We start from the raw sequence: 52,874 nt of genomic DNA, 5'->3' as shown, positions 1-52,874 counted from the left end.
TTTAATAATTGTGTGAAGTCTATTTAAGAAAATCTCTCTTTTTACAATAGTTTGAAATCAAAACAAAAATTACTAGTTGAAGAAATTTTTGAATTAATTTTTTTATTTTATTCTATGGCTTAAATCAATTATTGTAATATTCAATAATAATTAAAGATAATCCAAAAAATTATAGCGCGACTTTAATTATTAAGTGTAGGTTTTTATGAGACAATTTCATGTATCTATATCTGTGATAAGGGTTAACTCAATCCATAGGTCATACTTGGAGTGAAAATAATACTTTTGGCATAAAAAATAAGAATTTTTTATTATTCGAATCGAATAAAATATTCATCTCACAAAGTTGACCCGTAAAACGGTCTCATTGAAGTTTCTTTGAATTCTTAAATACTTGAACAATCGCTCATCAAACATGAGAAAAAAAAATAAAAATTAAAATTTTACTCTACATTTTCTAAAGAAATTTTATGATACAATTGATAAAATAATTAACTTCTTTTTTGTTTTAAAAATTAAATTTTATTATATTTATTCATACTTTTAAACGCTTATAATTAGGCCAAAAATTATGTGTGTTAGCCAAGAAGCGACTTTATTTTCTTATATTTGTATATTGATTCGAATTTAAATATTTTGTTTTATTTTTCTCTACGTGGAAGTTCGTAACACGTGAGTCTTGATTTGCAATCCAAATAATAATTACTCAACTGTTAATAATATGTCAATAAGAATTTTATCTTTGAGCATATTTTCAATTGTTGTGGAATCATTATATAAACGTTGTGTTCTAAAAAAAAACAACATTACTTTTTACCGTTGTGAAATCGTTGTCATTCGTGTTAAAAGACAACGGTTTAAATCTTTGAGCATATTCTTAACAATGTTATCCCTCACAACAATTTTTTTCCTGATAGACAACGAATTTTATTAAAATTCATTATCTATAATCTTTTTTTCTATGACTAACGACTCAATATATTTTAAATAAATAAATTTTTTAAAGAGATTATTATTATTAAAAAAATAATTAGTTCTTAAATATCTCATAACAAAATATATTAATTACTTTTTTCATTTATTTTTTATTACGAGTAATATATTTATCTAATTTTGTTTAAATATATATAAAGATAGAGAAAATTATGTTTATCTAATTTTTACATGAAGATAGGTATATATATATCTTTAAATTTTAAAAAATTATTTCAAACTGAAGATTATTTATGTCAATTAATTATTAGTTTAAAAAAATAATAAAAGGTAATATGTTATAGTTATGTACAAAATTTATAAAATTTTATAATAAAAAATATATATAGAAATATCTATAAAAACTTTGTAAAAAAATCTTCAAGAATCCATGTAAATCTTTTTATAAATATGTGAATATCAAATCCACGTAGAAATTTAGGGGGGTGTATTCATTCTATACTTTCAAAGATTTTTAATGAATTTTTTAAATGATGGACTTTTGTGGAGTTCATAGATTTTTATTGACTTTTATTGAATCTCATAGAATTGTAAAACAAATTTCATAAACTCTTATGGACTTTTTTTCAAGATTTTTGTAGACTTTTGTAAACTTTTTCATAGAATTATGTGAATTTTGTAGTTTATAATTGTGATTTATTTTTTATTAATTTTTTTAAAATAATTATTGGACATAGATAACCTCTTCAATTTTAAATTATTTTTTTTATTTATGAACGTAAATGAATTTTACTTACTTAAAAGTTAAATCAATTTAATTTGTGAAAACGACAAATGAACTATCCAATTTATTGAAATCAAAATTTCAATTCTTTATGTCAATTCAACATATTAATGAATAATATTTTTATAAGTTCATAATAAAATTTTATTAAAATAACACTCAAAATAATGAGTAGTCTTTTATAAAAAAAATCTAATCATTACTGACAATTTGATCAACATCGTTCTACATTCCATTGGCTATGATATCCCTCCGTGCATTAGCATTTGCTCGTTGTTGTTTTTGAGTATTAAATAACTGATCAAAGTCGTCATCCTTCATAAACTTGTGCTGATGAAGACAATTGAACTTCATTATCTAGTTCAATTTGAAAAATTCATCAAATTGACACTTCTTTCAAAGAAAATTGTGTAATATAGCACATGCCAATACAAACCCTGTTAGGGGTGGGAAAAAATACCGAATTTTCGGTATACCGAGATTACCATAACAAAAAAATATTGAATTTACCGAATTTTAAGTATACTGAAGATTTCGATACGGTACGGTAACAATACCGAATTTTTCGGTACGGTAACGATATCCAATTTGAAAATTTTAGTATATACTGATAATACCGGAAAAATGTACAAAAATTTTAAAATATATAATATTTTAAAACAATAAATTATAAAATTTTTTAAAATGTAAGGTTTTTTTGGTTCGTTATACCGAAAATTTTGGTATAGTATCGGTATGAATTTGCTTATACAATAAATTAATATATAGATTAACTAAAATTAAAGAAAGTAATTAAAAATAAAATGTTATATAATAATTAATAAAAAATTAAATTTTAATTATGTTTTTAAAAAGTACAAATAAAAGAAAAATAAATAGATGAGAAAAGAATGAAAGTTTGTATTGAATTTGGGAGATTTATCAATTAAATGTACATCCAAATCTTTAGGTTGAATCAAAGACTTTTGTAGAAATTTTATTGTTGTACCTTATACTATAATTCTTGTACTTAATTGAATTCCATAGAGTCATTAAAAGTCTATTGACATTTTGAATAAATATAGACATTTGTAGAGTTTTTAAAAGTCAAGTTTGAATACCACATGACTTTTTAAAATTTTACAAAAGTTTACATTGAATATCACTAAACTTTTATGGAGTATATAAAAGTCTAGTTTGAATATCTCTAGATTTTTAAACTCCATAAAAATCATTAAAAATCTATAACCAATACACCCCGTATCACCACTCTGATTGGAATACAATAGCACTAAAACGTCGACTGCAAAAAAATCCAATTTCTCCCCCATTGGAGAGAAGAAGAAAACGATGGCTTCTGAATTCGAAAACCTTTTCGATCGTCTTCCAACAGAGTTGATCATCTCTATTATTGAAAAAATCTCAGATGTCAAGTATCTATGCGTTTGCTATTCGGTCTCCAAGCTTTTCGCCTCACTTGTTCCTCAAACACGCTTTGTCTCTGTGCAAATTCCATCCGCAATTGACCGCTCATCTGCTGATGAAGGAGAACAGGTTTGGCCACCGGAAATTATAAACTTTCTGAAAAAACTTTGTTGCGTGGAATATGTAACTATTCAGCTCTCTCTCTGCGATCCTAAGATACCCCAAGAATATTCGGGGCCTTTGGTTAGGTGGAAATCTGATTCTTCTCGATTCATCCTAGTTGTCGCCGAGAATTGTACAGACGATTCCATAGTCGAATCCAAGAGTGGATTGATGACACATGAGTGGTTTTTTGCCATCTGTTATTCGATTAGAATCCACCTGTATCATTTCACAATGAGGCGTCTTCATATAAAAGAGCTTCTTCCTGTTCTTCCTAATCTAAAGAAGGTTTCAGTAGTTGAATCTTTGGAGCAGGGGAGTTTTGTCTGGGAAGAAGACATCGATAGTATGAAAACCGACGTAAGATCGTCGGGGGATAAGGATGTTCTCTGTCTGAAACTGTGGAGTGCCCCGTCGGTAAAACTGCCGATCACTGGATGTACCATGAAGAACGTGACCCTTATTTCGATCAGAGAAATAGGTCTCCATGGTTTCATGGACGAGAGTTCATTCGAAGAGACAGAGTGCCGCGAACTTGCCATGATCATGATGAAGGAATATCCCCGTTATCAAACTAGTTTTCCACTTCTCTTGGAATCCCCGATTGCCTGCAGGAATGAAAATTTTGGCATCGTGTATTTTAGATGAGATACAATAGAAGTTCATCGTAAGTCTCTTGGATACATCAATTTTTTTCAAATTTTTCTTGGATATATTGTTTTATTCTGCATCTCAATTTATTTTTCTAGAATTAATTTACTTCATTATAGATATTACTCGATCTTATATTACATTGAAAAAATATTATATGAAGATGTTTATCGAGAATGATAGCTTGGTTTAAGCAAAAAGTGGAGGAAACAGTTTAATTAATAAATTGATTTTGAATAATAAAAAAATAAATTAACTAATTATTACAGATTGGTAAATTGATAAAAATAGTTTATATATATATATATATATATTAATGAATTTTACCGTGTTTAAGGAACTGAATGGAATAGAGAAAATAATTTAAATATTACGTTGATAAATTAATGAATTTAAGTGTTGGAACTTTTCAAATTCGCAATCTTGATTTTGATGTTAACAAAACTTGTTATTTTGTGTTACTAATAATCTACCTTAGTGTGCAGAAGCTAGGATCAGTCACGAGCTGTTTACATTGCAAACTGAAGACTCAAGTAATTGCACAAACTGAATCAGTATAATTGTTACGACAATTGAGCAGTCCAGCTGATTATCCAGTTGATAGGTGGTTCAACAGGAGAATCTCATAAGCCTGGCCAGCGAAAGGAGTGTTCAACTGATGAAGAAACTCAGCTGATCAGTTCAACTGAACGAGAGTGAAATTAATTCAACTGACGAGTCAACTGATTTCACCAGTCCAACTGAAGATCAGTTCAGCTGACCAGTTCGGAGCATCAGTCAGAATCTTTCAGTTGTAGATGAAGACAAACTCTTTCAGTGGATCTCAGTTGCACGTGAAGGTACAAAGCCATTGTCCAGTTAAAGGACAACAATGGACGTTGCATCAGAGCATTAAAAACAAAACGTTTCAGAAGGGCAGTCGGAAAGTCGAGACACAAAGTCCAAGAAACGAATTCAAGATGCAACGGATACAATAAATGAGTCTCACTGTACGTTCAGCTTTGCCGCATATATAAAGAGAAGATCAGTGAAGACTCAACAATAACAATAAAAAGAAGAACGATATACAGAAAAAGAGGTTCAACGTAACAAGAGAGAAAAGAAAGGGCATGCACATTGCACATCAGCTTTCAGAAGCAATCAGCCCAGAGGGACACTTTAACGTGTTATCTGCTTAGTTTAAAAGCTTATTTCTCTCAGTGTGTTAGAACATCATTGTTCAGTTCTCACACACAAACACTCTCAACCAATCAAATACAGTCTTGCACGAAGACGTTAAACTTGTGTATGTAGTCTTTGACACATAGACGTTAAAGAAGTGTTGGCTAGAAGGTGTTGTCTTCAGTCGTAGCTGGGAGTTCAGTTTAGGCAGTAGTGTAAGTCCTAGCTGAGTGGGTATGTACAAAGTGTTGTATAAATCAAAGTCTTCTAGTGCATCCTACCCGTGGAGGTAGTAGGGGTGACATAGGAGCAGTTGAAGTCTCCGAATATCCATAAACATATATTGTGTATTTAACTGATTAACTAATATTTTCAAACTGTGTGGATCAGTTAAAGTATCCGTCAGTTCAGTTGTCACCATGACTGAACTGATGAATGTAAAAACTAATATACCCTTTTTCGATTATTCAGTTTACATGAGATAAACTGTTTTCTAATATAACAGTCTTCTTCACGAAGAATTACTTCGAGTTTCTTCCGCTTGGTTTTAAACCAAACTCGATTTAATTCATCGGTGTTAACATTCTTAGAACACGAGTTTTTGCAGCTCATTGGAGAATATAGTGTTTGAAATGCCTTCAAAGGCACTAGCACACTCGTTCCTTCAATTGGTATCAGAGCATGTTGTTCTAAGAAGAACATTTGAAGAAAATTGTGTTTTTAAAATTTACTACTTTAAAATAGTGTTAAAAGCTATTTAAAAGTATTTCATACTATTTTCAAAACTATTTGAAAATATTTATATGTCGCTCTTTAGCAAAGAGTTGAGAGGATTGGTTCCGCAACTAACGTTGTAGCCACTTCTCTAGATTCTTAGCTTTGAGGTTTTAATCACCTGCAGGGAACTGAGAATCATCTGCAAAGATGCACAGCTAAATTTCTCGTTGAACAAGTTTTTAGTGCAAACCTACCAGGTCAGCTGTTCTTCAGACGAAACTCATCCATGCTGGGACGTTTGGTTGATTAAATCACCAGCTGTATTCTAGTTGAGCCTAGTCAGAGTCTGCTCGACCAGTTAGTCTGCAAAGAAGTCAAGTTCAAACAGTTTAACTCGTTTCTCTAGCAAATTGAACTCACAACCGATGCAGCATTTCAAGCAGAAAAGCAACCAGTTGATGGTATATATAGTTCTGTCGCATAACAACTGACATATGATGTTGTTTAAAATATGCTACTGTTGTAGCATTTTTTCTTGTTCAGCTGATGTATATACTCAGATGTAAATACAAGGAAATTTATTTAAATAAACATCATGTGTTGTTCAGTTGTGTTTCGTTGTGACTGAATGTATATTTCTAGATTTTTTGTCTACATTACTTGAATGATTATAACCTCTGAATGAATGATTAAATAAGTATTTTTCAAATACGGGTTTTTATTCAGTCTCTGAGGGAGAGTTTTTCTTTTATCCTCAGACTGAAAAATAAAATCATTTTTAAGCAGTTTTTAAAATTCAGTTGTTAAGAAGAATTTCTTTCTTTTCGACAACTGAAAAGTGCTTTATTTAATTTTGTTTAAATTCAGTTTTGGAGGGGGAGTTTTTTTTCTCTAAATGGTTTTCAAAACTTCTTTTATTCAGTTTTTGAGGGGTAGATTTTAACAATGCTTAAATGTACTAACCCTTGAAGTGAATATATTGTGTTTAAATGCTCAAGTTTTGTGATCATCAAAAATGGGGAGATTTTTGGAACTTTCCAAGTTCGCAATCTTGATTTTGATGTTAACAAAACTTGTTATTTTGTGTTACTAATAATCTACCTTAGTATGCAGAAGTTAGGATCAGTCACGAGCTGTTTACATCGCAAACTGAATACTCAACTGATTGCACAAACTGAATCAGTCTAACTGTTACAACAATTGAGCAGTTCAGCTGATTGTCCAGTTGATAGGTGGTTCAGCAGAAGAATCTCAGAAGCCTGGCCAGCCGAAGGAGTGTTCAACTGATGAAGAAACCCAGCTAATCAGTTCAACTGAACGAAAGTGAAATTAGTTCAATTGACGAGTCAACTGATTTCACCAGCCCAACTGAAGATCAGTTCCGCTGACCAGTTCGGAGCATCAATCAGAATCTTTCAGTTGTAGATGAAGACAAACTCTTTCAGTAGATTCCAGCTGTACGTGAAGGTACAAAGCCATTGTCCAGTCAAAGGACAATAATGGACGTTGCATCAGAGCATTAAAGACAAAACGTTTCAGAAAGGCAGTCGGAAAGTCGAGACACAAACTCCAAGAAACGAATTCAAGGTGCAACGGATACAATAAATGAGTCTTACTGTACGTTCAGTTTTAGGAATATGCGATTCTTCGTAATATCAAACTTATCAATAATGAAAAACTCTATATCAACACCAAGAGCAATTTTTCTCTCAATAAATTTAACCATAGCATCGGTTAGAAATTCATTTACCATTCTTTCTGAAAAATCCATCCTTATAGAAGCACCGACCCGTTAGTATTAATTAAAATAAATCATGTGATAAGTATTTTTATCTCAAGATTATATATTTTTAAAACTAATATTTAAGAAAATTGAATTATTGAATATGACTGAGTTGGAAATTATTATAAGAAAATTTAGGCACTTAAAAATGTTTTTCTAGAAGCTAGAATTTAGGCACTTAAGAAAATTGAATTATTGAATACGACTGGGTTAGTAATTATTATAAGAAAATTTAGGCACTTAAAAACAAGAACTTATACTTTTTAAAAAAATAAAAAATTTCCTTAAAATGTGTATTCTTTGGTTATTAAAGCTATTAGAAAAAAGCACTTAAAAAATGTTTTTCTAGAAGCTAGAATTTCTGATTTACGAGCTTCTATTTAAAAATTAAAACAAAAATATTTTTTAATATTTATCCAAACGCCAAAACCAATTCTACTCTTTTTTAAGTAAAAATATTTAAAAAAATTGAAGTTATTTAAGTGTTTTTTTAAGCTACCCAAACTTGGCCTTAGTAAGTTAAAAAAATTAAAACCCGCAATTAGCAAGTCTGGCAACCCCTACAAATATCAATCCAAACGAAATTTGATCTCGAGGGGCAATTATTATTTTCCAACAAAAAGAATTCTAGAATTTATTTGCTAAAAATTATATATTGAAAACTGAAACCTACGTCAACTAGTTGGCGATATTTAATTTATTAAAGATTAAAAAAAAAGTCTTTAATAGGTTAATTAAGTAGTAATTTGTTTAAAAAGAAGGAAAATTATGTAAATTTGTTTAAAAGGGATAGAGGATTAATAAATTGAAAAGAGTGAAGAAGAAATCGTACGGGGTGATTAAAATCACGGCATGCCTTCGCCTCACACCAGATAAAAGCAGTTGCGCGAGCTTCTGTTTCCACCAAAGAAAACCATTCTCATTTCCAAAAAATCTGTCACGCTCTCAAGAACCCTTTTCTCGATCCTCTTATGGCCTCAAGATTCACAAATCTCCCCAACGATGTCATCATCAACATATTCAAGAAAGTCTTGGACGCCAAATCCCTATGCCGTTGTTTTTGCGTTTCCAAAACTTTTGCCAGCCTCGTCACTAAAACCCGCAACTGCTTCCATGAACGTGAGTATTCTGAAGTGGCATACATAATGATACAGAAACAAGAATTGCTGCAGGATGAGGGTCTACGACTGAAACATCGTTTGATGGATTAGTCTAATGTGTTCCACTATGTTTTAGCTAGCTTTTTTTAGGAAGTATTTGAGATTTTTTTTTGCATGAAACTAGTTCCTTTTGATTGGACACTTTGATTTTTTTTTTTTGTGAAATAAAGATTTTCTAGGGACTTTGTGCTAGCTAGATTAATCATGACTTGAATTAAGTAGTCATTGGCGTCTCGTCGGGGATTAAAAATTCCAAGAAAATCACTTCAATAATTACTCATTTCTATTACAATTAATGGAAATTGTACCTAATTAATCAGTCGACTGAAAACAGCCACAAACCAGCAATTATATATATATATATATAACTTTATGTGCTACGAGATTTAGATCATATATATATCATGGTTCGGTCGACCATACCCCTGCGGGCACTGCCTGCAGGGGTCGATCCAACGGCTCGGATACAATAAATTAAGTTGTATAATATTCATGTATGTGTGTCATGTGTTTAATATATATATATATATATATATATATATATATAAACTCCTATAAAACAATCTCAAAAACAATTTTGTGAGACGATATATTCATAAGTTTCGATATTATTAATATTATTCTACAAAATGAAAATGCATTATGTCTCTGTCGAATTATATTTGCTTCCCTAGCTCAGGAAAGAGTTGAGAAGTATGAATCTTTCAAATTTTTTGTCGAAGTAATTGGTTCATTGTTGTGTGTGGCACTAGTCTTGTCATTAGAGTTCAAACTCTAGGAATCAAGTGTTTTAAAATTTCAAAATTTTCATGGGATCCATATAAACTAACATGATGACAGGTCAAAGAAAGCCTATGTAAGAATACAAAAAAAATGCTTCATATTATGTAATTGGAGTAGCAATAAGTTCTCACGGATCTATATCTATGAGATGTATCAATTTGGTCTATATTTAAAGTCAAAATTAGCATTTTTTCATGATTCTTGTCATGTAGAAGATCCGTCTTACAAAATACTAGTAAGACAGTCTAATAAGAGTTTTTGTACACATAATTTTTAGTGATTGTAATGGTCATAATTCGAGAAATATAGCCAATTATTATTATGATGCATAATTTTATCTTTGCCGCATCACTTTTTTGTTTTTGATACTCACGAAAATTTTGGGGTCCGCTTCCACCAAGTGTCACTAGTCCAGACGCAAGTTTTGAAATTACCCTGAGCCTGAAATCACAAATATGATCGTTAGAAGGTGGACAAGAGGGTGTCCTGGCGTAGCCCCTCCGACGCTCAAGTCAGAGATTGGGGATATATGTGGGGAGCAGCTAAGGGTACTGCTGAAAATAATATAGTGAATGAATGAACTGAACACTCAAACTTGGTATTTATTGGAGAATACATGGACCTTTGATGAGCCTGTCTTCCATTTGGGCTAGGAATGAGACAGGGGTAGTGGGTCAATTATTATTATGGAGTAGGTCACTTGTGAGACGATCTCACGAATCTTTATCTGTGAGACGGGTCAACCCTATTGATATTCACAATAAAAAGTAATATTCTAAGCATAAAAAGTAATATTTTTTCATGGATGACTCAAATAAGAGATCTGTCTCACAAAATACGACCCGTGAGACCGTCTCATATAAGTTTTTGATATTATTATGATGCATAATTCTATCCATGACGCATTACTTTTTTGTTTTCAAACGAAGTCTAAGATTGAGTAATTGTATGAAAAAAAAAAAAAAAGAAGAAATAAAGAATAATTGTAATGCTTTTAAACAAACCTATTCCCTTGGTGTCTTCGGCAAGTTTTTATTCTCAACACATTCTTATCCATTTGTCGTTGGTATACCAATGTCACGTCGGAATAAGATTAAAATTATTGAATTTTAAAAACAAAGATATCATATTAAAATTGAAATTTGATAACATAACATGACCAAAATCTTAAAAAGTTAAACATACAGGACCAAAAATACAATCTAGTTAAATTCAACCTCGATTTTTTAACAAACCAAATATTGATAAACAAGATGACCCTTTTAATTTTTATTTTTTAAAAAAAAAAACTCTCAAGTTTTATGACCTTAAAACAAATGATTGCTCTCGTGGTAACTTGGATGAATTTTTCATCGGTAGGACTTTTTGAGATCACAAGTGCTTTATTTTGGCTCTCCATGACTTCACTGGAAGCAAATCAAATATTCGAGCAGTGTTACTCGACGGGTTAACGTGAGTTTATCCATGTGGTAATTTAGTCTTTCGAATAGGAATCCGCTATTTTTTGTAGCCTCGAGGGGAGCCCACAACCATTATTTGTTGGGTATACGCTAGATAAACTATAGAAAGTTAGCGTAATAGTCAAAAACCACGTCAATATGATAAATCAAACTAGGCGACATGCTAAAGCAAAAAAAAAATGTTTGTAGTTGATGTTCTGTCGTTGAACCAGCAAACTTAAATTTTTACTCTCTAAACAAAATGAGTATAATGGTGAGCAGCGTCAAATCCACGAAGAACGAGGGATGACTTCTTTCGAGAACAAACAAATAATAAAGGAGTTTTGATGGATAAGAACAAAACAAAATATTAAAACTAAAATTAGAAAGCAACAAAAAATAATAAATCTAAACGAAAATTAAATAATAGTGAAGAATGTTTAACGAATGAGAAAATTCAATTATACCGAGTTTTGATTCAAGGGGGTTATATTATTCAATTGTAGCACTAATTATTGACTAACAAATTATTTATTAATGTAGTTCCAAGCAATTAACCTTGAAATTATAGAGATAATAAAATCCTTGTGTTTTTATAATCTAATTGACCAAACTCAACATCTAGTAAAAAAATTATCAATGATCAACTGGGCATGATAGCGTTCCAAATTAATTAAATGTAATATTTTCGTTTTGTGAGTACAGTTAATCCTAAAATCTAACAACCGAGATAGCTGCAATTGATATATCAAATTTCGTTGATTTATTTAGATTAAATATGTTATGATAGCACGACACATCTAATCTATTGTTATGCAAGTACCAATCGTTCATGACGATTATGGATCATCGAATTCATGTATAATAATAGAAAATCATATATCAAATTAAATTATCAGATTAATCGAGATATAATTCTCAAATAATAAAATCATAAATCAACAAATACTTAAACAAACAATAATATTAAATTAAGCACAAAAAACGTCACAGTGAAAGTTAAAATAGTATAAATATTCCTTGAATCAGAAATAAAACTTAGTCTAGAGCTTTTTTGAGAAAGAATGTAAAACTCCATACAATCTCATTTTGTTTCACGTTGAAGAGAGAAGAGGAAGAAAAGAAAATCTCCAGGATAAAACCAAAAAACTCGAATAAAACCGAGTTCTAATAGTTAAAATAAGATCTAATATTAAATCTTTTCTTGTGAAAAACCTTATGCAACTATAATTTTAGGATAATTATTATTAAATTTTGGGTGTACATATTTTGATGGAAAAAAAATATTGTGATACTTTTTGAAATACAATACAAAGTTAATAATTTATGCATAAGCCTGCATATTTTCGAAATTGGGGAAAAGATTTGCAAGATTGGAATATCACACAAGATGTAAGGAAATAAGATAAATTAATTCGTGGATATTCCTAAAATTTAATGAGCAAGTTATAATTGCATAATGAGATCAAGAATCAAGGAAGGAAATGAGGGTAAGATTACATATAATAGTAGACTTATGTGATTCGATTTTCTACTAAATTATATGCCTAAATATTGTGATGCATAAATACTAGGATACCTACAAGGTTAATTGGAACCAAATCATCAAAGTTTGCTCAAAATCCTTGGACATATCCACCCCATATTTTCGAACCAATTAAAGGCAATGGATTAAGGAATAAATCCCACACTTTGGTAGCTAAATAACTCAATTATGGGATGGGGTTTTGAAGCCAAAAACGTGAGATTTAAGGGCCAATTTGGACATGATTTAGCCACCATATTTAGCTCTCTTTCCCTCACCTATGAATACCTCATCACTCCTAGCATTCTTCAGACCCTAATTTTGAATTCCTAGCTTTAAAATTTCGAGATCCAGCAGCATAGTTGAGGCGAAGTTCTGCTTGCATTCGTCCAAGAGTTAGGCTAGAATGTGAGCCGAAGTGCTGCCCGAGCAAGAAGCAAGGAGCGATCCAATTCACAAAGATGTGCACCAACGTTTTTTTAGCATTCAAGAATACTGTAAATGAGCTTGTTTGAAAGAATAAATTTCGTTTATGCATATTTATTTCATTTTTTTGAAAATGCGGTAGAGTATACGTTGTTCTTCTACTCCGTTCTTGAGTTGGTTGTCATATGATTTTTGGGCACTGTGAGGATTCAACTCGATATGGGAGGAAATCTCAACCATGATATGACCCTTACGCAGTGAGGATGTAACCACTATATGGCATCGTCCCCTTAGAGGAATAAAAATTAGGGACTGATATCAGTAAATCATTGAAAGTAGAGGAATCTCAGTGTCTGATCAATGTTATGCATGTGTGATGAATGATGTTATGCAAGTCATGTGATTTTTGAAATTATGCATGTTGTTATATTGTGCTCGAACGGCCCCCACTTGCTGAGAATTTCCCAAAATACTCATCCCCTTACAACACTTTCCCAGATAAACCCGAGGAAAAACTCGAGGAAGAGGAGTCGAACCAGTTTTGGGGCTGGTGAAATTCGAGATTCAAGATTTTAGTTTAAGTTAATATTATTCAGTTGTAAAGTTTCCGCATTTGATTCTGTCGTTTTTTTTTTATTTTGGGATTGTAAAAGACAATGTTATTTCTATTTGAAATGATGGTATAAACTGGTTTTGATTTATATTATGTTACGAGACTGATTGTTTTTCGATTGTTTGATTGTTAAACAACGCCGGTGTCAACCCTGAGTCTCGGAGCGTGACATTTCTTATATCAATGATAAAAAAAAATTCCTCTCTGTAGAATATTTAATGAATCAAATACAAAATTAAGATCCTTAAAATATGATACTTTTATCATAAATTTCGAACTCCATTCCTTTATATACTTGCTAGCTTCAGTCGTCATAGGCAACGCCTTGTGGAAAATTCGCTTATGATTTTTTCTGTTTCAAATTGTCCACAAAGTTCATATCAACAACTTCAAATAAGATATAAAAGTCACATTTTTAGTTCAAATTTATCCTCAACGGCATAAAACTTCCTCATACAATAAAATAATACAAAAATGTATCAATTAAGCATGTCTGAAGTAAGAAAAATGAAAAATATGATAACAAAAATATGAACTATTACAAGCCTATCAGTAAAAATGAATCGAACTCATGGGCATTCAGCTACGTGCTCACGGGGTGGACGATTGTTTGGGCTAAGCCCAGGCTGATTCATCTCTTTATATATATGGTGGTCGGTGTGTAGATGTGTATATTTAGTAAAGAATTACTTTGTGTTTATATATATATATTTAAACTTGGAACGAGTTTTTTTAACATTTCTTATCGTCTCTTGAGTTGATAAGAAAGAAACAGTTGCATGGTTCCAAAATTCAAACCTTCATAATATTTAATCAGAAGATTAAAGCAAGTTTTAACCATTTAATCAAAATATAATTTCACAAGTTTGTGTACTTTTGAAGATTTTATTTTGATGATATTTTGTAGTTCTTTATTTTAGATTGAGTAGGTCTCTTGTGAGACGGTCTCACGAATCTTTATCTGTGAGACGAGTCAACCCTGGATTACCCAAATAAGATATCCGTCTCACAAAATACGACATGTGAGACCGTCTCACACAAGTTTTTACCTTTTAGATTAGTATTTTTTCGATCTAAAAATTTGAGTTTCCTTATATATAGGTTTTGTGATATATGTAACTATTTTATTAAAATTTGTATTTTTTATATGATCAATTGAAATTTGAACCTTTGTTGATGTATTTTAATTTTACAAAAAATTTTGTGAGATCGTCTCACGAATTAATTTTGTGAGATAGATATCATCTCCTACATGACCCATGAAAATGTATTATATTTTTAAATCAAAAATATTATTTTTAACTAAATAAATGAATCTGGTCAACCTGTTTCACGAATATAAATATGTGAGATCGTCTCATAAAAATCATACCTTATTTATTTTAATTTGTTCTTTTTGTTTCTTTTATCATTATGTGATGAATTATTTGTTAATGTTATTACAAAGATATATTTTGTCATATAAATTAAAATTTTCTATTTACATAAGATTTTTTCCATTATATTTTTTTGCTGACATGTATGTTAGGCTACTAGTGCTTGAATTTTTCTTTTGTTTTTGATGACATACGAACCCACAGCCGCTACGCTTCGATGTGTACTTGGTAAACTTCGCAACTAACGCAATAGCCTGCAAACAACACTATCTAGATAAACCGCATTGTTCAAGCCCGGTGCGACAGGCTCTTCCGAGAAGGTATTGGTAGGAAGAATCGAACGGCTAACCACTGGTCAAACGCTCGCCAACTCCATAAACTCGGACACTCCTTTGATGCTACTAGTGATTAAATTTTGGTTATCACATTTAGGAATTTTTTTGTTATGCATCTTTGGGATTGATTGACGCATTGCTTGTCATTAAATAATTTTTAAAATAAAATTAAATGTAGGTTATCGATTATATATTATTTTATCAATTAATGAAAATGAGTAATTATATATTTTATTATTAAATATATTTATTTCAATTTTTAAATATTATAAAATAGAATTATAAAGTTATGAATAAAATATTTATTATTAAATATAAGAAAAATTATAATTATATTAATAATATATATATATATATATATGTGTGTGTATGTGGCGACTGGCGGGTCTGGCTAAACTCGAGACCTGCTTGGAACGTTTTAGGTCTAAACCCACCTTGCCGGGGTGGTTTTAATACGGGGTCGAGTTTTCGATCCGGTTCATTTTCATCCATATACCTCATTGAGACTCGCCTACATGTTTTTATGAATGGAAGAAGTTGTCGATGCATCGAGGTTCACAACTTTTGAACATTGAGGGTGTTATTAGCATAGTAGATGGATTTTTGAGAATCGAGGATATCAATCTTTAGTTTTTTGAAAATTCATTTCTTTCGATTCCATCATACGGTAATTTTTAATTACACAAGCGCGAACGTTTTTGCGACCACCACCTGGACCCAGTCAAACTCCGCCGGCATCGGATCTCTATCGCGGCCTCCGCCTGTTTGGAGGAGAATATTCCGGTATCTCCACAGTCGGACCACCGTATCCAATCATGACCCCTGAATAGTAAATATCTCTTTTCTTTTTGTATTTCAGATAAAATCTGAGGACCTAAAATCTTCCTAGGGCTTCAATTTTTATTTAAAATTCTATTTTGATTGGTTTCATGTGAGTCTTATTTGTAAACAGTGTGAATTTCATTTTGCGTTTCCCCCTGATGTCATGATATTAGTAGATCCATGGTTATGGTTTTGGGTACAAATCACTCAAATAGATTCCGGACAGCGCTTAATTATGGCATCTAACTTCTGTTTCCAGAAATTAAAATGAGTGAAATACTTGTAGCGTAGAATTGTCAAAATAGTTAAGGTAAATTAAATTTTAAAAAAAAAAAATAGTTAAGGTAAAATCGACCCGCTGCTTGCGGTAATTTTTGGAGATAATTCTTGTCTGTTTTTCGAAACATTATCCAGACCGGTGCTTTTTTCAATGACTCTCATAATATTTTAAATAAATGATCATTTTGATTTTAGGCTAAGTAGGCTAAATATTCACTATAAGATGTATTCAGTTTAGACACAAAATGAATATTAATGAAGGATTAAACACTACCTCCCTTGACACAGTAAGAGTGTTTATATCAACAAAAATAACAAATAACAATGGACACAAAACCATCTAAACCGAAATCGAGTTTAATGAACAGCACTCTTGCAACAATTTGGTTAAGTGTTGTATTTGAAAGTCTTCAACACTTCACGACAACACCGTAAGATTCAACCATCTGATTTCTCAAGAGCAACAAGCAATTTTTTTGTTTTTCCTTTCTTGCTTCTTCGCCTTCACTCTGCAACATATATTCTTCGATATATATAATCTTTTAAGATAAAAAACAAAACTCTGCTATTTAAATATTTTGAAGCGTACTATTATTAAGAAAGAAAATATAAATTAAAAATAAATTATGCCTTGCATACCAATATATGTTTCCTTTCCGTTGTTATGGATTTGAAATCATTTAAATCATTCAGTTGAAATACAACTTAAGAATTTATTGATGAAAATGTTAAATCTTCGGACAATTTGATCGTGGAGTAAAAATCAATCGATTTCATGAGAATTTTTTTTAACAAAAAAATTTATTTTTTCGGTAATGCGATTCCATAGTGGTCGGATCCTACCAAGTGCTCGTCCCCATTTTGGGCCACACTTTGTAGAAACTTAATTAATGGGTTGAATTCCGATCCCATACTTCTTACATTCTTTGAGTCATCTATTTGTGTAATGAGTAGCTAGAACACGGATATTTATAAAATGATCTGAAACTAGTGTTAATAAAAACACAAATCTTATCCTTTCATCTCACGATTTAATTCTATGAGACGTATCTCTGACTCGACAATCGACCCATACAAAACTAAATTACTTTTTATATCAAAAACATTACTTTCCACTATAAGGCTGCGTTTGGTTTGGAGGATAAAATAATGAAATGATTAAGAGAAAAATGATAAAAAGAATGATTGAAGTAGAAATATAATATATAATGATAAAATAATATTATGTTTGGTATGATGGATAAGAATGTGATAATTAATAATTTTTTGATGAATTGACAAAATTGCCCTTCCATTTGTGCGTCGGCGGTGGGCGGCCGGTCGGTCGGAAGCGTCGGCGATCGGCCGGAAGCGCAGCGGCGGTCGGCCGGTGGTGGCCGGCAGCGGTTGTCGGCGGCGATCGGCCGGCGGCAGGGGTTGGCGGTCGGTGGAAGGAAGTGGTGGTGAGTTTGGATTTAGGAGAAGGGTAAAATTGGAAAATTAGGATAGATTAAGAGTGGAATAAATAATCCTAGGGGTGAGGAGGTATTATTTTAACCTACCTAATATAACCTAATCATTCATAGGAGGGATTGACTTAATTAAATGAAAAACCTGCCAAACGAGTGATTAGGTGGGTTAAAAAAAATAAACTCACCTAATCAAGGCAACCAAACACTGCCTAAGTATAGATCTTGTCAACACGAGACCTACTCAAATAAAAAATAAATAAAAATTATAAACAGTCGAGTAAAAAATGCATAACTTTAATATTTGATTTCCTCTTGGATTTTACGAATGTAAACATATAATATTGTATTTAATATTATATATATTCCAATATGTCAATTTCGTATTTTTTTTAGAATATCCATATTTTATTCAAATTTTGGAATCTTGATCCCCAAGATTCGAGCTTTATGAAAAATATAAATAAAATTGAGTATTATTGTTATTATATTGCCAATTGTCCTGTGACGAATTTTAGTGCATTAAGAAACGTTGTTGGTTTAATAAATTTTGATGCAGAGTCTCTTGGAGATATTTTTGTAAGGGAGACATTGACGTATAAAATATATACATATATATGTATGTATATGTATATGTATGTATTCCTAGTATCTACGTGCCAGTTGCCACACAAGTCATTTGAATGGCAACTTCAAGTCCACGTACCATACACATCGATATTTAATTGACAATGTATATCTTCAAAGTTAGGAGTTTAAAATGGGAATAAAAAGAAATTTGTGTTTTTGATTGTACATGTTTGTTTATTTGTTATTTTGATGATTTATATAAAAAAATTTCAGCTTTATTAATTTAACATATTTTGATAATTTTAGTTATTTTTTCATCCTATATATTAATATGAAACTATATAAATCAGCATTGTATTGATGTTACATCAGTATGTCAGAGAAAACAAAGACTACAATTTGACAATATATCAAAATCACAAAAAGATTAAAAAAAATATTGACAAAAAATGCAATTTTACTCTTTATAGAAGCAGTACAAAATCTGATGGAAGATCACTTTTTTTTTCCTTGAATAAATTAATTAATTGATGTCGCCTAAATCTAAATTAAACAAAAGCAAATTACAGGAATTTGTCAATTGTTGCGTACGAAAGGCCCTTTCAAAATTTTATCAACAAGTGCTTATCCGTACACAAACATTTATCTCACCAACTCAACATGCATCGTTGTTATCATCCATTTTACTTGCGGCCGTAGTCGAGATATATATATATATATATATATATATATATATGTTAACTCTGCTCATATTTATAATAATAAATAATATTTTAACATAAAAAATAATTTTTTTTATTGATAATTCAAATAAGATATCTGTATCACGAAATTGACATGCGAGACTCCTATGAAAGTTTTTGTGCTTTTTAATCGTTTAATATCAGGTAGTATAAAGTAATGTAAGATGAATTCCCTACATTTCACCGTTCATCCGATCATATGTGGGCGTATCGATCAGGTAAATACGTGGATTTTTTTAAAATTCTACATTACGCTGCTTATGTGAAATATCATTAATATTAATGTAAACACATATTCCTTCTTCAAACAATTTAAAATATTTTTCTATGGGATATATATGTTAATTTGCTCATATTTACAATAATTAATAATATTTTGACATAAAAAATAATTCTTTTTCATTGATGATCCAAATAAGATATCTGTATCACGAAATTGACATGTGAGACCAGGGGCAGAACCAGGATTCAAAATTACCTGGGGCTGGCTCCGTCCCATATGGTATTTAATAAAATAAATAATTAAATAAAAAATTTAAAATAAAAAAAAATGTAAACATTGACTTCATGAAAACATAGAACAAAAGTATTTAATATTTAATACCTTCAAAAATATGGAGCTAAAACACTACTGAAGTTGTGCTCTTCGATTCTTTTTAGAATAAAACTCATTAATTATTAAATCGTTATCAATTTTTTCAACCAAATCTCGTTCGATGTAGATTACCATTGAATCTCCGAAAAACTCTGCTTCCATTTTGTTACGAAGAGCTGTTTTAATAAGTTTCATTGCTGAAAATGCTCGTTCTGTTGTTAATCCAATAAATCTCGAACAATTATAATTATTCCAAAACAATTGCGAAGTTAACATTTGACAATCTTAAGGCATAATATATTTAAATATAAAATTTTTACAACCTTATAAGTTCGAAAATCCTATTTACATAATTCTGAATTTTTCAAAAATTACTACAAAATTCCATAAATTCGCATTGATATTTTCTATAGCATCTAAACATCCAAATAATAAATAATCAACATAAAAAATCGACAATCTCCAATATAAAATCTGGAAATTCAAAATAATGCTCAAATAAATTCCAAAAAATTATAAATATAATCAATCGGCTCAAATATAGTACTTACAATCAACAATTTAATATATATCAATTATCGGAATTCAAAAAAAACCAAAATACCCAAATTTCGAAACACTAAAATATGAAATTACCTTTAAAATTCGAAATATAACTAAGAACAACAAGAACGAACTGTAGAAAGTCTAATAGTAAGATTTCCTCATGATTTTCGGTGAAAACGGCGACTAATTGGTGACGACTGATTTCAAGACGACAAAGAAACTTCGAAATTTTGGTATTAAAAGAAAGCTTATACCGTGGGTTTTCCGAATCTACAATCGATTTTGAAAAATGGCGATCGATGATGAAGTTATGATCATTTGAAGTAATGAAAATTGTGATAGTTTGAAAGAAAATAATATAGATGAGGTATGATACAAGTGAAAAAAAGAGAAAAAATAGATTAAATTTTGGGGCTAATTAATAAAATTTTTTAAAATAAACCATATTTAATTTTATTTTTTTAAAATTAGGTGGGGCTGGAGCCCAACCCAGCCCCTAATATACCTCCGCCCTGTGTGAGACTCTTATGAAAGTTTTTGTGTTTTTTAATCGTTTAATATCGGGTAGTATAAAGTAATGTATGCTGAATTCCCTACATTTCACCGTTCATCCGACCATAGGTAACTATGTCGATTTTTTTAAAATTCTACAATACGCAACTTATGTGAAATATCATTAATATTAATGTAAACACATATTCCTTCTTCAAACAATTTAAAATATTTTAATATGTGGAGCTTCCTTTCATTATCTCTAAAGATTGATTTGTAAAAAAAGGACATGTGAAAGGAATCATAGAAGAGTTTAAAGAATGATTAGTTAACCAAATAGAATATGAGTTTAATAATTGATTGGCTCTTTATGAAATAAAAAGAACGATAATAATTATTATTCCATTTCTCCATTCAAATTAAATTATTACATCACTTTTCATTTTCTTAGACACACACACATATTTTTGATTCACGGTATCATGAGTAATTCCATGTTTTGCTTGGATTAGGTATGATAATTTGTGATATATATATTTTTGATATGATGCACAATCATTGTGCATATTTTACAACGTTTTTTCTAATCGGGAGATTCCTTATTTAATCTTCGTGGGGATTAAGTTCCCATCGGGTCGGGCTGTATATCTGATTTTATCTAATTGACTTGAAAATTCTCATTCCGACTTCGCGGACTTTAAATTTCATCATGATATTCATCCTCGTTTCAAATAATCTAAAAATAGTAACAAAATAAGTCGGATTTGTCATCAACATCTCCGGTATGAAGTGAATTAAATCATTATCTAATCACCAATTCAAATATAGGTTGAATTAACCAAATTTTTTTTTAAAATTCACCTAAAAAATATTGATATAATAATCCAATTACATATATAAATATTAATATTATTTAAATAATTCAAACTTTTGTAATTCATTATTTTAATAAACAAAAAAGATGAAACTACCTTGAATCATGAACAAAATTTGAATATTATCAATTTGACTTTTTCAATTATTAAGAAAAATAATTAGTATTATTAATAATAATGATATTCATTATCGGAGTCTCGGACGAGATGGGAGATAGAGATTAAATGGTATATATATATACATATGTGCTCACGTTATAACATAACTACCTCCGACACGCCAACTCCTGCAAAAATGCTTCTAAAAACCTCCTCCATTGTCTCTCTTACCCTCTTCTCCTCCATCTTCAAACATCCTTTTTCCCTTCCCAAACTGCCTCTGCTCAAAACCTTTAGATCCCCCTGTGCCCCCATCCCCAGGCCATCCACTCTCTTCGCCGCCCCGAGGATGAGCTGGCTCAACAAGTTCGGATTCGGTCTGCGCTCTGCCTCCGATTCCGCCGTCGACTCCTCGTCTTCCATTGCGCAAGGCCCCGATGACGACATATCGGCTCCGGGTCAGGAGTTCGCCCAATTCGGGTCTGGTTGCTTCTGGGGTCCCGAATTGGCTTACCAGAGGGTGCCGGGTGTGACCAAGACGGAGGTTGGGTACACGCGCGGGTATTTGCATGCTCCCACTTACGAGGATGTATGTAAGGGTACAACGAATCATTCGGAAGTGGTTCGGGTTCAGTATGATCTGAAACAGTGCAGCTATGACACTTTGCTCGATGTTTTCTGGGCCAGGCATGACCCAACGACGCCCAATCGCCAAGTGGGTACTCCGTTTTCTTTTGTTGAATTTATTGATTTTTGGGTTCTTGAGGATTTCATGGTTTTGTAATTGGAATCGTTTCTAATTTCTGTTTGATGCCTTTCTTGTTGAATTTTGGTACTTGTTCTAACCAATGGGCTACCGAAGCTGAAAATAAGTTCAGATTTCGTGTATTTTTTTATTTATTTTTGACTTCCCAGTTTTTCAATTGTTGCGGGTCATATCGATATCAGTTTTATTCAGGTAGCTGACCAAATTGTAATTTCAGCTTGCAAATAGTTAATATTTTAGTTTGGTTGATTCCTTAAGAGCTGAGACTGAACTATAAATAATTGATTCCAGGTATTAATGAGTAACTCCATGTTTGCTTGGATTTAGGTTAGATAACTTGTGATTTATTGGGTGTGACTAGTGAGTTTTGGGTCGGTTATGTGTGGAATTTATATGAGACATATCCTGGGTCAAGCGGAAGAAAGAAACTAACTGACAGACTTGTGGATTCACAAAAGATGCTTTCTTTGGCTTATTTCGTGTGATACATGCAACAGCTATGCTAGCAAAGGTTTGAACTTCTCGGTTTCTGCGTCTGATGATAGCCTATTTGACTGTTTAGTGGAATCGCCAACTTCGGAAATTTTTTTCTTGACCTCCGTAAGTAAAACAACAGGAATATGTGATTAATTGCCTATGATGTATTGGCACGAATTGGGATTGACGTGGTAGTCTATATGTGATAGTAAATATCAATCAGTTGATAAGAGGATAATGAATTTGCTTTTGTGCTGAAAATCCCATACACCGCAGTGGTCAAGTCTTAATTGTATTGGTTGTGTTGTGATATGTTCTTGCCTTTGCTTTTGACTTTGTCCAGGTAATTTTATTTAGAGTTATGTGATCTTAATTTATTTCCTTTCTGGTTATCATGCTCTATTTGGTGATATTAATAGACCCCATTTGTTTCCATGAGCGATGATAAATCAATTCCATATTACACAGAAACTATGGGATTTATGAGCTTTCTTTGGATAGCAGCAGAGCTAGCGCTGAGGTGTAGGAGCAGTTGTCATTTGGAAAGGAAAAAAATCTTCATACGTTGTGTCATTTTTATTTGTTAGTAACTTAATATCGTCCCTCGTCCATTGTTATAGCGCTACGCCTTTTTTGCTCGAATGCATGTTTTTTTCTGCAAGCAAATCAAAATAAATTAGGCGGTGTCTCGGGTAGCCTCTCAAAGTAAGTAGCCATTTCATGATTTCTTTCGGGCCTACTCTGGCATGGTAACATAGGACCCTGTTTGAATTTGGACCATTCTTGTTTCCAACGGCATATTATTGATCATTTTCGCGTGTCATTGCCCGTCATTGCCCTGTCAATGCAGGGCAATGACGTAGGAACTCAGTACAGATCTGGAATATACTTCTATACTCCCGAGCAAGAAAAAGCAGCCCTCGAGTCGAGAGATAGGCAACAGAAACTCCTGAACAGGAAAATCATAACCGAGATACTTCCGGCCAAGAAATTTTACCGAGCGGAGGAGTATCACCAGCAGTACCTTGCAAAGGGTGGCCGATTTGGTTTCAGGCAATCTAGTGAGAAGGGTTGCAATGACCCAATTCGATGCTATGGCTAAGGATCACTACTATACCAACATAATACGAGTCCGGGTTCTTTACAGTTGAGATTATGGCTTGTGTGTTTTAGCTTGAAGAGGTTCTGAGTTGTAAATTTTGTTAGCAATGGTTTAGCTTCTTGTTGCATCTTCACCTGTTGTATATCTGCATTGTGATATCTCTGAGCGTGTAATGTTTATCTAGAATGTATTTTTTTTTACCTGGATATATTTTTATTCATTTGAACTGTTGCTGTTTGATAAATATTTGTCAACTTAAAGTCGAAGTGTGTTGGAATTGCTAAATGGCCATATGTTTTATATTTTTGTTGCATCTTGGCAAAGTAGACTTGCAATTAGATTATCTACTTAGGGATTTGGACATGATTTCATAACCTTTCGTCTTGATTCTCATTTATTATATTCACTTTTATCTCTATTTTTATAATTGTATTTTTTCAAATTTTGGTCGACTTGAGAGAAAAATAAGAAAAAAAAGTAAAGATAAAAATTTACAAACTAAATATCATACAATAAATAATAAAATATTATAAATAATTTATCTCAAAACTATTATTCCACAAAAATAATATAAATTTTATAATAATAATTTTCTTCAATATATCCAATTATCGTCGATCAATAAAAACTTATATATATGATTAATCTTTCTTGATCTTTGGGTAAATTTGAAAAAAATACATCTGTCCATGTTTACTTTAAGATTCAGTACCTAAATAATTTTTTTTACAAATCAATACCTGACACACACTATAAATTAGTTTTAACTACCTAAAAAGATAAATTTACTTTTTTTGCCCTTTAATTATTTAAATAAAGATATAATTTTACCCACCAAATTAATTGTGTGTTTTTCATCCACCAAAGTATTAATACCTATTATGAGGTTTCAGATACTTGATTGTGTTATTTGAATACTCCAAATGAGTAAAAAAAATATTATATTTTTGAAAAATCACCTTAAATTCAATCATTATTGATTTTTTATTTAAAATTCATTATGATGAATTATTCATGTCATTTTATTTTAAAAAAAATATAGTTCTTCACTCATCATGAAATAAGATTAAGTACTTATTTGACATATAAAGTATCTATTTTGAAGTTTCAGATACTTGATTTGGCTCTATAAATACTCCAAATGTGTAAGAAAATATTGGATCTTCGAACGATCACCATAAATTCAGTTATTGTTTGTCTTTTCATGAAAGGTGTATTTGGATGACATATTCATCTCATTTAATAATTTTTTGTAAAAAAAATCAAATTCCAAACTAAGCATGTAAAGTTTAAAATACTTAGTTTTACTTGAGAAATACCTATTTTGAGTTTGCAAATACTTGATTTCATAAATAAGATACTGACAATATGTATTAAAATATTGGATATTCGAATAGACAAAGTAAATTCACCATGTATTGGTATTTCAATGGAAAATGCATTTGGATGACATATTTATCTCAATTAATATTTTTTAGTAAAAAAAATTCTCAAATAAACATGAAAATTTTAAAGTATTTAGTTTTACTTGAGAAGTACCTAATTTGAGTTGTCAAATACTTGATGTCGTAAATGAGATACTCACAATATGTATGAAAATATTGGATATTCGAATAGGCAACGTAAGTTCTCAAAGAGTCCAAGTGTTGGTGTTTCCATGAAATATGCATTTGGATGATAAGTACCTAATTTGAGTTTGTAAATACTTGATTTGATATAGAAGATACTCATAATATGTAATAGAATACTGAATATTCAAATATGCAACGTAAGTTTACCAAGTGTTGGCTTTTCATGAAAGATGTATTTGGATGACATATTCATCTCATTTAATATATATTTTGTAAATAAAAAAATTTCTCAAATAAGCATGAAAATTTTAAAGTACTTAATTTTACTTGAAAAATACCTAATTTGAGTTGGAAAATACTTGATTTCGTAAATGAGATCTTTATAATATGTATTCAATATTGGATATTCGAATATGCAACATAAATTCTCTAGGTGTTGGTATTTCCATGGAATATGCATTTGGATGAGAAGTACTTAATTTGAGTTTACAAATACTCGATTTGGTACATGTGATACTCATAATATGTAATATAATATTGGATATTCGAATATGCAACGTAAGTTCATCAAGTGTTGGTTTTCTATGGAAGATTCGTTTGGATGACATATTTATCTCATTTAATATATTTTTGTAAAAAAAAAAAACCAAACAAACAAATTCTCAAATAAGCATGAAAATTTTAAAGTACTTAGTTTTACTTGAGAAGTACATAATTTCATATTGCAAATACTTGATTTGGTACATGAGATACTCATAATATGTAATTCGAATATGCAACGTAAGTTCACCAAGTGTTGGTCTTTCTATGGAAGATGCATTTGGATGACATATTCATCTCATTTAATATTTTTTTATAAAAGGAAAAAACAAATTCTCTGATAGACTTAATTTAATTGTGGTGATGATAGTCAAAACCAATTGACCTCGTTAGTAAACCAGAAGAACATATAAAAACAGAAGTTCTCGTATCGTCTTAACAAAGCAGTACTCTTCGTGTACTTATCAGATTAGAAAAACAGAAGCAAAACTTGACTTTTGCTAAATCAAAACCTATCGGTCATATATTAAATGTTACCGTTACTTTACCAAGTACGAGTATTAAATGCATCAGTAATGCTGAACAAAGTCATTTAATACGTTTTATTATGAGAATTCTATTACATATTATGAGTATCTCATGTAACAAATTAAATATTTATAATATCAAATTAGGTACTTCACAAATAAAAACAAATACTTTAAAAATTTTATGCTTAGTTGGAAATTTGTTTTTTTTTTTTTTACAGAAAAAATATTAAATGATATGAATTTGTCATCCAAATGCTTATTCCATGGAAATATCAATACTTGGTGAACCTACGTTGCATATTCGAATATCTAGTATTTTAATACATATTGTGGGTATCTCATTTACGAAATCAAGTATTTGCAAACTCAAATTAGGTACTTCTCAAGTAAAACTAAGTACTTTAAAATTTTCATGCTTAGTTGAGAATTTGTTTTTTTTTTTAAATTATTAAATGAGATGAATATGTCATCTAAATGTATCTTTCATAAAAATACCAACACTTGATGAACTTACGTTGCTTATTCGAATATCTAGTATTTTAATACATATTGTGAGTATCTCATTTACGAAATCAAGTATCTGAAAACTCAAATTAAAATATTTCTCATTTAGGGAGTAAAATAAAGTATATGTAGACTCGAATTAGATATTTTTTGTACTAATTTAGGTATCACATTTTAACTTCACAAATGACACATCAAAAGTCACTCAATATTACTTGAAACTATATTTTTTTATATCCCAAAATAATCAAAATTTAATCTTAAAAGGGTAAAAGCAAGTATATGTGAAATCAAATTATGTACCATTTGTACCAATTTAGGTAGCACGTTTTTTATTCACAAATCTCATCATCAAAAAATATTCAATATTATCTTCAAATTATATATTTTGACATACTCAATCGAATTTGAGTATTTAAAAGGTAAAATCAAGTGTTTGTGAACTCGAATTATGTATTATTTGTATTAATTTATGTATCACATTTTTGCTTCACGAATATCATCATCGATGTCACTTAATATTAACTTCAAATTATATTTTGGCATCCTCAAATAATTGGATATGAGTATTTACGGGATAAAATCATTTATTTATATACTCTAATTAGATACTCTTTGTACCAATTTAAGTATCACATTTTAACTTCACAAATGACACAATCAAAAATCGCTTAATATTACTTGAAACTTATGTATTTTCTTACACATTTGAAGTATTCAAATAGCCAAATCAAATATTTGGAACCCGAAAATAGGTATTTTATCGATCAAAATAAGTAATTTTTCTAATTCAACAATGAGTGAGAAACTGTGTTTTTTCAAAAATTAAATAACATGAATAAGTCATCTTAATGTATTTTCAATGAAAATACCAACAATTATTGAATTTATTGTGATGGCTCGAAGATCCAGTATTTTTTTACACATTTGGAGTATTCAAAGAGTAAAATCAAGCATTTGGAACTCCAAAATAAGCATTTTGTTAGTGAAAATAAATATTTAATCTTATTTCATGATGAGTGATGACCTATGTTTTTTTTTAAAAAATAAAATGACATGAATAAATCATCTTAATGCATTTTTCATGAAAAGACCAACAATGACTGAATTTATGGTGAATGCTCGAAAATATAGTATTTTCTTATATATTTAGAGTATTCAAAAAGCGAAATCAAGTATCTGAAACCCCATAATAGGTACTTGGTATGTCAAAATAAGTATTTACTTTTATTCCATGATAATTGAGAAACAATACTTTGTTAAAATTATATTTTAAATGGAGAAAATTAATATAATTTTTGTGTATAAAATAATATATTTATTTAAATAATAAAGGGTAAAAATGTAAAGTTTGTTTTTTGGGTAGTTAAAAATAAATATATAGATCTGTCAGGTACTGATTTCTAAAAAGTAATGGCTAGGTACTGAATTTTAATTGAAACACTGACAAAGGTATTTTTTGAAAATTTACCGATCTTTCTTTAATATAAATAAAATAAATAAATAAATATGAGTAAAATATATATACATATATATGTGTGTGTTTATATATATATATATATATATATATATATATATATATATATATATATATATATATATATATTAATTTAATCAGATATTCGAATCAGATATAGATAGGATGCTGCTAGACCCGTCTCCATCCCTAAACTTGAAAATCCTCATACTCGATTACTCATTTATTTAATCGGGTTCAAAAAGTCCCTCGTTACTCTCTTATACTTAAATCAGGCATCGGATTCTCCAATGGATTCGGAAAAAATTGTCATCCCCAATCCTACTACTTTGTGTTATTATAATTCATATTACAAAATTTAACCCATTCAAATATTGAGGATGGATAAATAAAATATTACTTGATTTAAATTAAGATATTCGAAAATCTATTTATCTAAAATGTATATAGTTTGAATAGGTTTCAAACAATTTCACGACTTCCTGATTTTCAAGATAAAACATGAAATTTGAAATACTTTATTAATGTATAAAAATTCTCATGAGGCCGTATCATTGTTCAATTTTATGAGACAAATACATGATTTATGACAAAAATGTTACTTTTTATGGTAGACGTGGATCAGGAACTTATCAAGAATGTAGATTAATGAAAACGTCTCACAAAATATCTATTATTTATAATTTTTGCTTTAACATATTCATTCGTTCCAAATCCATCAATTCTTTTAGGTAGGGATAACAACCGATGAGTATGAGACAAGTTTGGTCAAACTTGAGACGTGCCCCATCTCACTTTTAAACTTGCCCTGCATAGAAACTCGGTGGTCCAATCTAGGTTGGACCCATTGAACCTACTCAAAAGCATATACAAGATTATTTTTCCTTGAGGATTTTGCGTATTTTCTTTCACTTTTGTCAGATGTTTATGTATTGATTTCTTAAATCAAGGAAGTGTTTCCTATAAGCTCTACCAAATCCTCCTTCAGAGGGGAAGGGAGAGGTGAATGTGAACAAAAATTTTAAGCCTCTCATTTATATATCAAGATCAAACTCACAAAGTGTGAGTTGTTTAATTTTATTTTTGATACTCACTGAAAATTTGGGTCTGATTCCATCAAGTGACACTAGTCCAGACGCATGCTTTGAATTTGTCCTGAGACTGAAATCACGAAGAAGACCGTTAGAAGGGGGCTGAGAGGATGTCCCAGCGTAGCCCCTCCGACGCTCAAGTCAGAAACTGAGGATATAAGTGGAGAGCAGCTAAGGGTGCTGCTGAAAAATAATATAGTGAATGAGCGAATTGAACGATCAAACCTGATATTTATAGGATAATACATGAGCTTATCATGGGCTATCATCTCTCATTTTTTGGAGTCGGTGTTTGCATATTTGTAACAAATCCATTGTATTCACAATATCCTGATCTTTTTTTTGCAATGATGTCGACAATTCACTCGAAATTCCTAAGACATATTTCATCAAGTGTAGATTGAATGCAAAATCAAATAAAAGTACTGACTCCAATAAATTAAATGCTTCAATTTTTTGATCAGGAGAACTGGAATCATCTTCTGAAATTATTTCAAGCACATCAATGACAGCAGAGAATATGGAAATCAAGCTTATCAAAGAATTGTAATGTGACCCCCAACGTGTATCCCCGGCACGTTGAAGGGTAGGTTCTTGATTAAGTCCATGGCCACTTGAAATCTCACCCCTCTCCAATGCCTCGACAATAAAATTTGAATGTGTCTCTCGAAGAAGATCAGAACGTTTGTAAGATGCTCCAACAACATTTAACACATCACCAACAACACGAAAGAAATTAGAAATCGAAAGGTTTTTCTTGGCCACAGCTATAAGAGCTAGTTGAAGCTGATGGGCAAAACAATGTATGTAAAATGCACATAGGTTCTCCTTTAAAATGAGTGCTTTTAAACCATTAAATTTACCATGCATATTACTTGTTCCATCAAAACCTTGTCCTCTCAACTTAGACCTGCTCAAATTATATCTAGAAAACATCTTATCAATAGCAGCTTTAAGTGAGAGTGATGTAGTACTGGTAAGATGTTCAATCCCGATAAAGCGTTCATTTACATGTCCACTACTATCCACATAATGAATAACAACTGACATTTGCTCCTTTGTTGAAACATCACGAGATTCAGCAACTAAAATAGAGAACAATGAATCACCAACATCTCTGATAATAACATTAATCGTTTCAGTGGCACAAGCACTCACTATGTCATTTTGAATATCAGGTTATGTCAACTTGCAATTTTTAGGAGCATTTTTCAATATCACATCATTAATCTCTTTATTATGAGCACCTAAAAATTCCAATTGGATAAGAAAGTTACCTGGATTAAGAGAACTTTCAGTTTCATCGTGACCTCGAAATGAATGCCCTTGTCGCAACAAAACTCTAATACAATCAATTGAAGCATTGAGACGGATACGATAATCATTTCGCATTTGCTTTGACTGTTTGTGCAAAACTGATTGAATAGCACTCATCTTGATTCATCAAAGTTTCACAATTCATTCGAGCTTTATGATGTTCGCTGTCATGCTGGCCAACATGAATATTTAACCTATCTTTACACTTCCAATTTGTGAATCCTTCATTAACAAAAGCCTCCCCTCCCCCTTTGTTTTCCCTTAGTTGTCTTGAAGAGATAACAATACAAACAATATGCGGCATCTTTTTCTACATTATACTCCAACCAATCACCAAATTCATTAAACCATGAATGATTGAACCGTCTACATTGGCTTACTCCAAATTTTTTTTTTTGGAAATTCATAGCCTGATGGTTGACATGGACCTTTTTGCAAATATCACATTTGAACTTGATCCCTCATATTAACATTATATTCACAAATTGGAGTCCTAAGTCCAGGATCTGTCGATAGTTGTGAGAAATCAAATTCTTCAACCCTAACACATCCAATGTTTTGTACTTCTGGTTCTGGATCTTTTCTTTTAAAAAATCTATGCGTTGTAAATATTGATTTCCTGATAAAATAAAAAAATTTATAATATGTTTAGCTTTATATATATATTTATAAAACAACTCACATTGATTTTTTTAAAAAAAATCGTTATATTATTTTATGTAATGTTTTTCTAGTTTAATACTTCACAAAATGTGCCAAGATGATGGGAATATACAATGTTGAAACAATTACAAAGCTATTAACATATAAATCATAATCAATATCTATCACCATGGTATTAAATAACAACCAATAGATTACATAAATGTATTAGAGACGCAAATTATGAACAAATGGAATACACTAAATAGGGGAAAAAACAATATCGAACAAATATTAAGATAACAAACACCACTTTTGGAATTATAAGAAAATAAAATGAAAACTAAAACATAAAATTAAAAGTTCTGCATTTATACCTAACTCCACGTAATTAAAGCTAATCAATTATTGAAGCCCTCTTCGCCCCTAGTTGTTGTCTCCTGCCATCTGCTTTGACCCAAATCCAAGACCTTTTTAGTTTTCTCGACAGTGTAATTTCAGGCTTCTAGCGGAAGGAACGGTATGTTTTGAATTAATTGTTTAAAGGGCTTTTTAAAAAAAAAAAATTTGACCCACTTACATTTTTAAATATTATTAATTTTTTTGCCCGCATTTATAAATACTATTGCCCTCACTGGGCCTTAAAAAGCTTCGCCCCCTGGTCTAGGCTGTCGCCTAAGCAGTGAGTGACCGCCGGTTTACCATATACAGCTTTTTAGAATACTGGTGTGTGTATATAATCTCGATCTATGAAACTTATATATAACTTACTAGTAATCATTCTACGGCACACATGCTGTTACATAATACAACACCAATAAATTGTCACATGACGTATTTTATTAAGTTATGCATAATATAGATACATATATAGCTAGGCCATAGCGCTCTAAGTAAAACATACGTTACATACCCACATGCTATCTATCTTTCATAATTTAGCCATGTTTGTTTTTCCCGTCGGAGAACGAAGCTGAAGAAGCTGAATGGTCATCAGGGCCACCACTTCCACCGCCAGCACCGCCCCCATTTCCACCGGAACCTCCACCACTCCCATGACCACCCTCACGAGCTCCACCACTTCCATAGCCATACCCAGTCCCGGTCCCGGTCCCGGTCCCATAACCAAACCCATAACCGGAACCCTTTCCAAACCCATCAGGGGACTTCCCCGAACCCGACCCGTAACCCCATCCAGATGTTGGGCTCGAACCCCACCCCCAACTATAGTCCCAATTCGGACCATGGGCCGACCCACTACCTCCGTTAGGTGTCTCCGTCGTGCCGCTAGGCATCATGTGCTCCTCCGAAGCACCCGCGGAACGGATGGAAATCAAGAAAACAAGAAAAAGAGTGAATTGGAGAGCCAAATATCTCATTTTTCTCAAGTATATATGTATACTATTAGAGTTGATATTTCAAATAGCAAGACCTTTTTAAGACTTGTGGTGTTGGGCAATTGATTGAAGCCACCACTATATATAAAGTAGTGGGAAGTTATCCATCCCTCTTTCGAGTCTTTTACCAATATCTATACTGTTCTAGTACTATATTATTAAGTGTGAGATCATGATAATAACTATCAAGAGAGGACATCAACTTTTTATTCCAACTTTACCCTTATATGATACTAGTATTACACTTTTGTTTTTTTTTTCAATTTCAACACACAATCTTCCCATTTTACCTTTATATGATACTAATATTACATTTTGTTTTTTGTTTTGTTTTTTTAATTTCAAAACACACTTTTATTTTTATTTTTTGTATTTCAACAATTCAAATATCAATTTAGACCCTCCATAATTTGTCAAATTTCACTTTAGTCTATCGATAATGATAAAAAAAATTGTACACACGTATCGCATGTGCAGAGTAACTAGTGTATATTAAAGTGGCCTTAATATATTCAATGTTCCTCGTATCGATAGAATTCAAAGAATAGAAAATTAATCAAGTAGTTAGCAGTTTATTGTTGACAAGCGGACCCGTGACACTATATACCTAAGGGTGCACTTGTCGGGAATTGGGCGAATCTTCGGTTAATGAGATCCTATCTATGTGACACTACCTTCGCTTCAATTTCAACGGGTAAGATCTTGCCACACATACAACTTAAAAAAAAAAATTGGTTCTATATATAGCATGGGCAAATCTTGGTCCATCCATCCTATCATGGGGACAATGTCCATATGGGTAGGATGAAATAAACTCGAATCTCCCCACAGTGCGCATCTCCACGCACGATTCCCACCACCGCCTTACCCAAAATATGATTGAGCTTAGAATTAATGTCAACTTTAACCATTTTCACAATTATATATGATCTTTTCCTAATGATGATCGATAAATATCACTATCTTTTTTAATGGAATACTATCATATTAACACCTACTATGCCATTGTATTCAAAGATTCATTAATTTCACTCAACGAGAGCAAAAACCCTGCTTTTTTTGTTTTGATCTAGAATAATACAGTTTTTTTGCCAACTGTAAGCATACATTTCAAAAGAAAAGTTTTAAAGACAACTTGAACCGTTCGTTGGCAAAAGTGATCTGGCAAGCCTGTTGTAGTGTTGTAAGCATCAAATTTCTCTGGATCGACATGGATTTCCGAAAGTGGAAGGTGATGGATATATTTGGGATTAAAAAAGAATGTTTTTATTAGTGATGCGTGAATATTATAATACAAGAATATTTTCGTTGTTTTTATAAATAAATAAAAAAATAGATAAATGAATAATATTAAACTTTATAGAATTAACAAATTAGGGAAAAAATGAGAATAAAGGAAATAGAGGTTATAATGTATGGAAGTTGAGGGATTTTGATGTTAATGAGAAGTTACAGTCGTTATTGGAGTAAAATTTGAATGAATTTATATTTTTGACATTTTTGTTTATAAATTTTTCGCAATAATTATTTTATGAGTTATATATGAAATTCGATATTAGTGTAACTAAATCGTATTAAAACAGTTTCTTTAACATGCTTAAGCTTTATAATATAATAATAATAAAGATGAGGTGCTCAAATTTAATAATATATACAAGTATAGTTTATGATTATTATTCATATTAGGATTATTATTGTTGTTATTGATAACTTATCTTTACATGTTGTATGATTACTTTTATTTTTCTTGGTAAATCTCGAGATAGAAACGAGTGAACCAAATGACTACAAAAATATAGTCGATGTAAGAGTTTGACTCTTTTTCCTTAAAACAATATTTCCCCGCCCCGGTGCTCACGATTGTTGACAATTCGTTTCCTAAGATACAACGACAGAGGCTTTAAAATAGTAGCACTACAAAATTTAAAGTCACACGAACTTGAAATATTTATAACACTATCAATATGGTATGCAAACTTTCTAGTTTTGAATTCTAAGAGTTAACTTAAAAATCCAATTCCAAGAGTTTAAATATTGCAAAATTTGGATTTAGGCAAAAATGTTTAAAAAAACTCAAAACTAGTAGACAACTCTCGAACTTACTTCCAAAGTTCGAATATAAACGTATAAGTTAAAAATTCAAATTCAAGATTTTATATCTTGAAAATTTGAATTTTAAGCGCTAATGTTAAAAATTTGCACATAGAACTAAATTAGAGAAAAAATGAGAATAAGAAAAGGTGCATGAATGCAAATAAAGGGGGGTCCTTTTTAGATAGCATGAAAAATCTTGAATGAAGAGACATGTATCTTCGCGAAGAGATCCATTGATTCACAAAATTTGACCTCAAAAGTCTTGGCCATTCGACCAAACTCCAAATATCACACTTCATGAAATAACAAATGAAGCTGGAGAAATTGTTGTGCTTAAAAATAAATAAATATAAAATTATATAGGATTCTAAATAATAAATCCGTTCTTTGCTATTCTAAAAATTATATACAAATGATCGGAGCAACCATCGACAGTTACTATTGAGCTCATTAACAACATCGACAACATCTGTTTCAATCGTCCAAATTTACTGATGAAATCATATGCCGTTCGGACACACTCTCGAACCGCATACACTTCAACACATCAACTGCCTCTTGTCTTTTGATATTCAAAAACCCATTTATTTCTTGATACCCAAAGACTCCACGATATCATAGCCAACAGTCACAAAAAATTTTATATCTTAATTATATCAATTCATTACAAATCACACCCAAACTCCAACCTCGTGATTTTCACATATTTGTCTTTGTTTAATAATGAATTCAACATACAAATTCGTTTCCCCAAATGATTTTCCAAAAAAAAAAACAACACATTTTCACTCACAAACTCTATCAAATTATGCTTTCAATGAATCAAAATAATTATCTACTTCATTTGGTGCCTGTAATGCAATCGGCCATCATCAGAATAATGTTTCCTTTTCATTCACAGGAATGCTGTGTCCAAAGGTGTCCTAAGATTTATTCAAATACTCATCACTTGACGACCCCAAAATTCTGAAGATTTATTTATATTAAGAAAATATATATTCAAGTGAATTCAGTAGCAATTCTTTGTTTGAGGCATCACTTAGAGATCTGGTCTCTCAGTCCAAGTGTTGGAAATTTTAATTTTTGCTTCATCCTCATCCACCAAAAACAAATCAAAATCCAAATAACAAAAATTAATCGGGGAAAATCGATTCACTCAGAAGTGGCAAGCTTGTTAATTGGTTCGATTCTGCCAGCAAAGCGTCCTCAATTAATCTTCAGAAGAGGGAGCTTTCTATCCTCATCGCAATCGATTTCCCAACAGAAAAAATATAGTGAAAATTAAAGATGAACAAAAAATAACGGAATCGCTCGGTTCAGCGGGGTAATCGACATGCAAGTAACCATATCCGGAGATAAAATACCTGCAATCCGGTCTGTTGAGCTTGAATTAAGAAGTCGTCATCGCGATTCTGATTTCAGTTGATTGTTTCAACATTGAAAGCAGATAAAATAATAAATAAATAAACTGATTGAATAATTTGTGAAGGATGAAAAAAAAATTGCAAACAATGAAGGAGAAAAAAAGATGATTCAGAATAAAATTGGAGTTGAAAAGCTTCGGGAGTGGAAGGGTGGCAGCTGCGTTGGAGAAATGGTGGTTTATATAAAGGACTCGTTTTTAGGGTTTGGTGATTTCTTGTTGGTGGGCTTTTGGTACCCTTTCCCTCGGCCCATTGTTGGATCGAACAATTAGAGCCCAAACAATGTTCGCTACCAATAAAAAAGCGCAAGGGAACCAAGTTACGGCCCAACTAGTTTCGAAACTGGGAATTGAAGTTTCTGTATACCCAATTTCAATTTTCTGCACATTTCCCATTCGAATATATAGCATTCTCATTCTTCTGCTGACCTATGTCCAGTTCATCAAGCAAATTAAATAAAATTCATAAATTAGAATGAATAATTCGGTAACCAAAAAAAAAGAAAATAGACGTGACAACACATAAATTAGATCATATATAGGATAGAAGATTACCTTCCTTTGATCCCTCACCCGCTTCCAATAATTTCTAATATATTGCCCACGAGAGTGTGTTCGAATTGATTGAGTAAGTAAGCGTATTACCAATCACTAGGAGTTCGATTTCTCTCATCAACATTTTTTCGAGCGAACAAGTCACACAAAATTTGTCCAGTGTGATTTATATTGCTAACGTGGTTTCCATGTTAACCACAAAATTTACTCATTACGCAACGAAAAATAGATACTACCCGTTTTATCGTTGTAAACAAAAATATGTAATTAGATTTTCCCTAATTTAATTATTGGCCAATCAGAATCACTGTTTCCATCAAATAAATTAGTGGACGTAACAGATAGATGGACATCGCTTTCAAAAAGGTAAGTTATTTAGGATAACTTTCAGAGTAAAAAACATCAATTTTGTAGCACAAAGTTCCATATGTACGACCACAATATCACTTTCATTCGAGCACAATGGAAGCCAAACCTTATCCACTAAAATGAAATACCTAATATATCGGTTCTGTTTTATGAGACTAATATTTTATCTCATTCAGCTCATTGAAAATATTTTTTTTACACCATAAGTATTTTTTGCTTTACGTATGGATCGAATCGACCACTCTCATACTTATATCTATGAGATCTTCTCACAGGAATCTCATTGATATATAAACCAATTGTATATCTCAATGTCATAATGATAATGCCATGACATCAATTCGACCTCTAAATTTTTTTTGTCATGTCGCAGCACAACGTATAATGAAGCTATATTGTTTAGATTTTTAGATTACAAAATTTGATTTGTATGAAAAAAATAATATAACATTAAACTTTTATATTTTATCCATGAAAATTATGGATACAAATGCACACCGCAACCCACCGTGGGACAAAAATGAAGTAAATTGTCTATACTTATTATGACACTGAATAATACAAAGAATATATGATTATGTGACAACAGTGACAGATGACATTGTTGTGAATTTACAAAAATACCGTATAATAGAGTGTTTTTTTAAAAACAAAATTATAGTTATTTTAGATAAAATTTAAAAACTATGAAGCATGATGGATTATTGAGGAGAAACATTAAAATAAAAAGGTGAATTATAATTCTAACATCTAAATCTCGAATTTAAAAAGTCATTGTCATCAAACATTTTTCCTAACTAAAAATATTATAGGTATAATGTCCCACGCCTCTTTATATTATAGGCTCCCTCAAGGATGTAAAACTGTGTGAGTTGGTGAAGTAGTTGAGAAGTTCGATTTTTCGTATCAACATTTTATCAGCTGGTTTTATTGCACAAAATTTGTCTATTGTAATTTATTTATTTAACGTAATTTACAGACTACTATTTTAACATGAGAATTTATTCGATATAATTACTTGACTAACATGGTTTAGAAAACTAGGCAAAAAATTGTATGAGACGATATCACGGATCGTATTTTGTGAGACGTATATCTTATTTGAGTCATTCATGAAAAATTATTACTTTTTATGCTAAGAGTATTACTTTTTACTGTGAATATCAGTAGAGTTGATCGTATCACAGATAAATATTCGTGAGATCGTCTCACAAGAGATATACTCTAGAAACTATTATTTTAAGTCAAATTTATCAGCTTGGCATTGAAAGATGACGATGAGGTTGTATGGTAGTTAAAAAAATATTATAATATGGAGATTATGCATATAATTTATATTTTTGTGCGGTCAGCTAATAGGATGTGCACACGTGGAAATCAAACCCCAGATAATTTAATATAAATATATATGAGCAACAATATAAAAATTCTCACCACTTGCACACTCAGACAGCAACGATGCTCTTTGTCTCCATTCGTCTCCTCTGATCGAATTTCTCGTGTTGATCGGCAATTTCCCCAGGAAAATGCTCTGTTCAGGTCGAATTCTACCAGTTTCTCATGTGGCGACGCCGTTTTATTCATCGCACTCTCGATGCTACCTCCAGGGGAAGCTAAAATCCAACATCAAATGGAGATCCAAGGCTGCCGACGCCGAATCCTCCTCTTTTGCTGCTTCCGTTGATTCCAATTCCTCGACTGATAAAAATTCTTCTGCGTACGTGTGTATGAATTGATCGTGTATTGATTACTTTTTAATGTTTTAATTCGAATTGGTTGGAGGTGTTTTGGTTCTATTTTCGGTTAAATGGGGGTTGTGATTTGAGTAATTGTCGTTTGGATACAGATTTTGCATAATTGAAGGACCGGAGACAGTCCAGGACTTTGCGAAAATGGAATTACAGGAAATTCAGGATAATATCCGGAGTCGACGAAATAAAATATTTTTGCAGATGGAGGAGGTTAGTGTTCAAGAAAAAAATTATTGAATCTTACTTTTGTTATAGCTTTGTCACCATGAAATTTGTGTAGGTGCGGCGGCTTAGAATACAGCAAAGGATTAAATGCGCAGAGCTAGGGATTGTAAAGGAAAATCAAGAAAGCGAGCTTCCCAGTTTCCCTTCATTTATTCCTTTTTTACCTCCTTTGGTAAGTCAGGTCTCATTGTCTTATATGGAACCAATTGTTTGATTAATTGACACCTACAGTCTACAGAGTTATTAGTTCTTATAGAGTGTTGTCTGATAAGTATGTTTTTTCCAGAACTCTTCGAATCTGAAGCAATACTATGCTTCTTGTTTCTCTCTTATTGCTGGAGTAATGCTTTTTGGTGGTCTTCTGGCTCCCACGGTAAGTTCTGCCAATTTACAGCTCCGTGGGTGTAAATATGTTGTGTGCTAAGATCGAGCTTTTAAAATTTTTTAGACTAATATCTACATGCTCGTGAATTTCAAGTAGAGCTCCCACGTATTCAACTAATTTTATAGTCGACTGGATTCAGAATCAGTTATCAATAACTGATTAAAATGCATTAGAAAGAGAATCTTGGATCACCTTTCTGATGAACTCATATTATTATATCTCAAATTAATTTCAATAATTTTGAAACATCATAGTATTTGAGCAATATATATTATGTTTTTTTATATTCAATCACATTAGTTCAAGCTTGACGATAGCCAAACTTGAGCTGGAATAATAATATGGGAAAGGCATTGGTGGCCAGTAATGATATGAAAATCTGTGATTCACTTTATTTGCATCCCTTTCTCTTTAATCAGTAAAAATAGAATTAGCCGTCGTTTTCTCATTTGTTGAGTAATAATGTAATTTATGACAGCCAAATCTACTCCCAACGTGATTCACTAAACAAGTGAATCTACCATTGCAAAAAAGAAAACTAAAGTGAAAATACTTTCATCAAGTGTGGAGTTCGAAATCTGCAAATGTTCTAATCCTAGCATTTGCTTTCTGTTGCTTATGTCAGCTAGAGCTCAAACTGGGCTTGGGTGGGACATCATATGCTGATTTTATCAGCAGTATGCATCTTCCAATGCAATTGAGGTATGATTTTAGAGCTTCTCTATTTAAGACTTCGTGTTCTTTTTGAAGCAATGTATCTGGCATGTTTTCCAGCTCTCACTTAAGCATAGAAATCACAGCTGTATCTTTTGCTGCTCCAAGAATTTTATGTGCAATGCAAGGAGCCTGAAGTATTTAAATATGCTCACATTTTCAAAAATTTACCTGTTAGATGAGGATTGAGTATCAAATACTGTCTATTCCATATGCCTCTACTTATAAATTATAACATAACTTAGATTTGGTTAGGTGGCCAAAGACAGCAGTGCGCTGTCAACTGTTGTTGTACAAAATGTTGGTTTTTATTATCAGTGTAAACGTACCGAGGATGATCGCATGTCATAACAGCTGACTTTAGTGAAGAAAACTGGGGAATAGTCCATCTTCAAAAATTTATCTGTGAGATAAGGACCTAGTATCTAATACTATCTCCTCCATTTGCCTCTAATTATTAATTATGACATAACTTAGATTTGTTTAGGGCGGCCAAAGTGGTCAGATCAGCTGTGCCCAAACTTTTTCTGTACAAAATGTTGGTTACTTGGTTTTTGTTAGTTGTTTAAGTGTATAGTGGATGATGGAATGTCATCAACTGCTGATATCAATATGAGTTGAAAAATTGGGGCCTCGTCCATGTTCGATATTTTTTGGCTTTCGTTTTGAAGAAAGACTTGATAGGACATTTTATTATAATCTTAACGGGAATTTTTCTCCTTATTCTTCTCAATTTTTTTCTGATAGCTTATTTTATCTTCTCCTTATTCTTCTCGATTTTTTTTCTTATAAGATTTAAGATTTACAAACTGGTAAGATCTTAAAAGTAGTTTGGCCATACTCTTATTTGGGTTGGTTGCTTGAGGAAAGTATAACTCAAGAACTTTAACGTGTATGACAAAGTTTTACAATCTCTCTATACATTTTAAGGTTTTATATTATTTCTCTAACTCCTCATTAACACAATTTTATGAACTTGTAGTGATGTTGATCCAATCGTCGCATCGTTTTCGGGAGGAGCAGTAGGAGTGATATCAGCTTTGATGGTGGTGGAGATAAATAATGTGAAGCAGCAGGAACATAAGAGATGCAAGTACTGTCTTGGTACAGGTAAACATGCCATGAAACTCGACGTCTACCTAGTTACCCTGCTTTAATTTCTTGTTCTTGGTCTGATTATTACCTTTTATATCCACCTGATTGTTCTGTAGTTGGTAGTATCCTACTAGAGAGGATACAAAAAAAATATACAAATGATAGGAAAACATATTTGTTTCAGTGGTTGGAACTGTCATCCAACATTCCAACTGTCTTGGCAGGAACGCACTTGTGTTCTTTTCATGACCCCTATAGATATATGTACATAAAGGAAAGTACCTCATTCACATCCGCACCTCGTGATCCAAGCCACGTTAATGAACTAAAATGACCAAGGCTTTTGGGCTTGACCCACATAAGTTAAAATCTGTGATTTCACAAATGACTTGCCGTTTTTCCAATGGTGTGTGCAAATAGTGTTTCCATATTTGAAGACCAACTAAGTTAAATTAGATATTGAACAGATGGTCTAAACCTCGAGCTGTGTAAAAACGGTACACATCTTTGTGCTCTGGAACTTAGTGTTTCCAATGTACAGGATATCTTGCTTGTGCTCGCTGTTCAAGCACTGGATCTCTTGTGCTTATTGAACCAGTTTCCGCACTGGGTAGTGGAAACCAGCATTTATCGCCACCTAAAACAGAGCGGTGTTCTAACTGTTCAGGATCAGGAAAGGTATGACATCATCGTTTCAAGTTTAAATTTATATTCACCTGTCATATGCAAGATATTACTTCCTGTTCGTGTCTATGGTATCTCGATAGTTTTGATGATAAGCATACCTTGTAAGATTGAAACTGAGTTTCTTTGGTAATTAAGTAAAGAGTATACAGTCCTATCCACTTTACTGCTACTGTGCTAGTCAGAAACATAAGATCTGGTAGAACCTAATCCGGGGGCATGAAATAGGTTTTAGGATTCTTTAGCATTTTAAAATGATTTTGCCAAACTTCGGGTTTGCATGACAAAATCCTTTTCGATCGATCAAACAATTATGATAAAGCAGGTAAATAATGCAAATGAAATTAAATGAAAGCGGTAAAGAACACAGGATTTATGAAGTTTCAACAGAACACATCTATTCCTTTCTTCTCGTTGATAAATCATCAACTAAGTTTCCATATCACTGCTTGATTCTCTCGTGTTTAATTTAATCTCCTCAACAAAGGATTCGATTTATGGTTTGTAATGTGTTATGGAAGTTTAAAATAAGCCTTCCATTGACCCCCCAAATCAAACTATCAGTTAAGCGTTCTATGACTCAAAGCTGCTCTTAAAATGATAGGATGCTCCCGAATAGGGATGAGTTTAATGGCTATAGTTTGAAAAATGTACGGAATGGATCGGGCTACTGATCCATGAACAACATGAGCCGGTATGTGGGAACAATGCCAAGCAAATCTCGTGTCTTTGTTTTGCAGGTGATGTGTCCTACTTGTCTTTGCACTGGAATGGCTATGGCTAGCGAGCACGACCCACGTATCGATCCCTTCGACTAATCCTGCTTGTTGCCGTCGGGCTGCTTCGAAGATGTATAACCCTGAATGTGAATGACTCGCTTGTACATAACTTGAAACGTGCATTGACCACATTTGGGTTGTAAGATTTCAACATAGTTTCCCAGACGTTCAAGCTTTAAAAGGTCAGACAACTCCATTGTGCTTAATTATAATGCTGATTTTACAAAGAGAGGAAGAAGTTCATCTGCTCAATCGTCAATATATTATCACATCAAATCATCGATAGTATATATATCTAAAATAAACCTCAGTAGATTCTTATTTCACAAATGTTCATTACTCAATAGAAAATGGTGTTCAAGATTTTATTTTTTCAATTTTGGCTTTATTCTTGAAAAACTCGTCAAATCACTGATTATCAAATTATTTTATAGTACAGGACAACTTCACATTAAAATGATCGATGCAATTATAATGTGAGACAAGATTGAGACATGAAAGAGAACACAAAGTCGAGGAAAGAGAGGCTTGTAATTTTATAAAAAAACATCATGTCTTAAAGTTCAACAATTTACTCTTTCTAATATATAATTTCGGTGATTGTGGATTAATTCAACTTAAGTAACAAGCCATATATCTGAGTTACTCATAAATAATCTAACTTGGGAGCTCTTCTCATACTACCAACAAAGAATATATTTGAAATACCCATAATTAATCTCACTGTCGGCATCTTCTCATACTACCAAGAGGATTTTTTTTGACTTTTTAAGACGCTTATTGTTTATTAATTTTACCCGACTTATGAAATTATTTTAATTATGAATATCTATCGACTGATCCGTCTAAATGATATATATTTGTAAAATCGTTTCACAGTGAATCTACTTATTAATTTTTTTTTATTAATGAAATTTCGATTTTATCTCTAAAAAATATTTTTAAAAATATTTTCAAAATAAAGAAATTTAAATTATGCAGTTTTTTATTATTTTCTCTAAACTACTTAATTAGTCTGAGATGAATTATGGGTAACTGAAAAAGAAGTTTTTAAATAAATAAGGGGCTAAATGATGTGGCAGTAGTCTAACCAAGAGAATCAGCAAGGTTGACCAAAGGGCCAAGGAGGAGATGGAAGCTATGAGGGCGTCGTATGGGGAATCTTTCTCCGGCTCCGATTCAGAATCCGAACTCGCTGCGTCACCGACCCGACCCGACCCGACCCAATTACCTGTCAGTCTCCCACCGCCTCCTCTGTCTCTACTCCATCCGCCTAATTCACTGGGTAATATCCCCGACTGTACACATTTCTGTGCATTCTTCTTCTTAAGTAATGTTCGTATCCCAACTGTTCGACGTTTTGCTTGTGAAAGGTACATTTGATTACTTAGTTCAAAGCGATCAACCCAATCCAGTCCGTAGCTTCCGCCACATGGAGGGCAACTTTGCTTTGCATGTTTACATCCCGGGTACGATACAATTTTTTTTTTTGTATAAACTGTTTGGGTTCTAATTTCGGTATTGGATTACATAGATAAAGTTTCTTTGGTGGTTTTGATTATAATTCCATTGACACAAAGACAAGAGACGACGCTGTTTCTGAAAAGGGTCGCACGGCTGGTACCTGAGTTTCATGTGGTTGATGTTGACATCCCTTCCAGGAATTTGATTAAAGATGAGCAGAAATTTGAACGAAGGTTCCATTTCGAGTCCATCAAAGAGATTCCATGGTGGGCATGCTTAGACAGAGACTTCAGTCTCATAGGAGGTGAGAAGTAGCAGTGCGTCTAGTCCGGGCAATGGTTATCCCTCAAAAAGAAAAAAGTCTAGTTTTTTACTTGAAAATTTTCTTTAAAAAATGTAAATCTGCACCCTTTCCCTTTCGCCACCACCGTGGAAGAGGCTACCAGTTTTGTGCAGTGGTCGATGCTTTATAACGTTAAAGTTAATTGCTGTCTGTTGTTCTTCAAATTTAACAGGTACTGGATTGATTTTACCAAGTGAGTGATATTTGTCAATGATGATTTTACGCGGACATTTCTTTCTTCGGAGGTAACTGATAGAGGCTTAACTGAGGTACAATGTTGAATCATAGCTGCAACTACTTTTATTTTTCGTGAAAAGCTTTAATGTATAAATGTTATATATTTTTTGGCAAAGTTAATATTCTTCGCTATTAGATAATATTAGATATATTCATATTAAATTGTAATGAGTTGTTAGTAGTTAATAAAGTTGTTAGAGTAAGTTTTTTGTGAGACGGTCTCACGAATCTTTATCTGTGAGACGGGTCAACCCTACCGATATTCACAATAAAAAGTAATACTATTAGCATAATAAATAATACTTTTTCATGGATAACTCAAATAAGAGATCCGGCACACAAAATACGACCTGTGAGATCGTGTCACACAAATTTTTGTCAAGTTTGTTAAATATCGCGGTTGTTGAAAACAGGAAAATATAAATAGAACTCATTGTACAGTTGAACAACAGATTTTTCATTCTTCTCTCAATGAAGGAACATTTCCCATATTCAATCTCTTGCTCTCTATGTAATATGGTATCAGAAGATCTTTCGTGCTGCGGCGACATCGTCGATCGGAGGATTGAATAAATATATATTATTATTAATATAATTATAATTTTTCTTATATTTTATAATAATATTTTATTCATAAATTTATTTTATAGAATTTTAAGATTGAAATAAATATATTTAATAATAAAATATATAATTGCTCATTTTTATTAATTAATAAAATAATATTTAATCGATAACCTACATTTATTTTTTTAAAAAAAATTATTTAATGACAAGCAATGCGTCAATCAATCCCAGAGATGCATAACAAAAAAAATCCTAAAGGTGATAACCAAAATTTAATAACTAGTAGCATCAAAGGAGTGTCCGAGTTTATGGAGTTGGCGAGCGCTTGACCAATGACTAGTCGTTTGATTCTTCCTATCAACACTTTCTCGGAAGAGCCTGTCTGTAACGCCCCGAAAATTTAAAGGTCAACGCGAACCACATGCAAGCAATTATTAAATTTTACTGTATTTTAATTAAATGTTTTAATTGCATGAATTAATTATGTTGTGCATATTTGCATGTTTAAAATATATTTTTCTACATGGTTGCATTAAAATACATTTTTAAAAGGTTATTCGAGTTGCGATCGAGGAACGAAGACCGATGGCTAAAAAATGGAAAATGATTTTATAAATAAATGTTTTTAATTATTTAAAATATGGGTGATGCTTTTTATTAATTTTGAAAATATGGGGTTTTGAGGTGATTTTATATGCCGGGACATAATTTTTATCGGTGTTGGATTTTCAACAAAAATACGAATGTTTTGGCAACCCGGCTAATAAATTCACAAACTTTATTAAACAAAATTATTTTTAATATTTTAATTAAGTACTAATGAGCTTAATTGGGCCTAATTAACTACCTAATGGGCCTAAGCTTGGTTAGTGTTTTATTTAGCTATTTAAAGTGCAATTTCTCCCCATTATTTTCACAACTATACACGGCCACACAATTTTAATCAACTCAAACTCCCCCCCTGTACACGATACACACACGCAATAATTTGAAGAAAAATTCAAAAGTTGCAAAGGGTTTCAAGCCATCGTCTTCTCTCCGCCGTTCTTCGATTTGTCAACGTAAAATCGTGCGTTAATTACGCAAAGGCACGTCATACATCTCCTTTTCTCGTTCATCACATCATATTATTGTTTAAATTATATTTGAATGAAAAGCATGAGGTTTTTATGAATATTTTTGAAATATTGCATGTAGTAAACTTGTGAATTGTTGTTCCAAAAACATGAATATTATGTTGATTAGGGGCTGCCATGATTAGGATAGGTTGAGGGATGTTTTTACATGTTTTATGGAGTCCTTAATCACCCTAAAACGCTGCAACAAGGAGTAGAGGAAAGCTGGAACCGTAGGATGGGTTTAGACAAGAAGGGCCGTGAGTTGTGTGTCTTCATGGGTGTGGTTTTGATGCATGGGGTCAAGGGGCTCGACCAGGTCTGGGGGTTGGGTCCTAAGGGTCGTGGATAGGTCCTAGCCATGCTAGGACTCGTGGTTCAGGCTGGGGAAGAGTCCACGAAAGTTGGGACTCTCCCCAAGCAACTCACGATCAGTTGCTGTTCTGGGGGCTGCGGCTGGGGTTTGGGGCTGGGCTAGGTGGTCCATCAGAGTCCTAGGAGGATAGGAAGGGCCAGGGGCTGGAGTGGTGGGCTCGCGGCTGGCTCGAGCAAAACGTGGGGACAGCAGGGTAGCAAGGGAACGCGCAGCCTTGCCTCTTCCTGCAGCAGGCTTGCAGCGCTTTGTACATGGGTTTAAGGACTTGGGTTGGTCTGGGCTTGGTTTAGGCGTGGTCTAGGGAAGGTTAGGGACGTGTGGACTCGGTGGTGGCTCGGCTGGGAGAGTCCTGGTTGGGTTAGGAGTCCTAGACATACAAGGAAGCACACACACAACATAGCAGAATATTGGGTTGAGTTTCAAGCAAGTTGGGCTTGTTTTACGGGCTGGGCTTGCACAGTAGGGTCCCTAGATGGGTTGGCTAGGTTTTGGCTCAAGGTGGCTCGGGCGTGGCTCGAGTAAATTAGGAGATGGCTCGGTGTGTTCGATAAAGGGTCAAAAACGAAAATTAAAGAAGGGAAAATTGATCCAAGGGTCCACGGGGGTGGCTCATAACTTGGAAGGGTAGAATAAATCATAAAAAGGTTAATGTTAAAAATTTGGGATCAAAATAACGAGTTTTGGAATTATTCGGAATTTAATCGTCGCACGAAACACTAATTAACATATTAATTGAAACGCCTAGTTTTAAGCTTTATAAAATTATGAAAAATTATATTTAAGCTCAAATAATTATTAGAAGTCTAAGTTTTTAATTTGGGAATTTTATGTAAAGGTTTGGTTTAATTCGGGATTAAAACGTGTTAATACGTCTTATTTAAAGATTAAATTAAAAGTCCTCGATTTAAGCTAAATAAAAATATGGAAAAATTCATGCAGGCTTAAATAATTATTTGGGACATGTTAGAGTCAAAGAAGTTAAGAAAAAGTCAAAAAACGGGAAATTATACGTCCAGGGGTAAAACGGTTATTTTACACCTAGAAATTAGTAAACGTCATGGCAGTGCCCTGAATGCTGTTTTATGTGCTAATATGATTATTTGCTATAGTTATGGATGTTTATGGAAATTTTTTTATGTTAAAATGATATTTCAAATGTTTATGGGATTTTATATGTTAAAATGATATTTTAAATGTTTAGGGAATTTTATATGTTTATGATTTAACATGTCAAAATGTTATTGTAAATGTTTTGAGGTTAAAATGTCATTTTAAATGTTTATGAAATGTTCATGATTAAATTATGATTTTTAAAATGTCTATTTGATTTTTATGATTTAAGGAAGACATTTAAAAGACATGTTGCATGCTTGGTTTCAAAAATAAAATGTTATGTTATGCATGATTTTTATAAAGTGGTGAGAATATAAATGTTGAAGGAAGTGAAGTGATTGTGACTAATTCGTTAATGATGGCGACGTCGTGAGGGTTATGGTCCCAGTGGGAGCCCGACGATCGTGTTTCCATTATTACGAATATGAGGTTATAAGGTTTGAGGTAAGAATGGGAATATCGTGAGGGAAAAAGGCCCCAGAGGGAGCCCATTCATGGGAGAAGGCCCCAGAGGGAGCCCCGACGATCGTATTTCTATTCGATCATGTTAGGCCAGGGCCCAGTTGACCGGTGAGAGTGTTGCTGGTGTCCCCCGCCGCCCAGTACTGTGGTTTTATGTAGATGGATCCATCGTCATGTCATGTCAGGAAAGTCACAATTAACGATCTGAATTCAACAAAGGAAAAGGAAAAGAAAAATGTTTATGATCGTGTTAAAGGTTTTATGTCATGTTGAGGAAAAAGGAAAAAGATTAAGGTTTATTTATGCATGTCATGAAAATGTTTATGTTTAAAGTTGATGCATCATTATAAAGATATTTTTATTTAAAGTTTTATGCATCATGAAAATGTTTACGAAAATGTTTATGTTTATGCATCTTCATGAAAACGATATTTTAAGTACAAATATTTTTCACCGTTATATGTTGACTGTATTACGTATTACTCGTTATAAAGATTATGGTGTGTTGAGTCTTTAGACTCACTAGGTGTGATGGATGCAGGTGGTATTGAGGGATGACTTGATGAATGATTTGACTGGGCTGAAAGCGCACACAACCCGAGGACCAGCGCTTCTACTCTTTCCGCATTATGACTTTTGACTCATGCTTTATGATTAAAGATTTTTAAGATTATTTATTTATGCATTTGAGAGATTTTTGAGAGGTTTAGTATGGGCTATTTTTTTCAAATTATTGCTTTTTAGGTTTGGTAAAATGTTTGACGATCTTATGCTTTAAAATATTTTCCTTTGGATTTTTAAATAGCAGTTGGATGTTTATTTTTAAAATGATGCCAAAAATATTTTATGGTTCGGCCAATGCGAAGTGAGGTTTAAAAAAAAAAAAAATTCTAGTACTTTTAAACGCACAGGGCTTGACCAATAAAATTTATCTAGATTGTGTGGTTTGCAGGCTAAGCGTTTGTTGTGAAGTTTACCAAGTACGATCGAAACGTAGCGGTCGTGGGTTCTTACGTCATCAAAAAAAACTTGCCAAGTTTACCAAGTTCCGATATCAAGTACACATTTTAAGGAAATTTTTTATTATTTAAAAAAGTATAAGTTCTTCTTTTTACTATTCTATTAATTTTGCCCAAATTTTCTTATAATAATTTCTAACCCAATAATTCAATTTTCTTAAATTTTAACTTTTTTAAATATCTAATCTTGAGATAATTATGGTTATTGCAAAAATGTCTTTTAAAAAAATCCCACAGCGCCCCCCCCCCCCCCCCCCCCCCCACACACACACATATATATATAATTCTAGAAAATTAAATTGAGATGCAGAATAAAACAATATATCCAAGAAAAATTTGAGAAAATTGATGAATCAAAGAGACCTACGATGAACTCTATCGTATCTCATTTAAAATACACGATGCCAAGATTTTCAACCAGCCAATCGGGGATTCCAAAGGAAGTGGAAAACTAGTTTGATAACAAGGATATTCCTTCATGGCAAGTTCGCGGCACTCTGTCTCTTCGAATGAACTCTCGTCCATGAAACCATGGAGACCTATTTCTCTGATCGAAGGGTCACGTTCTTCATGGTACATCCAGTGATCGGCAGTTTTACCGACGGGGCACTCCACAGTTTCAGACAGAGAACATCCTTATCCCCCGACGATCTTAAGTCGGTGTTCATACTATCGATGTCTTCTTCCCAGACAAAACTCCCCTGCTCCAAAGATTCAACTACTGAAACCTTCTTTAGATTAGGAAGAACAGGAAGAAGCTTTTTTATATGAAGACCCCTCGTTGTGAAATTATACAGGTGGATTCTAATCGAATAACTGATGGCAAAAAACCACTCATGTGTCATCAATCCACTCTTGGATTCGACTGTGGAATCGTCTGTACAATTTTCGGCGATAACTAGGATGAATCGAGAAGAATCAGATTTCCACCTAACCAAAGACCCCGAATATCCTTGGGGTATCATAGGATCGCAGAGATAGAACTGAATAGTTACATATTCCACGCAACAAAGTTTTTTCAGAAAGTTTATAATTTCCGGTGGCCAAACCTGTTCTTCTTCATCAGCAGATGAGCGGTCAATTGCGGATGGAATTTGCACAGAGACAAAGCGTATTTGAGGAACAAGTGAGGCGAAAAGCTTGGAGACCGAATAGCAAACGCATAGATACTTGACATCTGAGATTTTTTCAGTAATAGAGATGATCAACTCTGTTGGAAGACGATCGAAAAGGTTTTGGAAATATATTTTTTTTATTTAATTAATATAATTTCTTATCTTAAATAATTTATCTAATATTATCTTTTTCTAGTTGATTCGAAGGGAAATATATTTTCTTTATTTAATTGATATAATTTCTTATCTTAAATAATTTCCCTAATATTATCTTTTTCTCGTTGATTTGATTGAGTATAATATTTAATTATGGTTTTACATTTCTAGATAATTATGTTAAGATTTTAATGTGATATAATATCTTCCTTAAGTCTAATTTCATTCTTGATAAGATTATGTGAAATATTGGATTTGACTTTTCTAGATATTATATTTATGATAAAGATCTTGAAGATATTATATTATTGATTTAACTCTTTATTTCTTTATCTTATAGATTTCTTTATGGAAGATAAGCTCTAGGAGAGATGAAAGCTATACATAAGAGGTGATCAACGTGAGGTGATTGAGGGCGAATAGAGAGAAGAGTGTAGAGAGAGAGGCGAAGAAAAATTCAGAGAGTTTTAGTGGAAGAGATTTTTCGTGGAAGAGTTTTTCGTGGAGATAATTTTTCGTGAAGGTGATTTTCGTGGGAGTTTTTCGTGGGAGGTTTTCGTGCTGCTTCTCCTCTCTCGGTTAATATTCACTCACGTGTGTACGTTCAGGAATTCAGAGAAAACCTATTCAAGAGACGTGCTGTGAAGAGTGTGATAGAGTGTTGCTCTGAATGTTGAGAACATCTGCGGACAACATCTGGGAAGAAGTTGGCCGAAGATTACTTCTCGTGGATTTACCTTTTTGGCTCACGTTTTTGCTTTCTTGTTTTAGTTTTATTCTGGTTGTTTGTTTTTAGAAAGCATTTATTTTCTCAACTTGTTGAGGAAATTGATTTTTGGTACAATCACTGGTGATAGGTTTTTGTGTAAACATTGTGGTTTTCTAGTGATTAATTTTTGCTATAAGGCACCGCACAAGTATTTATACTTGTGCATATTCAACCTTGTTCATCTATTTATTTCAAGTCAATTTGTGTTATAAAAGTTAATTTTCCGCTGCATGTAGATGTTGTCCGAGATGTTGTAACATCTGGCACAACACCTAATTCTGACAAAACACAAATTTACTATTTTTAATCTTATTCTGATATTTTTATTATTTGGTATATCTGTCGGACAAAATAATCCTTACAAGTGATATACTAAGTGCTGATTCTGGTTTTTATTTTGTTTTGACAGAAATATTTTATGGACACATCACTTGCAAACGGAGCACTTCGACCACCAGCTCCTAAACCTCCTGTCCAACAACAGTTTCGACCAAAGAATGAAGAAAAACGCTGGTTGCAAGTGAATCCCTTAGGTGTTGCCACACCTGGCCGCAACATCTGCAAAAAATCAGTATGTTTGAAATCCACAACTTCTGGAAATTTGAGTGGAGATGACGAATCAGAAGATGATGATGAAGGAATCACTCTTGAGGGTGTGCAAAAGCTTTATGAAGAGCTATTTGAAGATTGGACCAAAAGAAACAAGTTGAACTCAAGTCTTATGAAGGAGAACGTTGAACTAAAAGCCGTAGTTGCCAAACTTGAGGTAGTCTTGAGCAAAAAAGATTTGGAACTTGGTAAAACCAAAGAAGAACTTCAAAAGACAAATGAAACCTTGTCCAAGTTCAATTCAAGCACATCCAAGCTTGAATCCATAATTTTGATGGGAAGAGATGACAAGAAAGATCTAGGCTTCAAAGACAGCGTGT

General features: G+C 32.2%; 5 protein-coding genes and 4 non-coding genes across 14 annotated transcripts; 3 read left to right on the top strand and 6 right to left on the bottom strand.

The window, feature by feature from the left end:
* Window positions 1–21,872: 21,872 nt before the first annotated feature.
* On the top strand, window positions 21,873–24,351 carry LOC142539292 (peptide methionine sulfoxide reductase A1-like). The gene is made up of 2 exons (XM_075644657.1): window positions 21,873–22,436; window positions 23,815–24,351. Exons 1-2 carry the CDS (start codon window positions 21,918–21,920, stop codon window positions 24,064–24,066), a joined length of 771 nt encoding a protein of 256 aa, XP_075500772.1. The 5' UTR covers window positions 21,873–21,917; the 3' UTR covers window positions 24,067–24,351.
* Window positions 24,352–30,034: 5,683 nt separating this feature from the next.
* On the bottom strand, window positions 30,035–31,213 carry LOC142556949 (uncharacterized). The gene is made up of 2 exons (XM_075668435.1): window positions 31,057–31,213; window positions 30,035–30,936 (listed from the first exon to the last, which is right to left on the bottom strand). The coding sequence occupies exons 1-2, from the start codon at window positions 31,211–31,213 to the stop codon at window positions 30,035–30,037; spliced, it is 1,059 nt and encodes a 352-aa protein (XP_075524550.1).
* A 1,262-nt stretch (window positions 31,214–32,475) lies between these two features.
* LOC142517640 (uncharacterized) lies at window positions 32,476–33,228 on the bottom strand. The gene has a single exon (XM_075619970.1). The coding sequence runs from the start codon at window positions 33,115–33,117 to the stop codon at window positions 32,677–32,679; it is 441 nt and encodes a 146-aa protein (XP_075476085.1). The 5' UTR covers window positions 33,118–33,228; the 3' UTR covers window positions 32,476–32,676.
* Window positions 33,229–36,094: 2,866 nt separating this feature from the next.
* LOC142521650 (small nucleolar RNA snoR31/Z110/Z27) lies at window positions 36,095–36,186 on the bottom strand. The gene has a single exon (XR_012814336.1). It is a non-coding gene; the product is annotated as a small nucleolar RNA snoR31/Z110/Z27 (small nucleolar RNA).
* A 46-nt stretch (window positions 36,187–36,232) lies between these two features.
* On the bottom strand, window positions 36,233–36,330 carry LOC142521683 (small nucleolar RNA snoR31). Its single transcript, XR_012814357.1, has one exon. It is a non-coding gene; the product is annotated as a small nucleolar RNA snoR31 (small nucleolar RNA).
* Window positions 36,331–36,381: 51 nt separating this feature from the next.
* Window positions 36,382–36,483, bottom strand: LOC142521204 (small nucleolar RNA R30/Z108). The gene has a single exon (XR_012814101.1). It is a non-coding gene; the product is annotated as a small nucleolar RNA R30/Z108 (small nucleolar RNA).
* Window positions 36,484–36,534: 51 nt separating this feature from the next.
* On the bottom strand, window positions 36,535–36,641 carry LOC142521670 (small nucleolar RNA Z107/R87). Its single transcript, XR_012814342.1, has one exon. It is a non-coding gene; the product is annotated as a small nucleolar RNA Z107/R87 (small nucleolar RNA).
* Window positions 36,642–39,005: 2,364 nt separating this feature from the next.
* Window positions 39,006–43,586, top strand: LOC142539264 (protein ORANGE, chloroplastic). Its single transcript, XM_075644590.1, has 8 exons — window positions 39,006–39,293; window positions 39,423–39,537; window positions 39,608–39,724; window positions 39,839–39,925; window positions 40,563–40,639; window positions 41,634–41,761; window positions 42,288–42,424; window positions 43,171–43,586. The coding sequence occupies exons 1-8, from the start codon at window positions 39,103–39,105 to the stop codon at window positions 43,246–43,248; spliced, it is 930 nt and encodes a 309-aa protein (XP_075500705.1). The 5' UTR covers window positions 39,006–39,102; the 3' UTR covers window positions 43,249–43,586.
* A 534-nt stretch (window positions 43,587–44,120) lies between these two features.
* On the top strand, window positions 44,121–45,444 carry LOC142539269 (uncharacterized). Of its 6 annotated transcripts, none has more exons than XM_075644641.1 (4): window positions 44,121–44,494; window positions 44,601–44,678; window positions 44,795–44,977; window positions 45,189–45,444. In XM_075644641.1, exons 1-4 carry the CDS (start codon window positions 44,341–44,343, stop codon window positions 45,215–45,217), a joined length of 444 nt encoding a protein of 147 aa, XP_075500756.1. In that variant the 5' UTR covers window positions 44,121–44,340; the 3' UTR covers window positions 45,218–45,444. The 6 variants fall into 6 exon arrangements, 5 of the variants coding, with proteins under 5 accessions (XP_075500756.1, XP_075500737.1, XP_075500747.1 ...); XM_075644622.1 differs by having other exon boundaries at window positions 44,125–44,494; window positions 44,744–44,977; XM_075644632.1 differs by having other exon boundaries at window positions 44,254–44,494; window positions 44,583–44,678.
* The last annotated feature ends 7,430 nt before the right edge of the window (window positions 45,445–52,874 follow it).

Source organism: Primulina tabacum, chromosome 1 (assembly GCF_025594145.1).
Source record: "Primulina tabacum isolate GXHZ01 chromosome 1, ASM2559414v2, whole genome shotgun sequence".
NCBI classification, from domain to species: Eukaryota; Viridiplantae; Streptophyta; class Magnoliopsida; order Lamiales; family Gesneriaceae; genus Primulina; species Primulina tabacum.
The sequence above is the reverse complement of the archived record's forward strand: the minus strand, read 5'-3'. Positions and strand labels throughout refer to the sequence as shown.

Bases quoted from the DNA above. Each gene is read 5' to 3' on its own strand.
- LOC142539269 (XM_075644605.1), top strand. From the start codon at position 44,341: ATGGAAGCTATGAGGGCGTCGTATGGGGAATCTTTCTCCGGCTCCGAT. The intron at 44,495-44,582 runs GTAATATCCCCG...TGCTTGTGAAAG, and splicing joins CCATCCGCCTAATTCACTGG to GTACATTTGATTACTTAGTT. The intron at 44,978-45,188 runs GTGAGAAGTAGC...CAAATTTAACAG, and splicing joins AGACTTCAGTCTCATAGGAG to GTACTGGATTGATTTTACCA.
- LOC142517640 (XM_075619970.1), bottom strand. From the start codon at position 33,117: ATGAGATATTTGGCTCTCCAATTCACTCTTTTTCTTGTTTTCTTGATT.
- LOC142539264 (XM_075644590.1), top strand. From the start codon at position 39,103: ATGCTCTGTTCAGGTCGAATTCTACCAGTTTCTCATGTGGCGACGCCG. The intron at 39,926-40,562 runs GTAAGTTCTGCC...TGCTTATGTCAG, and splicing joins GTGGTCTTCTGGCTCCCACG to CTAGAGCTCAAACTGGGCTT. The intron at 42,425-43,170 runs GTATGACATCAT...TTTGTTTTGCAG, and splicing joins ACTGTTCAGGATCAGGAAAG to GTGATGTGTCCTACTTGTCT.
- LOC142539292 (XM_075644657.1), top strand. From the start codon at position 21,918: ATGCTTCTAAAAACCTCCTCCATTGTCTCTCTTACCCTCTTCTCCTCC. The intron at 22,437-23,814 runs GTGGGTACTCCG...CTGTCAATGCAG, and splicing joins CAACGACGCCCAATCGCCAA to GGCAATGACGTAGGAACTCA.
- LOC142556949 (XM_075668435.1), bottom strand. From the start codon at position 31,213: ATGAGTGCTATTCAATCAGTTTTGCACAAACAGTCAAAGCAAATGCGA. The intron at 30,937-31,056 runs GTAACTTTCTTA...AAAATGACATAG, and splicing joins TGAAAGTTCTCTTAATCCAG to TGAGTGCTTGTGCCACTGAA.